General features: G+C 37.5%; 5 protein-coding genes and 2 long non-coding RNA genes across 8 annotated transcripts; 4 read left to right on the top strand and 3 right to left on the bottom strand.

The window, feature by feature from the left end:
- The first annotated feature begins 13,196 nt into the window (after positions 1-13,196).
- On the top strand, positions 13,197-22,136 carry LOC107782033 (protein GET1-like). The gene is made up of 7 exons (XM_016602867.2): positions 13,197-13,441; positions 13,785-13,864; positions 14,454-14,524; positions 16,321-16,391; positions 16,468-16,549; positions 16,787-16,836; positions 21,753-22,136. Exons 1-7 carry the CDS (start codon positions 13,334-13,336, stop codon positions 21,822-21,824), a joined length of 534 nt encoding a protein of 177 aa, XP_016458353.1. The 5' UTR covers positions 13,197-13,333; the 3' UTR covers positions 21,825-22,136.
- Positions 22,137-32,529: 10,393 nt separating this feature from the next.
- LOC107799489 (protein RKD5-like) lies at positions 32,530-38,914 on the top strand. Its single transcript, XM_075246492.1, has 6 exons — positions 32,530-32,593; positions 32,751-33,006; positions 34,492-34,724; positions 36,641-36,714; positions 38,201-38,425; positions 38,702-38,914. The coding sequence occupies exons 1-6, from the start codon at positions 32,530-32,532 to the stop codon at positions 38,912-38,914; spliced, it is 1,065 nt and encodes a 354-aa protein (XP_075102593.1).
- Positions 38,915-44,741: 5,827 nt separating this feature from the next.
- LOC142175137 (uncharacterized) lies at positions 44,742-46,652 on the bottom strand. The gene is made up of 3 exons (XR_012704338.1): positions 46,291-46,652; positions 45,879-45,935; positions 44,742-45,030 (listed from the first exon to the last, which is right to left on the bottom strand). It is a non-coding gene; the product is annotated as an uncharacterized LOC142175137 (long non-coding RNA).
- Positions 46,653-47,129: 477 nt separating this feature from the next.
- Positions 47,130-51,986, bottom strand: LOC142177507 (uncharacterized). Its single transcript, XM_075246490.1, has 5 exons — positions 50,438-51,986; positions 49,870-50,287; positions 48,013-48,747; positions 47,700-47,775; positions 47,130-47,513 (listed from the first exon to the last, which is right to left on the bottom strand). Exons 1-5 carry the CDS (start codon positions 51,984-51,986, stop codon positions 47,130-47,132), a joined length of 3,162 nt encoding a protein of 1,053 aa, XP_075102591.1.
- Positions 51,987-52,409: 423 nt separating this feature from the next.
- On the bottom strand, positions 52,410-54,206 carry LOC107783174 (uncharacterized). The gene is made up of 3 exons (XR_012704337.1): positions 53,867-54,206; positions 53,455-53,511; positions 52,410-52,606 (listed from the first exon to the last, which is right to left on the bottom strand). It is a non-coding gene; the product is annotated as an uncharacterized LOC107783174 (long non-coding RNA).
- Positions 54,207-58,888: 4,682 nt separating this feature from the next.
- Positions 58,889-60,303, top strand: LOC107814919 (dehydrodolichyl diphosphate synthase CPT3-like). Of its 2 annotated transcripts, none has more exons than XM_016640423.2 (2): positions 58,889-58,999; positions 59,273-60,303. In XM_016640423.2, exon 2 carries the CDS (start codon positions 59,311-59,313, stop codon positions 60,283-60,285), a length of 975 nt encoding a protein of 324 aa, XP_016495909.2. In that variant the 5' UTR covers positions 58,889-58,999; positions 59,273-59,310; the 3' UTR covers positions 60,286-60,303. The 2 variants fall into 2 exon arrangements, with proteins under 2 accessions (XP_016495909.2, XP_016495910.2); XM_016640424.2 differs by having other exon boundaries at positions 58,912-59,052.
- A 1,756-nt stretch (positions 60,304-62,059) lies between these two features.
- On the top strand, positions 62,060-63,454 carry LOC107814918 (dehydrodolichyl diphosphate synthase CPT3-like). Its single transcript, XM_016640422.2, has 2 exons — positions 62,060-62,285; positions 62,421-63,454. The coding sequence occupies exon 2, from the start codon at positions 62,449-62,451 to the stop codon at positions 63,307-63,309; it is 861 nt and encodes a 286-aa protein (XP_016495908.2). The 5' UTR covers positions 62,060-62,285; positions 62,421-62,448; the 3' UTR covers positions 63,310-63,454.
- Positions 63,455-72,089: the final 8,635 nt, after the last annotated feature.

Here is a 72,089-nt window from a genome sequence, read left to right as displayed (position 1 = left end):
TCCCACGTGTTAGATTTCAGTATTGTCCAGTTGGACTAGGACTTATCTTATAAGGAGGAGCTAGTGGCTATTCTAGACCGGCAGGTTCGTCAGCTGAGATCGAAGAGTTTTCCTTCTGTTCGTGTTCAGAAAAAAAGGTCAGCCTCCTGAGGCATCGACCTGGGAGTCCGAGATCGATATGTGGATCCGTTATTCCCATCTTTTCCCCGACTCAGGTACTTCCTTCTTCTGTCCGTGCGAGGACGAACAGTTGTTTTAGAGGTGGAGAATGTGATGACCCAAAAGGTCATCACTTGTGTTGCAATGAAATTCTACGTTCCAAGGCCTTAAAACCTCTCTTAGCACCACCTCGATTTGCATGTGCAGTCCGGGTGCATAGCCGGAAAGCTTAAATGTGAAAATCTGTAGAAAAATAAAAAGTTTTGACTGTTAAATGAATAAATTTGACTTCGATCAACGTTTTGGGTAAACGGACCCAAACCCGTAATTTGACGGTCTTAGAAGGTCCGTAGCAAAATATGGGACTTGGGCGTATGCCCGGAATCGGATTCCGAGGTCCTAAGCCCGAGAAATGAATTTTTTTAAAGAAAATTGTTTCTTGAAATTGTTTAAAGAAATTTGAAATGAAATTTGTTTAGAACATGGTGGTATCGGGCCCGTATTTTGGTTCCGGTGCCTGGTACAGGTCTTATATATGATTTAAGACATTTATGTGGAATTTGGTGAAAAACGTATGTCATATGACGTGATTCGGACTTAAATCGCAAAATTGATGTTTAAAGAAGTTTTGAGAAAATTTCATTGATCTCGAGATTTAATTTGATGTTCATGATGTTATCTTGATGATTTGATTACACGAATAAGTCCGTAGGATATTTTTGAGATTTTGTGTGCACTTGATTTGGAGTTTCGAGGGCTCGTGTGAGTTTCGGGTAGGTTCTGGGATGTTTTAGGCTTAAAACCAGAAGTTGCAGGCCTCTGAACACGCCAGTGCGGTCCGCGATCGACCTTGTGCGGTGCACGGTGTAGGGCTGTGCGGCCGCAGTCGACTTTGTGCGGTCCGCACAGGTGCACTGGACTGCAGTATCCTCAGGAAGGGTTGTGCGGCCGTAGTCCATTTTGTGCGGTCGGCATAAGGGGTCTGAGAGGGGTATAAATAGACAGGATTTTCAGTTATTTCCATTTTCAAAACCCCATAATCATAAGAGGCGATTTTTCAAACAACCCTTCTTCTCCAAAACGTTGATAAGTGATTTCTAACTCATTTTCTTCACTTCTTAACATATTTTAACATGATATCAACTTCAAATCAATGATTTTCATGGGGAAAATTGGTGTTTTGGGTAGAACCTAGGTTTTCAAAAAATTGGCAGTTTGGACCTCGATTTGAGGTCCGATTTCAAAACAAATTATATATTTGCGTTCGTGGGGGAATGGGTAATCAGATTTTGGTTCGAACCTCGGGTTTTGACCATGTGGGCCCGGGGCGATTTTGACTTTTTGGGTAAAACTTTGAAAAACTCATTTTCATGTATTCAAATTGATTCATTTAGTGTTTATTGATGTAATTAAGTAACTTGTGGCTAGATACGAGCGAATTGGCGGTGGAATCAAGGAGTAAAGTTATAATTGAAACTTGAGTTGGGTTCGAGGCATCGAGGTTAGTGTTTGGTCTAACCTTAGCTTGAGGGATTAGGAGTTGTGTCCTATTTGCTATTTGCTTCTTGTTGAGTACGATGTATAGGCGTGGTGACGAGTATCTATACGTTGGTGTCAAGCATGACCGTGAGTCTTATATTGTGATTTTCATGATTTCATTGTATTATTCATGCCTTGGTGAAGATTTCTAATTGTTGTATAAAGTGTGTGGAAAGAATTGTGACCTATGAACATTGAGGAGCGTTGGCTCAAGTTGTATAGCGAAATTGTGAAAGTTTAAGTGACAATTGAACTTTTAGAGCATTGGCTCGAGTTGTGAAAAGAGTTGTGAAAGTATAAGTGATAATTGAAACTCTAGAGCATTGGCTCGTGTTGTGAAGTGAATTGTGAAGTAAGAGTGAGAAAGAGAAGAGATCATTATGTTGCCCCCTTGCCGGGCTACAGTTGAATTATGGTTCCCTTGCATTGTGTTCTTTTTGATATTACAGATGCTTAGGTTAATGATTCTTTGTGTTGGGTAGGGATTATGGGTATAGATGAGGTAGTTAGATGTCGGAATAAGGTTGGTTATAGCTGAGGTAGTTAGGTGTGGTGACGAGTTGGTTATAGCTGAGGTGGTTAGATGTTGTAACGAGTTTGGTTATAACTGAGATAGTTAGGTGTGGTATCAAGTTTGGTTATAGCTATTTCTTCCTTGCCGGGACGTGATTGCTTATGCTGTCGAATCCCTTGCCGGGACAGTGTAGACCTTATTGATCTCTTGTCGGGACTCTCATTATAATTGTAAATATTATATATGGATCGGGTTGCATGCCGCAACAATATTATATATGGATTGGATTGCACGCCGCAACAATATTATATGTAGATCGGGTTGCACGTCGCAACAATATTATATATGGATCGGGTTGCACGCCGCAACAATATTATATGTGGATCGGGTTGCACGCCGCAACAAAGATATAATAAAATGGGAACGGGTGGTACGCCTACCACAAGACAGGTGAAATGGGAGCGGGTGGCACGCCTACCACAAGACAAGTGAAATGAGAGCGGGTGGCACGCCTGCCACGAGATATGAAAAGAAAGTGAAGTCTGCCTTTGTTCCCTTTTTCGTGTTAGTGGGTGGTTTTGATTACTTAATAATTCTCTTGATATTCTGTTTTACCTGCTATTCCCGAAGCATGTTTCCCCTTCCTAACTTTACTTGTTTATTTCTGTATTTCTTTCCCGCTGTATATAATTGAACTGCATAGGTTTATTTGGTAGTCTGGTCCTAGCCTCGTCACTACATCGCCGAGGTTAGGCTAGATACTTACCAACACATGGGGTCGGTTGTGTTGATACTATACTTTGTACTCTTTTGTGCGGACCCCAGTGTTGTGGACTTTGGACCGCAGTGAGATTGCTGATTCTTGATCATCAGGAGATCCGAGGTAGTCCTGTAGGCGTCCGCAGGCCTTGACATCTCCTTCTATCTACTTTCCAGTTTCTTACATGTATTTCCAAAAATAGTGTTGTAATTAATTCTTTCAGATCTTTATTTGTAGCATTCTTAAACCGTCTGTGAAACTGTGACACCAGTTCTGGGTAGTCGAGACTCAAACAGTTGTAATAGATATTCATGTTCAGATGACTTATTGTTTTCTTCCGCTTATGTTATATTCCGTTGTTTAAATGTTATTTCTTCGTAATTGTTAAAGAGAATAGAATTGGTAAAAAGGTAGATGGTTCAATAATTGGCTTGCCTAGCTCACATTAGTAGGCGCCATCACGACACTCCCGAGGTAGGAAATCCAGGTCGTGACAATATATATATATATATATATATTCACTCATAGATTTTCTTCTAAATTAGCTAGAAATATGGAGGTAAAAAATTAATTAAAAAACTATAATTGAAAAAAATAAAAAATATAGAAAAACGTAAATTGAGATAACCTATGACTATTTATACTTTGAAGTAAGTTAAAATTTAAAATAAAACAAAAATTTACTTATGATATTAAAGATTTATTGACTTCAAAAATTAAAAATTTCAAGCAGTAAAATAAAATATAAAATAAAACTAAGATTTACTTATGATATTAAAGATTTATTGACTTCAAAAATTAAAATATTCAAGCAGTAAAATAAGATCTTACATAAAGTATACAATTATTTATAAGACGGGCATATTCAGAAAATGTCACTTAACATTTTTAAGACATAATCTAAATAGATTTTTAGACAAATTTAATAAGGATTAAAACAACTTAGATTTGATCAAATTTAATTTATGGTAGAAATCAATTAAAACTGACTCATATTCTTATAGTAAATAAATTTTGATAGCTTTTCAAATATAATTATTCACTAACCACTTGATCTGTTTTCTTTCATTTCATAATTTTATTATTTTTAGAAATAGTACATAGAGAAATAAAATGATAATGAAAATATTATCATTAGATATAATGTGTTCAAATAAATAAGAAAAATTAACTTTTATGATTAATACTAAAATGAGTGTGATAGAAATAGATATTAAATTAAACAAGCTAATGAAAGCCACATAACAATGTAATAACATTATGTATTGAATAATAGAATAGCAAAAATAAGGAATAAATAGAGAGAAATTAATCAAAACTTTCATCATAAATAAAATGATAAAACTTATTTAAATTTGAGATGAGAAAGTTTTTATTTATCTATTATTTTAAGAAAGATCATATTGTGGATAATACCACGCAACTTATGTCTAACAGATAAAACAAGAACTTAAAAATATTTAAAATAAATTAGAAATAGCGTTAGAATATTTATGCTAAGAATTAGTTTTAGGAAATAAAATAAAGTGAAATAAAATACTTAAAAATATTATTGATAAATTTAAATAACTTAAGAATTCAAGAAATTTTTTTAAAATAAAATAGATATTTATTTTAAGATTACAAAATTTCTAGATTATCTATATTATATTAAAGGATAGTAATGGATAATAATACTAAATAACGTGGCACCAAAAATTAAAGTCTCACTAGAAATAGAATTAGAATTTAAAAAATATAAACTAAATATCTAATATAAGTAATTTTATTAACTAAAATTAAAAGTCAAATTTTGTATCTTGAAACTAAAAGAGATTTTTTTTTATTGCATGTAATACAAAAAATAAATATAAGAAAACTTAATAGATTTGGAATATAATAATCAAAGAACTTATATATTAATATTTTATACTAATCAAAGTTACAACTTAAAGTCAAATATGATATTATTTTGATTACGGGTAAAATACTAATTAAAAATTTCTTAATAGGGAAGAGACTGTATAAAGAAAAAAATAGATATAATGTGAGAATATTTATACTTTAAATTAATTTAAAATAATATAAATTAAATAATTGAATTATATTCAAAATTCTTATTGATAGATTTAAAGAGTAAAATAGGTTTGAGTAAGAGGATAAAAGCGTAAAATATATTAAATTTCAAGAACGAAAAAATAATATTATAATTATTAAAAGGATAATAAGCAAAATATTAAGTTAATTAGTAAGCCAAAAAAATCACATGAAAGTATAATAATATTAAATAATAAATAATATAATAATTATAAGCAAAGAATAAAAAAAACTGTGTAAAATTTAAAAGAATAAGACTTATTTAAGCTTGAGATAAAAAATAAATTAATACTGAGAATTTTATTAAAATAATATAATTTAATATGTTCAAAGGGGACAAATCACCACGTGACATAGTTAGTAATTTTCAATATTGATAACGAAACGAAATTCAAGTACTAAAATTAACCTATTGGATTATATAAATATAGAAAAAGAAAACAGGTTATCAACTATGAGATTGGCGAAACGGGTTCATGTCTTGCTTTTTAATTAATATCTAATGATTATCAATAAATTTTATCTCGAAGGTTTATATTTTAAAGTTATTTATACATAATTCAAATATTCCAAATCACAACCCGACATGATTTGTGTCCGCGCGTCGTGCAGGTACTAATACTAGTTAATATTAATGCTTTAAGATATGAATGTCCTTATTTGATGCCTATTAATATTAAAGCTTAAGAACTATATTAAACTATAAGATTTTCTTATTATTAAGAACTTTAGAAATTATGCTTAATATTTTCTATAAGTAAAAAAGCACAATAATTAGGGAAGCAAAAAAACAAAACAAAATTGACATACTAATGATCAATTGATTTCGGAAGCACTAAAACGAATCAAAATTGACATAATAGTGATTTTTAACTATTTGAAATCAAAATTCTATTGAACAAAGTCCTAATTATAGTTAAATTTTAAAAATGGGATGAACTAATATTAAGAATTTGATAATAAAAGTTAATTTTTTTCTTTAATGTTGAAATAAATAATTAAATTTTTGAATATTTTTAAAAAGTCAAAAACTCTTTAAGGTATATAATTAATTAATTAATACAAAAGAGTTCAAGTTAATATTTGCAAAAGAGTTCAAGTTAATATTTTTACTTGCAAAAGAGTTCAAGTAAGTTTATTTGTCACGTTGACAACTCTTTAAGGTATATAATTAATTTTCTAGGAAGAACATTAATGGTGAAAGAAATTAAAAAGTCAATTTATGATACAAAATTAAGAGTCAAATTGATAATAATATGAGAAATAGTAGAAGACCAAATAAATTATAAATGAGTTATCATTTTCTTTCTTTTTTGCATTCGGTTATTCAGTCTTATAGATTTATCTTTTTAAATTAAGTTAGTTGTAGTAAAATATTATTCACCTCTAGTTATTCTTTAAACTTTATATTCACTATTAATTTTTAGGAGGTATATTGTCAACTTTCATCCTATATTTTTAGAGACCAAAAGATTGAATTTTAATTTTCTAATTTTCATATAAGTCCTTTTTAAATCACAAATAAGGCATCCGAAAAACTTTTATGGTATATGATATCTTTATTTATTGAGCTAAGCTAAATGAGAACAATATTTATTATGTTCTAAAAAAGTTCTTTAACATTTATTTCATAATTTTATATAACTCAAATAAATTATATTAAGTCATAATTCAAAAGCGCTAAATCTTTCAATTATATATTATTGTCGGAAATACATATATAGCAGCTACATAAAGCTCTAATTCATGGCCAAAAAAGGTAAATCGGATTTAAATTCAATCCACTATTTATCAAGATGTGATGATTTGAATTGACTTCCTTACAAAAATATGTTGGTGTAATATTAATTTTTAACAATCGAATGTAGTAAATTTTATTTGACAAAAAAGTTGGAAAAAATACAATAAGTATATATTTGACTGCCCGTAGGACTACAATCTGAAGTAAAATTACCTATTAATTTCACGCTCAGAAACCTCTTTTTTCTCTTTTTTGGTTTAAAACTTTCAATTATCTCTACACATGTATTTCTATTTCAATATTTTGTTTGTTCGTAAGCTTCCATTGTTAGTTATTAATTACTGGATAGATTTTTAAAAGTTATTTAGTTCTCTTTCTAACAAGTTTTCACAGAAAAGTTCGATTTTTTCTATTATAGTTTTGTATTTGATACTTATTTATCCGATGAATATAGTATTCATGATTTTGGGACAGAGATTAGGAGGAATGAATTCTTTTAGTCTTTTTTTTTTAATGTGCCATGTATTTCGTAGTTCTTGTAAATTTTTTATTGGCATGATAACATAATCCTATTAATTTTTTATCTAAGCTTTAATTATTGACATAATTTATATTTATTTGTATAATGTTCTCGTGCCAGGTTTCATTGTACAAACTTTTATGAGATCAGAATAAGCAAACAACTCAAAAGAAGGGAATAAAATGGTAAGAATAACCCTGAATTTTTTGGGATGACTAGACTAATTTTTTTTTATCCCGAAACTCTAATTTTCTAGATTGTTTTCTAAATTTTTTCCCCTTTGAAATTACAACAATTGAAAATGTAGTACAAGCTAAGGTTAGTATATATGAAAATTATCACAAATATATCAATGCTAAATGGATAAGAAAAAAAATATAAAATCGGGATGAAGCATTTGTAGTCAAACACATTATTGTACATATATTTACTTGACGCGGGGCACACGTGCAACACACGTACACTAAACTAGTATTATATAAAAGCGCGAAAGTTCTTAGCGAAATATCGTTCGTCTTTTTTGCCCTTTAAAAGTAGAGTTCACACTGAGCATTAAAAATCTTCCTTATTTAAAATATATAAGAACTCTTAATATTTATGACTTTAAAAATAATAAAAGTTTACCTTATTTAAATTATTTCCTGATTTAAATTAACATACTTTTATTTAAATTATTTCCTCATTTAAATTAACATACTTTTCATATTGAGATAATCTGAAAGTAAAACTCAATTGAGGGACAAAGAGTAGGTTTATTAGTTAAAATTTTAGATCAAAAGATTCATACGCCGTTAGTTATGTATTTTATTTTGAATTTAGTTTTGAAAGATTGAAATTCTAAAAAAGAATTTCTTGGTTTAGGATTTTTGTTGTCTTTTATACTTCGTGTATTTTTAGGCTTATGATTATCTTTAGTTATTAATATAACTATGAAACTCAATGACAAATATCAACACTATTAGTAAGATTCTCATGATAAAGTCATCCAAATAATAAAAACGATCATAATTCAGCAAAATTATTTGTGAATTAAGAGAGATATATCCAATCAGTTGAATTCAAATACCATAACTAAATATTATCAAAACATCAAAATGTATATGCATATGAAAATAGATATTGCAAACATTTTTTATAAGGCAAAATACATAAGTTGGCACCCGAACAATGGACCAAATCCATGTTGCACACTTTTTGTGGACACAAATAATATTACACACTCAACCTTTTAAAAGTGTGTCTAATACACCCCACTTTTTTCTTGACCACTTTACCTAAATATGGGTAATGTCACACACCAATAAGATCGTGACACATGTCATTAACATAAATAAATAAAACAAAAAATATAAAATTACACATATACCCTCATCTTCTCCAACCCCATCTCTTCCACCTCCATCTCCTCCTCCACGGACCACCCAAAAAATTAGAACACACAATTCAACCCAAAAATTAGGAGCCCAAGTGATTTAATCCCAGAAAGAAATAAAAACATCAAAAGCCAATAAGCCCTGGCTCACACCACCGTATCATCACCACAACAAGGCCATTGTTAAAAAAAAAATGCAACAATGACAAAGGTAGATCGAAAATTACAACTGTTTGGGTACCATATCTATTGAAGCTTATCTACATCAACAAAGACATAAACGGACTATTTTCATTTATAGCTCTCTTCCAAAATTTTGTTTGTCATTTCCATGGCTGCCATCGCCACCACCAACTTTCAGAATAAAAAATTCAGTCTCCTCTTCAAAATAGATTGGAAGCTTGAGATTAATGCAAAATATGTATATTTAAGAGAAAATCAGAAAGAAAAAGAAAAAGAAGGGATTTGGTGGGGGGGAGGTGTTGGCTGGTGGAAGAGAGAGATAGAGGAAGGATGGGGAAGATGAGGAGATTGCAGACACATGGCATAAAATAAATAATTAAACAGTATTTTTATTAGTAGACGCGCTTCTATCGTGGTGTTTTACACATGCTGAGTCCTGGTCAAAAGCGGTGTTTATTAGGCACACTTTTAAAAGGTTAAGTGTGTAATATTATTTGTGTCCACATAAAGTGTATAACAGAGATTTGGTCTATTGTTCGGGTGCCAACTTATGTATTTTGCGTTTTTATAATGATTTATCTGAATGCACAATACATGAAATGTTAATAGATTTTTATACCTTTTGAGAATTATATTACATAACGATACCTTTATGTTGGTTAAGATAATAATAATAAATATTAATTTTTTACCTTAATTTTTATGATAGTCATTTTTTTTTCTAGAAACACGTATTGTTGGGTTTAAACAACACCCATCCGATTAAATGTTTGTCACGATCCGGATTTTCCACCCTCGAGAGTCGTGATGACGCCACTCGTAGAAGCTAGGCAAGCCATTAACTTAGAAATCATTAACTCCTTTATTTTAAAACTTCTTACCACTTATAATAACAAGGAAATAAACCGTTAAATAACAGCGGAATATGAAATTTAGCGGAAGTCTTAAATAAATAGAAAACGAAAATGTCTCAAAAACCATCACATGCCTCTAACCAGAACCTGGTGTCACAATATCTACGAACTACTAAGAGTACTAAATATAACCGTTTGAAAGAAATATAGCATTGTTTGTCTCGAATACATGAGATAACAGAATATGAAATAAGATAGAGGAGACGTCGGGCCTGCGGACGCCTGCAAGGCTACCTCGGTGTCTCGGTGGACTGAAGGCTGGCTCCCGAGCTACTTCTGCTAATCAAAAGCTATTCTGGTATCTACACAGAGTGCAGAGTGTAGTATCAGCACAACCGACCACATGTGCTGGTAAGTGTCTGGCCTAACCTCGGTGAGATAGTGACGAGGCTAGGACCAAACTCCAGATAAACCTGTGCAGTTATATAATATATGGTGAAAAAAGTAAACAGGTAATAAACAATCAAGATGGGGAATGGGAGCATGCTTGGGGGGTAGCATATAAAACAGAATATCAAAGAATAATAAGGAAACTACAATTTAACTTCTAACACGGATAAAAAGACATAAGACAACTTTCACTTTCAATTTCATCTTGTTACAGGCGTGCAACCCGATCCCATTTCTCATATCTTGTGGTAGGCATACCACCCGCTCCCATTCATTATATCTCGTGGTAGGCGTACCACCCGCTCCCATTTCATTATATCTCGTGGTAGGCGTACCACCCGCTCCCATTTCATTATATCTCATGGTAGGCATACCACCCACTCCCATTTCATTATATCTCGTGGTAGGCGTACCACCCGCTCCCATTTCATCGATTTTGTGGTAGGCGTACCACCCGCTCCTATTTCATCATATCTTGTGGTAGGCATACCACCCGCTCCCCTTTACAAGTCATTACAAAATTACAAGAAATCCCGGCAAGGGAACAAAATAATATACTAACTTCCAGGCAAGGGAACAACAATATCGAAACAGTTATCCCGGCAAGGGAGAATCAGCTATAACCAAATCCTAACTCATTTTGTTCTCAGCTCAATTAATGACAATACTCAATCATAACTAAGATCTACGAGGATAAAATCAATTTTTACTCAATATAGGAGATCATTAATTAAAGCATCCGAAGTGCCATCTAAGAGCACAACAACGTTCAAATTTAAGACTCACGGTCATGCTCGACAGCAACGTATAGATACTTGTCACCATGCCTATACGTCGCACTCAACAAGAAGCAAGTAGCAAATAAGACTCAACTCTTAATCCCTCAAGTTGAGGTTAGACCGAACACTTACCTCGAACTTCCACGGCCAACTCAAGCCTCGAACACCGCTTTTCCTCTCAAATTCGGCTCCAACCCAATCGAATCTATACACAATTGACTCAATATCATCAATAAGTGCTAAGCAATCCAATTCCAATGTTCAATTATAACTTTCCAATCATTATTCCCAAAATCCCAAAAATCGACCCCGAACCCGCTTGGTTAAAACACGAGGTTCGGACTAAAATCAAATCATCCATTCACCCACGAGCCCAAATATATAATTATTTTCAGAATTCGACCCCAAAACGAGGTCTAAATCACAATTAATTAAAAAGCCCTAACTCTACCCAAATCCCTAATTTTCTACCCTTAATCATATGTTTTAGGCCTAGAAATTCAATAGATGCTGATGAAAATGAAAAAAAAAACGAGTTAAAATTTACTTACCCAAGAAGTTTTGGTGAAAAAGTGCTTCAAGGATCGCCTAGGAGCTTTGGAGAAGAAGAAGTTTTGTAAAATTTTGAGAAATCCCGTAAGTGTTCTGTTTTTGGGTCTTTAAAATAACTGGGCGAAAATATGCATGGCGTTCGCGACAGACCCTTCGCGTTCGCGATGGGTCAGGCTGCAATGATCTTCGTGTTCGCGGACAGCAGCTCGCGTTCACGAAACAGGAACTGCTCAAGCCTCGCGTTCGCGTTCAAGAGACCGCGTTCGCAATTAACAACTTGGTGGCCCTCCCCTCAACCTCACGCGTTTCTCAAGTGGGAGGACGCGTTCGCGAAGGGTTTCCCCCCCTCAGCTTCGCGTTCGCGTCACAACCTTCGCGTTCGCGAAGAAGACTTTGGGCACCTGGGAACTTTGCCTTACGCGTTCGCGAAGGGTAAAATCCCTGGGCACTAACTGCAGAAAATCTGCAACTTCTCTTAAACTCAAAACTTCCCGAAACACACCCGAGCCTTCGGGGCTCCTAACCAAGCACACGTACTAACTCAACAACATCATACGAACTTATCCGTGCGATCAAATCGCCAAAATAACCTTAAAACAATGAATCAACCTCAAAATCAAAGGATTTTTCTCAAACTTCATAAAACATCGACTTTAGCAATTTAGGTCAGAATCATGTCAAACGGACTCTGTTTTCAACCAAATTTTACAAAAATGACTTAAACTATATATAAGACCTATACCGGGCGCCAGAACCAAAATACGGGCCCGATACCATCGCTTTCTAATCAGATTTCAGTTCAAAATTCCTTAAACATTTTTAGAAAATAATTTTACTTAAAAATTCATATCTCGGGCATGAGACCTCAGAATTCGATTCCGGGCATAGGCCCAAGTCCCATATTTTCCTACGGACCCTCCGGGACCGTCAAATCACGGGTTCGGGTCCGTTTACCCAAAATATTGACCGAAGTCAAATTTATTCATTTTAAACTCAAATTTCATCATTTTTCACAGAATTTCATATTTAAGCTTTTCGGCTACGCGTCCGGACTGCGCACGCAAATCGGGGCAACTCTAAATGAGGTTTTCAAAATCTCGAAAGTACAAAATGCAATTAAAAACAGGTGACATCACAATGTTCGTATGTCAGTTAAACCTAATAATATGGAGTCTTTTTTTTTTGTTTTGTATTTTTCAGTTTGATTTCCAGTAAGGAATAAGATGAAATTCATATTATGTACTTGGGAAAATAAAAGTTATTTTTTAAAGCCATGAAGAATATAATATTGTTACAAGATATATTTAAGTAGAAGTTAGCATATTATTCTATCATGTCGAGGAACTAAAGCAAATGCACAATTTCTATACCAAAATCACGATAAGACATTAGAATAATTTTATGTGACGTACGTAATTTTTTCTTTATTAAGTTGGTCATATATTATTAATATATTAGTTATTTTCAAGAATTTGTGATTGTTAAAATTTATTTTATAACTCAATTATATAGTTTAACAAAATTTGTGTTATTCTTAAAATTGTATAGTCATTGATATAAAGTACATAATCATTTATTGAATGTAGTTTTTAAATATTTCACAAAAACTTGATGAAGAAAATAATATTATTCGAGTAGGAAAGGAGTTTAGAATTGTTTAATTTTTTTATATTATTATAAAGGCATGAAGCCCCAATGCGAAAAAAGAAAGATTAAAAAGCTGGAAAATCCAAGCTCATATTGGTTACAAAGGCGACGAGGACACGGATCGAGAAATCCAAAATAGGCAAAGCAAAAAAGTGCAATTCGAACCATAAAAACAGCAGCGACGAAAATGGAAGAATCAACGGCTAAAGTAGAGAGATCAATAGCCGCGCCGATGATATTCCTTATTGTCGTAGCTTTGCAATTCCTTTCCCGATATTTCGAAATCAATAAAAAGGTTATTCTTCTCTTCATTTTTCATGTTCTTTATATCACAATTTTCCTTTTAAGTTTTCTATTAAACAATTTTCGGTTTAAGTTAATTTCACAATGACTCGATAATGAATATCATTTTTTTTAATCTTAATTTTGATTTGGTGAAATAGTAGCTTTTAAGTTTTTGCTTTTGATAGATATTAAACATCTGTCGATATGTTAATGATTGATTTGTTCAGTGGGGAGGTTTGAGTCAATTCGGTTTGTTGTTCTATAACTATCATGGATATCTTAATATTTGGGAAATAATTGCTTGTTTTGCAATTGATGTTATTCTGTGATATGAACTGTTAAACTTTTTTCAGAAAGGTTCCACAAGTTCCGAGGATATACAGTTGCGAGCAGAAATTAAGCAGCTGCTAAAGGAGGCAAGTGCCTTGTCACAGTAAGTGATGTCTTGTTTAGTAATCAGACTTCACATCTAGTCTTTGTTTTTTCTTTTTAATAACAAAAGTGCCCGTCCAGCTTGGGCGCATGGCATACCTACTAATCCACCGGGTACCTGCTACTCCCACCAGCACAGCACAGGTACCTAATTCAAGGCTTCGACAAATGAGAATAAATCACCTAGAGATTTTTTATCTTTGCTGGTATTGCTAGAATTTGAACCATGATCTCCATGGTCGAATCCAACGTCACTCACCGGGGGGCTACACCTTTGGTGCACATGTAGTTTTAGTCACTTAAATTACTAGTATCTTTTGCTTTGTACATCAAAGCTTATCCTAAGCAAGATTTCATTTTGATTCTTCTTTGCTGTGAATTTTCACAGATTTTCTTTTATGTTGAGTTACTATAGTTATACTTGATTGATAAGTGGGTTGATAGTCAATAATATATACTGAAACTAGAAAGTGGAGTTTCCAGAGGACACGTGATAGTTTTTTCTTTTCATATGGTAAATAAAACTGATCATGTCATTAGGGAGGTTCTATGGTATTGAAAATTGATTAGTGCCTTCGGATATATTTCAGGCCGTCAACATTTGCACAAGCTGCAAAACTGAGGAGGTTAGCTACAGCCAAGGAGAAGGAACTTGCCAAAAGTATGGCTTACATCTGTCTTCTTTAGAATAAAAACTAGTACTTTACTAGTAATCCATACCTAGAATGACAAACACTACATGGCTGTGCTGCCCTGGCTTGATATAGTAGCTTTTAGAAGGAATATTGGACTTCTGTATATTCTGATATGATATGTTCAGCTGTTTTCTTGCTATAGGGAATAGAACATTGCTGATAGAACTTACTGGTTACTGCCAGGGACAAATTTCTTCACCCACTTAATGAAGTGATTCATCTTCCATGAATTTTATGCCTAAATTTAGCAGATTGTGCCCAGATTTATGCTGCCTCTTGTAGACAAAAGAACAGTCATCATATCCCACCAAATTACATTTGTGATGGGAAAGATTACTTTAAAAGAATTGATGATCCTCATTATCAATAGCATTGCAAAGCAAAGAACGAGCATTCTGCAATGAGGTCCAAATGAATGTAAATCATGTCCATTGTACTCAGCCTACCATGGCTATGAAACCATGAGATAAAAGAATACTTGGAAATAGCTAATCTTTTCAATTTTTCTATAGTAATTTGAATGGCCAGATACATATGCAACCCCCTAAACTTGTCCATATTTTTCATCTAAGCATGTGACCTATTGAACACCTAACTTCTGGTTAAAGTGTGTCTATTAAACACAAGATGCTGACCTGGCATGTGACGTGCTTTCCACTCTAATTTGAGCGTGTCCAATGGCTCTACATTAAGCTAGAAGAATGATTTTGACGGAAAATGTAACATTTCGCTGGAAAAATGAATTTTTTCCAGAGTCATTTTTCCTATAGAGATTCAGACCTAGTTGCTTATTCTTCTGATTTTTAGGATGATGACTCCAACCCAAATTTTTCCCTCATAGCGCATGCGTAGCCAATGATGGTAAATAGATTGTTCACTATGCTGAATCTATAGCAGTGTTCATTAGAATACAATTAGCTTACATATGTACTAATATACTATATCATCATCATCATTATGATGTTGAAGAACATCAACTTTTCGAAATTATGAAAGGAAAAACATAGTTATAGCAGATTGAAAGATAAATTACTATATATTCATGTATGGAGAAGAAACTACAGCCTCCTTCTATCATCGAGAATCAAGTCCACGACCTCACTTTGGAGATAAGATTTGTGAAATTCACAACAAAGCGAGGCGTTGATGATGAAGTGGAAAGATCTATCAGCGTGTACTAAAGTTCTAGTCCGAAGGGCAGGAATAAACTACATCATCGGAGAAAATGGAGATCGCCGAAAACTTTTCGAAGGACCCTTCTGATCTCTCTCTCTCTAGAATTCTTCTTCTTCAAATTCAAGCTCCAACACCATCTCCGAGAAAAAGAATTGTTGTGGGAATTTGGTATTTTGCTGGAATCTTCTTTCCGGTCAACTCCTATTCTCTCTTTATCTTATTTTTCCTTTCATATCTTGACTTTTTCTTTACTGGTGTGTTCTTTTTTGATTGGTTTGTTTGCCATGTCAATAGCAAGTGATAGTCACGCTCAGAAACTACTTTGGAGTTGCTAAATTTGTGTTTAATAGACACACTTTGAGGATAGGTTAGGTGTTCAATAGGTCATAGGCTTAGTTTAAGTGTCTAAATGAAAAATATGGACAAGTTTAGGGGGCTGCATATGTTTTTTAGCCAATTTGAATAGTGAAAAGGCTAGATTGAGTTGAATGCAAGAGCGTTTCAAATGTAGAGGAACAAGGTGCAGCATACTAACTCTTTCAGCTCAACATGAAATTTATCAATAATTTAGACATTTCTGATGCAGATCAAGCAATTCGCAGCAAAGAGACGAAATTGTCATATGATACATACACAAAAGGCCTAACTATTTTGCAGGTATGCATGGGTTAGTTAAGTGGTTTACAAGCTTCATTTAAGTTGTAATATGCTTATTCACCTGCTAATCACACAGGTCTTGACGTACTTGTTGCTGGTTATCTGGTTTTGGCGTATTCCTGTGGCTTCTATATCTAAGCAGCTCGTACAGCCTTTTGGTAATGATGTTAATTCCTAGATTTTTGAGCTGTAGTCATATCTGCATGACATTTCGTGAATGTGATGTATGCTTATAATGTACACATTTTCCAATTTGCTTTGCTGTGTCTTTCATTGCGGTTTATGGACTAATGTACATTTGATTGCTTTCGCCAGCTTTTAGGATATCCTTGTTTATATTTCAATCGAGCAATCTACCAGTGACATACTGATCTGCTGTTCTTCCACTTTTGCAGGTAAGATGTTGTCTTGGCGAGCTGGAGGTCCTACCAATGAAAATGTTATGGTAATGATTAGTCGCGAATATTTCTTTAATGTTGATTTGTTTCTTTTTGGGGAAATAATGACGGAATGAAGCAGACCTGTGAGAGTAGGTCTTACGGTTAGAGCCTCTGCTTGAACCTCACTACTACCTATTTATTAACTTTGTGAGAATGCACGGGAGAAAATATTATTGATTAATATTGACAATGATACAATGAGCCCTATATATATATAATACATGTCCATACTCCTAATACATATGAGATTAGGGTTATTTACTACTATTTAACTATCAAACTAACACTCCCCTCAAGCTGGTGCATATAAATCATATGTACCGAGCTTGTTACATATATAACTAATACGACCAGTGAGGGACTTGGTGAAAATATCAGCAAGCTGATCATTCGACTTTACAAATTTTGTAGCAATATCTCCCGAGAGTATCTTTTCTCTAACAAAGTGACAGTCAATCTCGATGTGTTTAGTTCTCTCATGGAACACTGGATCTGACGCAATATGAAGAGCAACTTAATTATCATACACAAGTCCCATCTAACTAATCTCACCAAATTTCAACTCCTTGAGCAACTGTTTGATCCAAATTAGCTCACAGTCACATGTGGCCATAGCTATTGCTCGATATTCTGCTTCTGCACTAGACCAAGCAACCACATTCTGTTTCTTGCTCTTCAAAGATTCCAAATTTCCTCCTACTAAGACATAATATCCAGACGTAGAACGTCTATCAAAAGGTGATCCTACCCAATCAGCATCTGAGTGTCCAACGATCTGCTCATGGCCTCGATTCTCAAACAATAAGCCTTTGCCTGGAGCTGATTTTATATACCGAAAAATGCGGATAATTGCATTCCAATGACTATCACAGGGAGAATCCATAAACTTACTCACAACAGTCACAAGAAAGGAAATGTCAGGTCTAGTCACTGTGAGGTAATTTAATTTACCAACCAACCGCCTATATCTTGCAGGATCTCTAAGAGGCTCCCCCTGTCCTGGCAGAAGTTTAGAATTCGGATCCATCGGAGTGTCAACAGGTCTACAACCCGTTATTCATGTCTCCTCAAGAATATCTAAGGCATACTTCCGTTGTGAGATCACAATACCTGAGCTAGACTGAGCGACCTCAATACCCAGAAAATACTTTAATCTGCCCAGATCCTTAGTCTGAAAGTGCTGAAAGAGATGTTGCTTCAACTTACTAATACCATCCTGATCATTGTCGGTAATAACAATATCGTCAACATAAACAACCAGATAAATACAGAGATTTGAAGCAGAATGTCGATAAAACACAGAGTGATCAGCTTCACTACGAGTCATGCCAAACTTCTGAATAACTGTGCTGAACTTACCAAACCAGGCTTGAGGAGATTGCTTTAGACCATAGAGGGATCGGCGCAACCGACATACAAGGCCACTAGACTCCCCCTGAGCAACAAAATCAGGTGGTTGCTCCATATAAACCTCATCCTCAAGGTCACCGTGAAGAAAAACATTCTTAATGTCCAACTGATAGAGAGGCCAATGGCGAACAACAGCCATGGATAGAAAAAGGCGGACTGATGCAATTTTAGCCACGGGAGAGAAAGTATCACTGTAATCGAGTCCAAATATCTGAGTATACCCTTTGGCAACAAGACGAGCCTTAAGTCGATCAACTTGGCCATTTGGACCAACTTTGACTGCATACACCCAACGAATACCAACAGTCGATTTACCCGAAGGAAGAGGAACAAGCTCCCAAGGCCACTCGTATGTAAAGCAGACATCTCGTCAATCATAGCCTGTCGCCATCCAGGATGAGACAGTGCTTCACCTGTAGACTTAGGGATGGAAACAGAGGACAAAGATGACACAAATGCACAATGGGATGATGACAGACGATGGTAACTTAAACCGACATAATGAGAATTAGGATTAAGTGTGGACCGTATACCTTTTCGTAGTGCAATCGGTTGATTAAGAGGAGATAAGTCCGCAGTATTAGCAGGGTCAGGTGCAGGACGTGAATTAGCTGGGCCTGATGCTGGGCGCGGATGGCGATGATAAGTCAGGAGTGGTGGAGCTGTATAAGGTTGAACTGGACTAGGTACTGGCACTAGAGCTATAGTGAACTGGACTAGGTGGTGGCACTAGAGCTATAGTTGGTGGAACTGGACTAGGTGGTGGCACTGGAGCTATAAGTGGTGGAGCTGCAACTGGAACTGTAGGTGGTGGAGCTGCAACTGGAACTGTAGGTGGTGTAGCTATGGAGGAAGATGAATGAGAGATAGAGACTGAATTTCCAAAAGAAGGAACTGGTAGCACTTCAGAAATATCCAAGTGATTAACTGGACATGCAAAGTATGATTGGGTTTCAAAGAAGGTAACATCAGCAGACATAAGAAATTGCTAGGCCAGGAGAATATCATCGATATCCCTTTTGCGTTCTCGAGTAACCCAGAAATATGCACTTAAGAGCACGAGGAGCTAACTTATCTTTTCCTGGAGTAAGGTCATGAACAAAGCACGTACTCCCAAAGACACGGGGTGGAAAAGAGAACAAAGGTAAGTGGGGAAACAAGACAGAGAATGGAACTTGATTTTGGATAGCTGAAGATGGCATACGATTAATAAGATAACAAGATGTAAGAACTGCAGCCCCCAAAACGCAGCGGAACATGAGATTGTATGAGTAGGGTACGAGTAGTTTCAATAAGATGTCTATTCTTTCTTTCAGCTTCCCCATTTTGTTGGGATGTGTACGGACAAGATGTTTGATGAATAATCCCATTGGAGTTCATAAACTACTAAAATGGGGAAGACAAATACTCTAGGGCATTATCACTACGAAATGTGCGGATAGAAACCCCAAATTGATTTTGAATTTCAGCGTAGAAGGTCAGGAAAATAGAAAACAACTCAGATCGATTTTTCATCAAAAATATCCAAGTGCACCTGGAATAATCATCAATGAAACTGACAAAATAGCGGAATCCCAAGGTAGAACTGACCCGACTAGGACCCCAAACATCGGAATGGACTAAAGTAAAAGGTGATTCTGCTCGATTATCAAGACGCCGCGGGAAATGGGAGCGGGTATGCTTACGAGCTGACATGACTCATACTTTAGAGTGGACAAGTGAGATAAGCTAGGTACCATTTTCTGAAGTTTGACAAATTGGGATGTCCTAACCATTTGAGTAATAAATCGGGTGAATCAGTAATGTGACAAGTTAGTGGAGGAAGACAAGATGCGAGTCCATGTGATTTTGTAAGGATAAGGTAATAAAGTCCATCTGATTAACGTCCGGTACCAATGATCCGCCCCGTATTGAGTTCCTGTATAAAAACAAGGTCATCAAGAAATAAAACAGCAGATTTAAGTGATTTGGCTAAGCGACTAACGGCTATGAGATTAAAAGGACTACCAGGAACATAAAGAACTGAGTCTAAAGGTAAGAAAGGAAGTGGACTCGCTTGACCTATTGCAGTTGCCATGGCTTGATATCCATTGGCCATTGTGAATGTTGGAAGAGATTGAGAATATGAAATACTAGTAAAAAGAGATTTGTTACCAGAAATATGATCAGATGCACCTGAATCAATGACCCAAGACTCAGAAGTTGAAGATTGGGAGACACAAGTTATGCTACTATTTGTTGGAACAACGGAGGCTAATCCTGAAGATGTCTGTTTACGTGCTTTGTACTGAAGGAATTCAATATAATCCGATAAAGAAACCATCTGGATTGGATTCAATGTTAAAGGCTTCTAATACGAATGCCATTATAATATTGTGCCGGAAAAAAGCAGAATTTTTCAAGGAATTACTGTTCTCGCCAGAAAACTTACTGTTCACGCCGGAAAAATCTCAAAGTGCTCGGAATATAAAGAAAACAATATGGGCCTGGTCGGAATTACTAAAAAATAGGACTGTCCTGAAGAAATTTTCCAAAAAGATGACCGGAACACTATTCACGCGCCGGCGCGTGGGTCTGACGCGCTGCCGGTGTCAGAACATCTGGAGGTGCGTGAGAGCGCATGGACGTGTTCTGCCGGTGTGGTTTTCTGGGGTTTGGTCGCCTGAGAAACCCTCACCTGGTGGTGGTGTTATTTTTCATAAAAAACCCACCAGAGAAGGGATTTCGCAAAAAAAGAGCCCGAAAGTCACCGGAAAAAAGGCACGGTGACTGTTCCGGACTCGCTGGTAACTGCATAGCGGGGATTTATGGCATTTCACCATGTGAGAATGCATGGGAGAAAATATTATTGATTAATATTGACAATGATACAATGAGCCCTATATATATATATAATACATGCTCTACTCCTAATACATATGGGATTAGGATTATTTACTACTATTTAACTATCAAACTAACAAACTTAATAGAAAAAAGAGTAAATACTGGGTATGTTGTTGTTGATGTTGTTCTAATAGAAAAAAGAGTAAAAGAGAAGGGTTTAAAAGATTTACTCACTAGGTATCGTTATATTTTCCTGGGGCTTTCAGAGAAGCACCTAAGAATTTAGGAAACTATTTCTCTGCAGTATTCGTCATTCCTCACTTCCCACGAAAAGCTAACATTTATCAACATTCTTCAAGTATCTTGTTGTGATCGTATAGTGTCCAATCTTGTATACGGGAGTTTTCTCCCTTTTGATTAATACAATTTACCTTATCAAAAAAAATAAAAAACAACATATGATTAATAGGATCTACAGTCCTTTTCTTTTCCTACTTTATCCTGAGTTTTGAAGAGAATTACCTTGTTGGAGCTTATTGTACCTTTGGTTCTTTATATTGGTCCAAGTCTAATGTGCATAAAAGGCAGCACTTGTAACATATCACCAAAAAAAAAAAGAAAAACCCAAAGCTGCTTGTGTTTTGGCTGAATGACATTTTGAACTGTTTGTTTATTGCAATTGCAGGTGGGGATTATTCCATGGTTGATATTGTCTACGAGAGTCAGCAAATCTATCTGCCGAAGAATATTCAACTAGGAGGAGAAAGTATAAGTGACATTAGTGTGCACTGACCCTTTTTTTCCCTTTCTTTTTGATATCTATTTCATTGTATTGTCAATTCATTAGGATTTGTACATTGAATGTGCTACACCCCTGTAAGGATTACCCTTTTTCTTTTTCTGGAAGTAGGAACAGATGCGATGAGTTAGAAGTCATATTAGAAAGGAGTGCTTCTATATGGCTTCTTTTGGTTTTGAAAAGCAAGTGCAGTTTTCGGTTGTTGGATTTTTTAGGGATAAGTTTGTAATATTTAGATTTTGTCAAGTGGATCCGCTTTTTGAGTTGAAATATAATTATATTGTGTGCATTTGGTATACAAAAGAGGATTTTGTAGTGACAGTGCTAGACATAATTTGCACAATCACGTCAGCCTTGTTGTTGATGCTGCATAGGGTTGAGCTACGTTGGCTTGGTTCAGCTACAACATTCTCAAATTGGTTATAAACTTCGTCCTTTCCTGCAAAATTAAGTACAATCCACAGTCAGGATTTAGTGTGTATATGATATTTGCTTCAGTGTGTGGTTAATGCAATGTACATATTGCCACTGACTGCTTTTGTTTGTCGCAAACTGGCAATGCTTGTAAGATAGATGCATAACCCACTTTTTGTTTTTAAGTGATTTAAATATTTGAATTTTTTTAGCTTATCAATATTTTTCTCTAGCTCTCTTCCCTGAGCAGGTCACAGCACCATGTCCTTCAGTTGATTAGCAATGTAGCTGTTTGCCCCTCTGGAGTGTTAGTTCACCTGCCTAATGTCTACTTATAGCCTGTTTGGCCAAGTTGCAAAAATCAGCTTATTTTGAGAAGTGTTTTTTTTAAAAGTTCTTTTATCAAAAGTACTTTTGGTGAGAAGCCGTTTGTGTTTGGCTAATTAGTTTGAAAAACACTTCTGAGCAGCAATTAGTGTTTGGCCAAGCTTTAAAAAACTGCTTCTAAGTGTATTTTTCTCAAAAAAGTGCTTTTGGAGAGAGCTACTTTTTTCTGCTTCTGTTTCTCCTCAAAAACACTTTTTTTCCTTCTAGAAGCTTGGCCAAACACCTTAAATTGAGGTCAAAAGTGCTTTTGGCCAAAAAAAGCACTTTTCGCCAAAGACAAGCTTGGCCGAACATATGCTATTAGTCACCACTATTCTAGTGCTGTAGGTCTGCTGTCACATCCGTGTTAACATATCCCTATTCAGAATTCATTATTTTTTTAGGATGCACTCTTTAGTCTGGCTTTCACTTTTAGAATGTTATTGCACATGTTAACTACCTTCTCTTTTCTTCCATTAACTCTAAAATTTCCCTAATAAACACCAAGTTGGTATCAAGAAGTATGTGCAAGTTGTGTATATGACTCAACCTGAGTCATTTACAGGCACTCATCAAGTTTGTTCAGCTACTTATATATACTAACGTTCCCCGTCAAGCTTCTGAAACCATGTTGACTACTCAAAGAATGTGTTTCAGTAACTTGATTCTGAATCTCTCTAATTATAGAAGTAATTGATACAATTAAGTTGACTAGAATTGGAGTTACAAATTCTAGGTTAATTCTTCAAGTACCATATCCCAATTTGTTCGTTGCTCTCTCTTTCAGGTTTTTGACTTATCTCTCAGCCATATGTGAGGATGATGTTCAGGGGAAGAAGCTAATGCATGCAGCCATCAATCCGCTGTTTTGCGTTCCAGTTTCTGGAAGTTCTGAAAATGATAAATCTGTGGAGAACTATAGTGAAACTAGAGATGCAAAACCTGCTTTACTTTGGAGTGTCTTGTATACTCAAGAGCTTACTAAGGTATCTGGAATACCCTCTTTTACCTTTTTTGTTTTTGGTTTGCTCTACACAGCTACCAGCTTCCATTTTGTTTCAATATGAATTTTCTTCAGTTCTTGTTTCATTTCGCTAAAGGAAATGTGCTATTCGTTTTGATAATGCTTTTTGTTTGTAAAAATACTGAAACTGCTATCAAGCGCCTTTCGCTTTTTAGGCCTTTGCTGTCAGTCAATTTTGTTTCCTTCAGGGTTATGGATTATTTTGGCCTGGAATCTTCTGCACATTTAGATAGAGGTTATCAACTTATCATATAGAATATCTAACATGTTCATTAGTGTAAACATAAAAAAAACATGTTCATTAGTGTCACTGAGCATAGTACATTAGTTGGTTGGCGGATAGGAATTAACTACTCTTGAAGTTTATCACCCGTGTTTTGTTTAGAGTTGAAAGCCAGACGAGCAGTTGGATTGCTTATCGCCGAATTCAGTCATTATTTTATTCCGGAGGGAGGGTGTGGTATCAATATTCATGGATTAGATTCCATGGGATTAAGTGTGAGAATTACCCTTTAGATCCCCTCTTATAATGGGGCTAAGGATAGCTTTTGCTTCATTTCTCTTCCTCCTTGCCCTTCATCTCCCTCCAACACTGAGCCTTTCCAGTTACATCTTGCTACCTCCGGCGACTCCTCTTCCCTGCAGATTGCTTTACTTGTTGTCGGTCGATCCACCCTCCAAGAGAGAAAAGACCATGTAGCTGAGATTATGATTTTCTGCCTCCCATCCCCTCCTCTTGTTCCCTCCCTTAAGCTGATTGCTCTGTCTCTTTCCTTTCATTTGTCTTCCTTGTAATTATTTCTCCTGCCCTTGCAATTTAATGTTCTCCACCCCTTTATTTTTTTTTCCTATGATTTTTTTCCCTTTGTTATTCTTCTCTTCTCCTTTTCCCCGAAAACATTCTACTTTTATGTCCTGTAATATTTACGTTTTGCTAACTATGCAACAATCTTCTTCTCTCTCTATTTTCTTCCCAACAATTATTACATTCTATTAACCAGGTTGCGATTCTTCTTCTGTAAATTATGGATAATTAGTGTTAGATTGATGGACATTGGATGGACATGAATTTGTGATGGAAAAATCAAATATTGTAGTGTAGTTAATTAATCTAGTTTCTTATATATTATATAATCCCTTGTTTTGCATGAAGATTATACTTGGACTGATATTTCAATTTTCGTGTAAAACGCAAGATTGGGTGGGTTACTGTTAAGGTACACATGGGATTAAGCAAACTGTACCAAACGACAAGCACAAAATATCGGGTTGTGATACACCTTGCGATCCCCAAATAATTAATCATTTATCCATGAGCTAATAATCTCAATTCATGCGACATGCTACCAAATGGTCCCCGAGTTTGTGATCTATGTCCGGCGTGTTGTCCTGACTTTCCCGAATTCCGTCCATCAGTTTTAGGATGTACTAGATAACATCATTTGTACCCCCATGCCAGATGGGAGTCCATACTACCATGATCTTCTGGTTGCTACAGAAAAGGTAACACATTTTGCTTTTCTTAAATGGACCTCTTTTATGTTGGTCCCTATTTTCTTTTTTCCCTGATAGCTGCCGCCTTTTTTCTTCTTTCATCTTGTGCTTTACCTTCTTTGTCATGGCCTGTTTGCGTGCATATCACAAGGGCTTATAGTGATATAGGAGAAGGGTAGATCCTCAGACATTGACCCGTTTGGTGTTCTTGTGCTATTTTTGTGTAGATATTTCAAGAGCTGTACTTTGAGTCGAGGGTCTTTGAAAACAACTCTCTCTACTCCCACAGAGTAGGGGTAAGGTCTGCGTACACACTACCCTTCTCAGACCCTACTTGTATTGGATATGTTGTTGTATTTCAAGAGCTGTACTTTGGTGAAGAATTCTTTCCCAAGACAGCCTCGTTGGAGGAGGGTGCTGTCGAAGAGCTGAAGGACTAGAGACCAAATTGATGCTGCTGGATATGTTGTCATTTTAGCTGACAGTTGGCAGAATAATACAGTTTGGCATGGACAATGACGAGGAGAATATACTTGAGGTGGTTTCTGTCCCTATATTCCAATGTTGAAGTCTTTACTTGAAATTATTTCGTTGTTGTAAGAGTAATAGCTATAGCCAGGGGCGGAGCTAGCATTCGGATTACGGGTTCAGCTGAATCCAGTAATTTTAGTTCAAAACATGTATTTGTCTTAAGAAATTATTTGAATGTATACAAATTATTAATTTAGAACCCAATAACTGAAAAAAACTAAAATTCCGAACCCATAAACTTCAAATTCTGGTTTCGCCTCTGGCTATAGCTAGCCTTTCTAGTTTCTTCGGCCTACAAATGAACAGGAAGGAGCGTAGAGGGTTGGCACGAGACTTGGAATGTTGAAGTTTGGCAAAATGCCAAAGTCCCACATCGGTTGGGAGTTAAGTTTGGGGGGGATTTTCCCCCTATAAAAGAAGGCCTAATGTTTAGGATTGAAACACACCTCTCATTTGCCTTCTCATCTGTTTAAGACATTTGTATCTTCTCTCTTTAGTATTATTTCACTTGTATTTTTGGAGTGGAATAAAATATTGGTTGTGTCCGAGGAGTAGGCAAAATTAGCCGAACCTCGTAAATTCTGGTGTTCCCTTTATTGTTGCTTTACTGTCTTATTTATTATTTGGTGGTTGTCCTAATTTTTGGTATAGTAGTTGTGACTTATTCACACTATATACATTTGGCTTCCGCAACAATTGGTATCAGAGCCAAGGTACTGTCTAAGTATGCTCTGTGGTTGTAACATAGTCTGATCTTCCACATCAGAAAAGATTTATCTTGGTAACTGAGTCAAGGTTCTGTCTGAGTATGCTCTGTGGTTGTAGCTTAGTCTGATCTTCTACACCAGAAAGGAAATAATCTTGATTTGTGTCGTCAGCTATTAAATAATATTTGTGTCAAAGATGAGAGACAATAAACAAGAAGAATCTACATCAAGTGTCAACAATACGTAATCATTGGCATCTTCGCTTATGACAAGAATTGTGTCAAATTCGAAATTTGCGGTAGAAATATTTGACGGGTCCGGACATTTTGGGATGTGGCAAGGCGAGGTTCTAGATGTCCTTTTTCAACAAGGGCTAGATCTTGCTATTGAAGAAAAGAGACCAGATGTTATTGGAGAAGAAGATTGGAGAATTATCAATCGTGTTGCTTGCGGTACCATTCGATCCTACCTTGCTAGAGAGCAGAAATATCCATACACAAAGGAAACTTCTGCAAGTAGATTATGGAAAGCACTGGAGGATAAATTTTTGAAGAAAAACAGTCAAAATAAATTGTACATGAAGAAGAGACTGTTTCATTTCACCTATGTTCCTGGTACCACGATGAATGAACATATCACCAGTTTCAATAAGTTGGTCACAAATTTGCAAAATATGGATACAACTTATGATGATGGTGACTTGGCCTTGATGTTGTTGGAGTCACTTCCTGATGAGTACGAGCACCTTGAAACTACTCTACTCCATGGAAATGACGAAGTTTCTCTCAGAGAAGTTTGTTCGGCTTTGTACAGCTATGAACAAAGAAAGCGAGAAAAACAGAAGGGCGGAGAAGGAGAAGCACTATTTGTGAGGGGTCGTCCTCAAAGTCAAACGAGGACAAAGAAGGGAAGATCCAAGTCAAGATCCAGACCCAGCAAAGATGAATGTGCCTTTTGTCGAGAAAAAGGGCACTGGAAGAAAGACTGTCCGAAGTTGAAGAATAAGGCCAAACATAACAATGGAAAGACCATTATGGATTCAAATGTAGCTGATTGTGATGATTCAGACTTCTCATTAGTTACAACAGAGTCATCAACATCATCAGACATATGGTTGATGGACTCGGCTTGTAGCTATCATATGTGTCCCAACAGGGACTGGTTCGTGGAATTTCAAGAAGGAGAATATGGAGTCGTCCACACAGCGGATAACAGCCCTCTTACCTCATATGGCATTGGTTCAATATGATTAAGGAACCATGATGGAATGATCAGAACATTAACAGATGTTCGATATGTACCGGATTTGAAGAAGAATCTCATCTCTGTGGGAGCCCTAGAATCAAAAGGGTTCAAAATCATTGCAGAAAATGGAGTGATGAGAGTATGCTCCGGTGCACTAGTGGTAATGAAGGCTAATCGGAAGAATAATAATATGTACCGCTATCGTGGTAGTACAGTTATTGGGACAACGACAGTGACATCCAGTGACGACAAAGAGGCAGAAGCAACCAAGCTATGGCACATGCGCTTGGGACATGCTGGAGGAAAATCCTTGAAAACTCTATCAGATCAAGGATTGTTAAAAGGAGTAAAGGCTTGCAACTTGGAGTTTTGTGAGCATTGTGTCAAAGGGAAACAGACAAGGGTTAAATTTGGTACAGCGATCCATAATACTAAAGGCATTTTGGATTATGTACACTCTGATGTTTGGGGTCCTTCCAAAACACCTTCATTGGGTGGGAAGCACTATTTTGTAACCTTTGTTGATGATTTTTCTCGAAGAGTGTGGGTGTATACAATGAAAAACAAAGATGAAGTGCTGGGAATTTTTCTCAAATGGAAGACGATGGTGGAGAATCAAACAGGCAGGAGGATCAAGTGTATTCGCACAGACAATGGAGGTGAATACAAAAATGATCATTTCAATAAGGTCTGTGAAAATGATGGCATCGTCCGACACTTCACTGTTAGACATACACCACAACAGAATGGAGTGGCAGAACGTATGAACCGGACCTTGCTGGAGAAGGTACAGTGTATGTTGTCCAATGCTGGCTTGGGCAAAGAATTTTGGGCTGAGGCAGTTACATATGCATGTCACCTCATTAATCGCTTACCATCTGCTGCTATTGATGGCAAGACACCATTTGAAAAATGGTATGGAAAGCCTGCTGTAGATTATGACTCTTTGCACGTGTTTGGCTCAACTGCATATTATCATGTGACAGAGTCAAAATTGGATCCAAGGGCAAAGAAAGCTATTTTTATGGGAATTACTTCTGGAGTCAAAGGATATCGCTTATGGTGTCCTATGACAAAGAAAGTAATATTCAGCAGGGATGTTACCTTTGATGAATTTGCTATGGTAAATAAGGTAATAGAAGATACCAAACAAAATGAAGGTGCTTCTAAGCAGGTGGAGTTTGAGGGAAAATTTATTTTTCCTACACAAGAAGCAGAGGAAGAAACAAATGAAGATTACCCTCTGGAAGGAGAGCCAGTACAGGAGATTCCAACTCAGGAACCTCAACAACAACTTGAATCAATAGCAACCAGCAGGCCAAAAAGAACAATAACGAAACCTGTTCGTCTCATAGAGACGGTTGCTTGTGCAACCTCAATTGTAGCTGATGATATTCCTACCACTTATAAAGATGCTGTCCAAAGTTCAGAAGAAGATAAGTGGAGGATTGCCATGAATGATGAAATACAGTCCCTTCATCAGAATCATACATGGAGATTGGCCAATCTCCCGAAGGGAAAGAAAGCAATTGGGTGCAAATGGGTATTTGCAAAGAAGGAAGGATTTCCTAACCAAGTAGATGTTCGCTACAAAGCAAGATTGGTGGCCAAAGGATATGCTCAAAAGGAGGGAATTGATTACAATGAAGTGTTTTCTCCAGTTGTAAAACATTCCTCCATTAGAATTATGTTGGCTTTGGTAGCACAATTGGATTTGGAACTAGTTCAGATGGATGTAAAAACTGCGTTTTTACATGGAAACTTGGAGGAGAAAATCTACATGACTCAGCCAGAAGGATTCAAAGTTGATGGAAAAGAAAATATGGTATGGAAACTTGAAAAATCGTTGTACGGATTGAAACAATCTTCTAGACAATGGTACAAGCGATTTGACGAGTTTATGTTGCGGCAAGGGTACAAGAGAAGCAAATACGATCATTGTGTGTATTTGCGCAAGCTTAAAGATGGTTCCTTTGTATATCTTCTCCTATACGTTGATGATATGTTGATAGCTTCCAAGAATTCAGAAGAAATTGATAAATTGAAGAATCAACTGAAGAAGGAGTTCGAGATGAAGGATCTGGGTGAGGCAAAGAAAATTCTTGGCATGGAGATAATTAGAGATAGACGTTCAAAAAAACTCTGTTTATCTCAGAAAGAATATTTGAAGAGAGTACTACAACGTTTTGGCATAGATGACAAGACTAAGCCAGTTAGTACTCCACTTGCTCCCCATTTTAAGCTAAGTACTACTATGTCGCCAATGGATGAAGCTGAACGAGAGTATATGTCAAAGGTACCATACGCAAATGCTGTTGGTAGCTTGATGTATGCAATGGTTTGCACAAGACCTGACATTTCACAAGCTGTTGGAGTTATTAGCAGATATATGCACAATCCAGGGAAGGAGCATTGGCAAGCTGTGAAGTGGATTCTACGGTATATTCATAATACTGTAGATATCGGGTTAGTTTTTGAGCAGGAATACAATCAGTTTGTAGTTGGATATTGTGACTCAGATTTTGTGGGTGATCTGGACAAACGAAGATCAACTACTGGTTATGTGTTTACTTTTGCAAAAGCACCAGTTAGTTGGAAGTCTACTTTGCAGTCAACATTTGCTTTGTCTACAACAGAGGCAGAGTACATGGCTACTACAGAGGATGTGAAGGAGGCAATTTGGCTTCAAGGATTGCTAAAGGAGCTTGGTGTTGAACAAAAAGGTATCACAATTTTTTGTGATAGTCAAAGTGCTATTCAATTAGCGAAGAACCAAGTTTATCATGCAAGGACGAAGCATATTGATGTTCGGTATCATTTCGTACGAGAAATCATAGAAGAAGGAGGAGTCACAGTGAAGAAAATTCATACTACGGAAAATCCTGCTGATATGCTAACTAAGGTGGTGACTGCGATCAAGTTTCAACATTGTTTGGATTTGATCAACATTGTTGAACACTGAAGATTGAAGATGAAGACACAACCAAAATTTGTTATTGAGAGAGAATTGAAAATGTGGAATTTTGCCAAGGTGGAGATTTGTTGAAGTTTGGCAAAATGCCAAAGTCCCACATCGGTTGGGAGTTAAGTTTGGGGGGATTTTCCCCCTATAAAAGAAGGCCTAATGTTTAGGATTGAAACACACCTCTCATTTGCCTTCTCATCTGTTTAAGGCATTTGTATCTTCTCTCTTTAGTATTATTTCACTTGTATTTTTGGAGTGGAATAAAATATTGGTTGTGTCCGAGGAGTAGGCAAAATTAGCCGAACCTCATAAATTCTGGTGTTCCCTTTATTGTTGCTTTACTGTCTTATTTATTATTTGGTGGCTGTCCTAATTTTTGGTATAGTAATTGTGACTTATTCACACTATATACATTTGGCTTCCGCAACATGGAAGTGTTAAAAGAGTTTGTCTACTTTTCCAATTATTTTTTGCGGTGGTTGATTCGAGACTTCCCATGACTTAGAACATAGTTTCTATCTTAGCTTCCAAAGTTAAGAGATTGGAAGCTGCACGTAAATTTAAAGATGCAGTGAGTTCTTTCTCTATAAACTTGAGGGGTTTAGCTGAAAAATGCAGCGAGTTCTTCTCCTACTTTTGCAATTGCGATGGTTGATTCGAGACTTTCCATGACTTGAACCTAGTTTGTACACACACACTTCCATCTAGTTGGGTAAATAAAAAGATCGAGATAGAGTGAAGAATACCAAACATCCCGATTCCAGTCGGTAATACATTTTAAAGGTACTATCCGTTACTAGTAATCAGTAGCTGCAGCATCAGTGAAAAAATCTAGTGAAGCCTATGAGACTCTTTCACTAATCGCCACGTGGCGGACATGCAACCAAAAGCTTATGTTATTTTCACAAGGCACGTTTGGTCCTTTCGATACTCTTAAGAAATACAGTACTTCTTCCTGGCGGCGATTCAGATGTTTTGTCAATTTACTTTTGGGTACTTCGATGGAACGCGTGATGTGTTTTGCATGAGCATTGGTGCCGTCTCCCTTAAACTTTTCAATGCTTTGGAACAAAACCAAGATTGGGAGCCCCCAACTCTTTCACCATGCTTCCCTTTTTCATTATTGGAAATAAAATGAAGTCATTATAAACATTGATTTTCTTTTCTTATAACACAATCATAAAAATGTTGTGTAGTAAATTTCACTTGACTCTCTTAATCTTTTGAATTTAGTTGCAAGCTAAGTAATATCTCCTTTTAAATGGTAAAGTGAACCTCTAGGATCTGAAAGTAACTGCTAAAAATAAATTGATCATTGTATGTATATTCAAACGTAAAAACCGACATACTTTGAAATGGTTTGAAGCCCTTTTTTTTTTTTCTTTCCCGATTATAGCATTTACTTCAGAAATCTTAAGAAAGTGTTTCATCCAATTTTATTTGAACTTTTTGCAAAAAACTGTTTTTCAACTAATCACCAGAAAGGGAAGATCTCCAATTGAAAAAAACAGAAAAACTTATTCTTTTTGGTGTTTGATTGAAAGTTTTTCTAATAAAATTTTGAAAAAGTTTCTGAAACAAAATTTACAACTTATGACAAAGCTGTATTACGGAAATCAAGTCCCAAAAGAAGATTTGGAGAGATGAATGTGTTTAGTCAACCCTCAACAAAAAAGGAAAAGGTCAATAACTATAGTGAATAGAATGAAACAGAAGAAATATAGGAAAAGAATAATAAATACACACCCTTCTGCTTCTCTCTCTCTCCCTCTCTCTCTCCTCCCCGGGAAATGACAACTGAGCCTCATGCAATGGGAATGCGCCTCTCTTCATTCAACCTTTTTGCTTCCCAATTACTCATTTTCTTTCCTCTATCAAAACTCTCTCTTTTCACTTTCAGTTTCTGTTCTTTCTCTAATGGCTTCTTCGCAGAACCGTACCCTCACAGCTCTTGTCATTTTCCAAAACTTCTTGTATCCTGGTATGTATCCTAATCTCTCTGTTTTCTCATGTTTTTTACGCTATAAACCCAAAATCTTGATATGGGTCGGTGTTAAAACCAAATCTTGGATTCATGTTTTTGTTTTCATTCAAATGCATATATTTTTCTTAGCTAATATACTCTGTTCTTTTAACAGTGATGTTTAGGTCGGTGCATGTATACCGAACAGAAGGAGGAAAAGAAGAAATGGAAGAGAGGGAGTATTTGTTTCATGAAACCAGTAACTTTGAGGAAACTGGGTTTGCTCCAGTTATCACATTGCACAAATTTGATGTCTCTGCTCAGTTTGTGGGGATTGAAAATGGTGTATGGAAATGCATGTTTGTGTATGACTCGGGACGCCATCAATCCACCAGTACTAATGCTAGTCCTGACTGGCTTTCGTTTGCTGAGTACGTTTTCATTTTCTGAGTTTAAATTTTCTTGCTTTATCATCTTTAGTACACTAGGAAACTGGTCCTCTTATGCCCCATTTTATGTAATGGTGTTTCAATTGATACAGAGTTTGATATGATTATTTGACTTATACGTTATACTAATGATAAAGCAGGGAATGTTAAAGTAGTTGTTAGAAAGTTCGCTTTACAGAGAATGTGAATCAGCACCTTTTGCCTGTTTAGTCCAAACTTAATGTTGTAAATGACACAACTCACTTGATAAACTTCAATAGTTCCCTGAGTTAAAGGGAACAACTGAATTTTGTTATAAATAGCTTTTATATTGTGCATCTCCCTGGTGCTATTTTTAATGAAAGATTTTACCTTTTTATGAAAAAAGTTTGTTTGACATTGGAAATGTCACATCAAATTTTAAGCTTTGAATGTTCTTTTGATGAATTTGATTTTTTGAAAGTTGTTAGGGTGAGTAGAAATGGGATGTCAAATATTTTGGTATGACCCGAGCAGGAAAGGTGGCATACAAATTGGGAGGGAGAAAATATTTTTCTAGTTCTCTCGAATCTTTCTGAATTAATAATGATTTCATGACTGTGTAAAGTTTGCAGCTTTGCATGACTGGAGGTCATTGTTTATGTCATAGCAGGATGTGCCTGTTGTGTTCAAATTAGTACTGATAAAGTAATTTGGTTTTTGATTAATTTTAAAGTGATGCCAAGATGTTCTCTTTTTTCTTAATTCCCCTTAAAAACTATCCTTTTCTTAGTTGAACCCTTGAAAATACCTGTTATCTTTAGTTCTCTGGTAATCCACGACTCGTCATTCTTGGTTACTATCTGTAGTTCATCCTTTACTAAGCCAGAGCAGCTACAAAAGCTGCAGTAGATTCTGAAGAATGACTTACTTTGGCTATGCTCTGAGCATTTATAAGATGAATTTACTTGCCTGTAGAGGTTCTGATGCAATTATATAGCCGTTTCTGGCTTCATGGTATGCTCCCTCAGCCAAACATGCAACGAAGGACCTGTGCAAGGCAAAGAAATTCTTTTTGTTGCATCTTATATATTGGTTCAATAAGAAGTCATGAGATTTTTCGTGCGACTAGAAATTCTTTTGATTAGCAAATGTGAACATAGGTGAAATCCATTTAGGCTCATAATACTCTTGCCTTGAAGTTTCAGACTAGTCATAATGGTTGATCCCTCCAAGGCTCCAACTGGTGCTACAGTTATCATTCACTGGGATGTTATTATTTCTGTAGTTAATTTTATATTATGTGGGCTATTGTTACTGTTTGTGCTGTTTCCTATTTCATCTCAGAAATTGGAGATCATTTACTTGTCGTTCCATTGATGTAATTGTTTTTGTTTCAGCATTAAAAATTGTGTTTCCTGTCACTACGTGCATTTATGTGACTTGGTGATGTCCTTCTTTAAATCATTCTCTATTTTCTTACTTAATTATTTTACTTTATGTATCCAGAAACCCTAAGATGGATTTTATACCAACATTAGCCAATGATCTGCGTGCTATATCTGAGTTAGCACTAAATGTCGAATTCAGGGATTCATCGGGAAGGTCAAGCACTGAGGAAAGTGGAAGTAACAATAGTAAAAGCAATCAGCCAGACGTGAAACGCTGCGTGCCCTTTCTGGATCTTAACTCTCTCCCTTATTCAGACTCGGACATTGAAGAAAATGACCAAAATGTGTCAGGTTAAATTCCAACTTTGTTTATATACAGGAAGGTCTTTCAATTTCTGTATCAAACAGTTGGATATTGAACATGAAGTTCATATTAATAGCATACAGAAGTAAGCTGTATCTTTTCTTCATTGTTCATGCTGGATGCTTAGACATTCACTAATAACTAGATGAGATCATATTGAAATTCATGCTGGTTTATTTACAGTTAATCTGAATGGTGGTTTAGTGGAGCTTATTCTACTATGAATATGATCTTTCAAGCTAGGATTGTTTATGGCCTCAAAAGAAGCTATAAAAATATGTATTGCTGATTAAAATGGCGGATACTGCGAATAGTTTGTCCTATTTTGTGATGGATTTATACAAACAAGGAATCATTCTAGGCCTTTTATTTCTAACTTGTGGTGCTTCTTGGAAACATATCATTGGTACGAGTTCCGACATCTCATGAATTTAGCTAGACATTTGATGTGCAAAGTTTCTCGTGGTGAGTCATACATTTTCAATTCCTTTACCAGTAGTTCTCAAGCATTCACTAGGTCCCCGGAGAGAATGGTTTCATGCTCTGTATGATCCCAATCACTCAAGGCTGTCTATCTTACAAGAGCGGCATGGTTTTGGCCTCAGCTTAATGCAGTCTTCATTATTAGTGTGTTTACTAACCAAGCTCTATAAAAGGGCTGCATTTAAATTAATGAAACATAACAATCTCCATCGGGGTATATTCCCCCTAAAAATCAAGTGATCTGTTTTGAAAGTAACAAACTAAACCACTTTTGAACAACATTCATATGTTGCACGGGAAGATGGAACTTTCAAGCAAAGAACTCATTATTTATGCGGATGTGTTTTACCATAGTAGATATATTTCTCATTATATAGTGGATCAGAGAAAATTTAAAATGACGGTTACTACAATGGTAACTCTGTGAAATGACCTGACCAGATATTTTCATGTGAATTTCTAGGTTTCCTATTAACAAATCACTCTTTATATTAGGTTACTTATATATTGATCTTACATGTATATGTACATCGTCACTCTGTTGTGTATACTTGTATATTTTGGTTTCCAAAAGGAGATATGTCTCTATAAATATTTTGGATCTTACGGGTTTAGGAATTTTTTATGACACTGGCTGTATGTCCTATCCTAACCACCGGTAAAAGTCTGTATTTAAAATCAAAAGCATTAACTGTTAGAAGTTCCTTTGTTTTATTGCCAGCTTTTGGCATTGGATATCACAATATCATTGTTATGGCGATGTATATCGTCCTTATGTTTAATTGGCAATCCAAATATTCTAAATGGACGTGGCAAAAACAATATTGTAACATCTAGCGATATGATCATACATATGTCACCTTTGATGGGAAGGACTTTGAGGCCAAGTAAGAGTTCATATATCACGGTGGACGGGAGATTTACATGATTTGCTGTAGTACCGCGTCTTTTGTGTTCTCCATCAGGCTGTACTGCATCATCTTAGCCGATTCTCTTTAAGATAGAATGTAGTTATAATATACTAAATAAAGCTATAGATTTAAAGAGCATTCTCTGGATTTTGGCTTTACTATGGACAAGGAACTTCCAAACGTGGATTTCGTAAGTACTTGATGGGTGGTTCTTATTTGTCACATAGCTCTTCTATCAGAGCATTTATTCCTTTTACTTTGGAAGTCATAACTCCAGCGCTACTTGCAAACACCTATGAGTTTATGTTATATTTGCTATGCTTTGTGCATTTTCTTTTCTTCTTGATTTTGATTTATGTGTTCTGGATCATGGTTTTAATGCCTATTAGTATGATGCAAATTTCTCACTTTATTTGATAAAAAATGGCAATTAATTGATCCATAGACTTCAGTTGCATGCTTGGATTTCATCATTTCTCTTTTCTGTGGTTTTGCAATATGTGAGCTAGCTTCCATCAGTTTATCTGCTTATTATTTAGTAGTCTTTTACTGGTCTGCTCTTTTCTCTGTTTCAAAGAGGAAGGTACCTTCTGTCATCTGTGACATTATTTCCGGGAAACCTGGCACCTTGTTTTTTCTTTTCCTAGCTTAACTTACATTTTTAGGAGTGAAATGTGTGGACTTTATTCCAAAAATATTATATTTAGTTCCATAATAAGACGAAGTGTTTGAAGAGTAAAAACATGTTCGTATCTTTAAGGATGTCATAAAGTCTTGTCATTACAAATATGATTCCATATTTAGCTTATTTTGTTTAAAATATCGGATGTGTAAAGAGATGCTGATAAAGGAAAAAAACGGAGTGCATTCACTGTAAACTAGATGGACAATTTTCCTTCTGTGGTAGTGCAGGAGCAGTTCACTATCGGTTTGGGTCACCAATTCAGTCTAATGAACTTGGTTCGCACTTAGTTTGTCCGTACTTGCTAAAGGATGTGAAAATTATACTAGGTTGGTTGATGAGTCAAAATTGTGTTGTATATTTTATGCATTTTTTCTGTTTTGAATGATTTGCCTGGTGTTTTAATTGTAATTGGCCTAATTTGTGGATTATTGTGGTGTTAGGTACCAAGAAAAACCAAAATGGAGCTAATGGAACTATAGTGCTAAAAGCAGGAAACTGAGCTATTTTGAGCAATAAAAGAAGGTGGTGTGGAGAACTGAAGGTTCAGCCGGCAGCTGGTTTTTCAGCACTACGCAGCAATACCAGCGCGCCGTGAGCTACCCAGTTGGTGCAGTGGACCTTCTCTTCTGTGCACCTTCTTCTTTTATTGCTCATCTGCTCCAAATAGCTTCAAATTCCTTCTTTTATCCTCCAAATAGTTCCCTAGCTTCATATTCGCTCTTTTTGGTACCTAACGCAAAGCTGTATAAATGCTTAAAGGATAGAGAATTACTAACACAAAGCTGAAATAAGAGACAAGCATCTTGATATGTTGTTAGTGGAAGACCGCTCTATGTTTTAGAACTGAGCTAAACACAACAGTGCAATAACAACTTGTTGATTCTATTTACCCTCTTTTAGTTTTAGGGCAGGGACTGGAGCAGTATCGGCCTTAATTGCCGCTCTGTATGGACTTATTTTCTTGGCTACAGATCAGTCTTAGTATTTTTTACTGCAAGGTAAATTGGGGACAACACAAATTAATTGCCTTGTAGAAAAGAAATCACTCTTAGGTATGTTAGTTTTTGAATGTTCTCTATGTTTTGTGTTCCTTTTCTTTTAGCAGGGTTAAAAGCTGCTCAGTATATGTTAATTATTTATACGTTGAACGAATATTTAATCTAATTCATTTTCTTGGTGTCCTAATACTGTTGGATACTATGACCTAAGATATGTTTAATTAGCAGCAGTTGCATTAAGCTAGTTTCTGTCTGTCTGATGTTACAAAAATTAGTTTTCTAGGAACTTCCGTTCTAATTACCAGATGTACCAGTCTTTAACTACTTTAACATGTATAAATGTAAACATTTTTTTCTCTGATAAAAGCATAGACACTTGCTAAAAGGATTATGAATTTGTAGAGAACAAGAAACGGAGGGCGGGAACCAAAGACATAGCAAGACTCGCTTTGGAAGATCTTGCCAAGTACTTTGACCTTCCAATTGTGGAGGCTTCAAAAAGTTTGAAGGTTGGACTTACAGTACTCAAAAAGAAATGCAGAGAGTTCGGCATCCCTCGATGGCCACATAGGAAGATCAAGTCTCTAGACAGTCTCATACATGATCTCCAGGTATCCTCTTCAACTCATGCACAGTTGCTCCTATTTCATCAAACACCCATTTTTCTTTTTTGTTTCAATGTTCTTTATTATATAGCTAGATGTAGGAAATCGGTAAATGTTACTTGGACGGCTCTACCAACTACTGCTCTTGTAACATTCGATATCTCTGCTTCAATGCTAGAAGAAACTATATATTATGATCTTGTTCTGATATTGGTTCACAAGTAAGATGACTTGACAATGTTTCTTATGTTTGTTTCATTGCTTGGACGTATGTTTTTGTAGGAAGAGATGCAACGACAACAGGAGGAAGACGAGTTAGCAGCTATCGCAGTGGAAAAGAGAAAAAGAATGATAGAATATGAAAGAGAAAGCATAGAAAAGAAGCCTTTCATGGACATACAGAAGGAAACTAAAAAGTTTAGACAAGATATCTTCAAGAGAAGATATAAAGCGAGAGTTCTTGAGAACCAATGTCGAACGTTACCACTGTTCTAGTGTATCGAACATTAGATAGTTAAAGGAGCATCGGAGAAAATGTAAGTATACATTAGCTAGCTAGCCTTTTCCCAGAGATGTCAATCCTTCCCATCATTTTCCACTTCCCTGGTGGCGCATTTTTGTTATTCTTCAACTCAGCGTCCTGTTCTGAGGGTGTTTAAGTGAACAGCTTGATCAAGTTATTCATAGGACAATCTGTGATTTGTTGTTTAACTGATGGTTTTGTTGCCGCAAACTACGCTTAATTGACTAACTGTTGATGCCTTATTTTGTTGTCAATTCAGCATAAAATTTAACACTGTTGGGAGCAAGGAGGTTGATTGTTCTGATTTGGCTGTAATTCAATTTATTTAATCATTATTTCATGGCAATTTAAATTTTCAACAACAAAATGTGTTCTATCACCTATGTATTAACTTGCTCTGATTTAGTCCGTGGGTTAAAGAAAAGATCAATCAGATGTAATCCAAACAAGCTTTTGCTATCTTAGTTTGATTTTTCCTTCTATTTCTTAGCAACTCGAGAAGATTGGAGACTCTCATCGTTACTGCAAAAATTTGTTTTTTTTTTTTTCGCAATCCGCTAGGCAAGCGCCTAGGGCTAGTTTTCTATTAATAAAAAGAAAAGAAAATACAACAATTAGGAATAGTACAAATAAGGGGGACAATAGCACCGATATTGTTACCCATATGCCTTGGCTATATAATCACTCCTCCGCGCCTCACAATGCCTATGGCAGCCTCATGTAGAGGATTCATGGTGTAGCTGCCTGCAAAGTCTCACGAGGGCATATAATCTCATAGCCGTGTGGATAATTTCCAAAGGCATAGGACCAAGGTAACACAAACCGGGCTAAACCTTATCTTACTAATCCTATTGAGGCGTAAAATAGCCTCACCTACTAGCATGCATGTAAAAAATAAGAACTAGAGAGTACCAAATATCAATGATCATCACAAAGTTTATAACATACTCTGTGATGATATTACAAATGAGTATACTAACATAATGATAGAATAAAATGAAGAAAGAATTAAATTGTTGTCCCTTCTTGCCCAAACTTGTAAATTCTTCAATTTGTAATTCTTTGTCATCACTGTCCCAGCTCTTCAAAATGTCTTCAAAATTCATGACTTCTTTTTTGAACGGTTTGACCTCGTTGAGGTAGTTGGGGCAACCTTCTTTTGTTTGGCAACTCTCATTGGAGGTCGCCTAATATTTAAAAAATCACTGACCTTGTCGTCCCAACTATTTTTCTTTGTATGTGCTTTCATTATTTTGCCGCTATGCATAGGAGATAAATCACCTTGTTTTGCTGCATGTGCACCGCATTCTTTCAAAACAACATCTTCTTCTCCTTCCTCATACATATCTCTATCCACATTCACAGGATGCGAATAGTTGTCGACGAGGTCCTGTGTCATCAAATCACTTCCTTGTTGTGTATTTGCCAAAGCTGTCGTGTTGTGATGTTGCTTTATGACTTGCATTTTATTCCTGTTTTTACTCACATTTCCTGTACTAACAATCTGCATTGAACTTACTGAGTTTCGATGTGTAGAGTCTTCCAATGCATCAAGTAGTTTTCTATCTTCCTCAGAAATCATAGGAGTACTGGATTCCTGTTGTTTCTGTCCAGCATTTGAGTTCATTATTGCAGTACTTGGTGTGCTTTCAAGTTGTTGTTGTTGCCCAGTCATATTGCTTACAGTAATGTCCTGTTGTTGTCTTGAATTTGATGAAAGGACTGCTGCTCTTGATGTGTTCCCTATTTGCTGCTGCCGTTGGAGTGGAGTGTTAGCATTCTACAGTTGTTGTCCAGATTCAAAGCTAGCCAAATATTCCTGTTGCCTCTGTTGCAAAATAGCTGGTTTGGTTGTCACCACATATTGCTGCCCAGATTCAGTAACACCTCCAACTGCATTGTTTGCAATGAGTTGCTGCTGCTGGCCAGATTCAGTAACAACTCCAGCTACATTGTTCCAAGCGTTCACATCATTTTGATGCATTGCATCCAAAAGCTGTCTCTCCTCTACTGAAAAAGCTGTGGAGGTTGTCACAAGTTGCTGATGTCCAGTATTTAGTGTTACTGTTGCTCCTCGATCATCAGTAGGAATTGTAGCTGAGGGGTTTGGATTAAGCTGCTTCTGCTCTACATCGAGGATTGGGTTGGTTTCAACTATTTGTTGTTGTCCAGTTATCACTGCTGCTGTTCGATCATTAGCAACTGGAACTACCTGCTTTGTTTGTGTTGCTGCAACTTGCTTTGAGCTTCCAGTTGGAGAATTTCTGGGCAGAAAAACTGGAGCATAAACGTTCAGTTTACTTTTGGAAGTTGCTGCTCCTTCAGGTCTTGAAAATGGTGTTGAGTCAATCTCTTCACCTGCACTATAATGATCTTCTTCCTTGTCTGCCTCTTCCGATGAGTATCCAACAAAGCCATCTCCCCAATGCTCTTCATCATCCTCCTCACGCTGGTCATGCCAAAACTTGGAATTAATAGCCATTTCCCTCACCTTGGTGAAACCTCCTTCTTTGAAGGGGATTTTCTACCTGTTACGACCTTCCAAACTCCCTCTTTTTTGTTCATATAACCTCTCTTACTATCCTCAAACACCTTCCCAGTACTATTTTCCATTAACAAACTCTTTTTCCCAGTTTTGTTATTCCCTAAATTCTGGGCAGCTACTGCTCTGTCAGAGATTTGCCCTGTATTTTTTTTGTGCTCACCTTCAGCAGTATTTTTTGAATTAGCCTTAACATCATCTTTAACACCTGAAGGAATTGATCCCATATCCATATTACCAGTTCCTGCAGCATGCTGATCTCCTGTTGCTCTATTAATTGCTTCATTCACATGAGGTGCATTACCTATAGCTCGATTTGCAGCAGCTTTCAATGCACCATCAGTAGCTAGGTACATTCGTGCAAATATAGTAGAGGCAGGGATATCTCTAGAGGGTTTAGGAAGTCCCTTGTCCAACTTCAACACCTCTTCTATAGGCACAACTGGAACTGCAGCATGTGGTGCAGCTAAATCACTAACACCCACATCATCACTCCTAGCCACTACATGACTTTGTCCTGCATCACCCATGTCATTGACCTTATCTGAAGATTGATTTTGTATTTCATTACTCACTACTGCTGACTTCATAGGACCTTTGTCAATCTTGGAAGCTTCTGCTATCTGATTATCGTCCACTACACGATTCATAATTTTATCCTTGTTCCCAGTATCAATTAACATTCCACCCTCTGTGTGTAAAGCCTGCTGCTCTACAGGATTTTCCTTTGCCTCTTGATCCCTCAGTTGCACAGCTCTCTTGGCATTAAGGTAATCCCTGGAATCACCAGCTAATTTGTCAAGACTGCCCAAGCCTTCCACTACATCTCCTCGAGCAACAGTTTCCTTACCATCCTCGATCCTCCTACGGCATGAGTTTTCATCATGCCCTTGGTTCTTACAACAAGTACAGTATTCTGGTAGATTGTCAAACACTATCTGCTGATAATGTTCCACAATTCTCCCAGAATTCTATCAACGATATTTATTCGAACTCTCTTAGGATGTTTGTTTAATAAATTAATCAAGACTTTAACCCTTGCCATACTTGGTCTTGTTCGATCTTGAGTCGCTTTATCAATTGCAAGAAGTTTCCCTACTGCTAAAGCTATAGACAATAAAGATTTCTTTGCGAAAAAATTTGCAGGCAAATCAGGCAAAGAAATCCATGCCACAACTCTTGAAGTTTCTTCACGAGGATTGAATCTTAACGTCCATGGAAACGTCCTAAAGAAAAATTCATCTCCCTTCGCCTTAACATAACCAGTAGATCTTGACAAAACCTGAACATAATCTTCAAAGAGATCAAAACGTACCAAGATATGACAGAATTCTAGCTGTCCAACGTTGCAATAACCTTTGACGTCGAATTGTTTCGGAATTAACTGTCGTAGCTTTTGAATATCTGGTTTGCCATATGAAAATTTGAGAATTACTGCCTGATGCAGTCCTTCTTCGATGGTGAAAGTGTTCACCTCTTCAACTGTGAATTCTACAGTTGGTTATCCATGAACCATATGGACAGGAGTTAACTCCAGTTTTGACGATATTGCAGCAGATTTCGTTTTTTGAATTAGCGCAACATAGGATTGTTTTGGCATCACGTTTAGATTTGTTTCATTAGTGTTTTGATTTGTCTCTCCCACAACCAAAGGCTGGGGAGAGCTCGCAGCAGCCATGACTGCCTCAATTCTCGTCAAAACATCTGATGAAGAACTGAATTTCTGGAAAATCTCGATTCTACAGTGCACGCGAAAAAAAGAAATTAAGATCTAGAACAATTGGCTATGAGTTTGACTATGAAACCAATTGGGGATTGTGCGCAAAGAGTAGGAGGTTCTTTTGACACCAATCTTGTAATTTTCCACTGCCGGACGCCGGAGTTATGGTCCGGTGAATAGTGACGGCGTCACTATTCACAGTCTTCCTAGAGATAAGGTGGAGAATTTTTATATATGGTCAGAACACTCTTCCCAAAAATTTGTTTTTAGCTTCAGCGTAGCCCTTTAATTAGGCTAGAAAATTTAATTTACTCTTGATCTTGTTTCGTTTTTTTCTTCATGTCATAATTAAGGAACAGATACACAGGTTTTGAGGTATGCAAATTAGGTAAATTTTTAGGTAAAAGAAGGATAACATATGAAGACTGTGAATTGTATGTAAATGTGTTGGGAATAAATCCCCTACCAAAATAATATTCACTGTAATAAAAGCGGAATAATAATGTAGCACCGAGATACGGTAATTAACAAGAATAAAAGAGTAACAATGACACCAAGATTTTTACGTGAAAAACCCTTCTGAATAAGGGAAAAACCACGACCCCGAGAAGAGCAACTGATATCACTATAGTAAGGAATTTATACTTTGTAGGCCCGAGTAAAAATACTAAAAAGACCACTACAATACTCAAAAGAAATAACCCTCTTTTGATATTTCACCTCACTACAATATCGCTCACACTCTCTATTTTCTTCACAGACTATTTTCTTATATCATGTCTGTGAAACCTCACTCTTTCTTTCTAGCTCTCAAATATATTTTCCTCTGAGATTGATGATAAAAAATGAGAGCTGAAGCTCTCATTTTATAGGCAAAAACGAGCCTCCCATACTTGATATTTCAATGTTCTGCAGCCTACTTTCTTTGACAGACAAAGAAAACGTGGGATGTTGCTGCCTATATTGAAAACTGAAGCAAGGAAGAAAACTTCTTCCTTAAATTAAGGGGCTGGACCCCACAAATCTCCCCCTCCAGTCCTATTCACCTGAAGGGGATAACACCGCAGTTTCTAGTTTGAGTGTATGCAGACAAGTTCTTTGCATAGCTCAAACTTGTCTCTTGGTACCACTTTGGTCAGCATATCCGCAGGATTTTCGCTTGTGTGAATCTTTTTGACCTGTAAAGATTCGTTCGCCACCTGCTCACGAATCCAATGATATTCACATCTATGTGTTTGGTCCTTGCATGGTACATAGAGTTCTTGCTAAGGTCTATTGCACTTTGACTATCACAATAGACGACATACTCCTTCTGATGCAATCCAAGCTCTTGAAGGAACCTGTCACACCCCAACCTTGTGAGGTGTGGCTGGCACCCGATGCCCGAAGGCCCGAGCGAACCAACCATGAGATATGATCCGAAATATAATAACCTGCAGGTAGAAGAGCCCAACACGACATATATATATATATATATATATATATATATATATATATATATATATATATATATATATATATATATATATATATATATATAAACTAGGCCAACAAGGCTGTAACAACAGTATAACAGCTATCCAGAAGGCCGATAGGGCGATACGAAAAATATATATATACAATGACCGCTAGTCTGCAAGCCTCTAAGAGTGTAAGACAATCTCAACAGGGCGGGACAAAGCCCCCGACATGCCCAAAACCACACATATACATCTGTAATAGTACCTATGGACTCAAAGTCAGCAACTCCGAAGAAGTGGAGTGCGAAACCCAACGCTGATCCTGGGGGTCCTACTGAGGAGGCACACCACTCTGTCTATTCGAACCTGTGGGCATGAACACAGCGCATAAAAATGCGTCAGTACGAAATATGTACTGAATATGTAGGGCGACAAGTGTAACATGAAAAATGTAATTAACAAGAGAAGAGACATAGAGATAATTTAAATTCTGAAACTAGCCTCGGTAGGAAACTAAAATTCAACATGGATATAAATGTATGCTCGTGACACCGTCGTTCACTATCGCTACTTATAATATATCACATTATATAATAATAAATCCCTCTGTGGGGCTATAATATCCATAACATACCCGGCCATAATAAAGGCTCGGTAGAATCGTACCCGGCCACGTGAAGCTCGGTAATCCCAACTGATCAGTGGTTACATAATATGTGTCATACCCGGCCGTCTATAATGCGGCTCGGTAATGAAAGTAAATACATACATATACTAGATCATAAATTATATAGGTGCAATGTGAAACCAACCTTAAAAGACGTATTCTAAGAAGAGTCGAAGTGGCCTATCATCATTCTTCCCCGACTATCATGGTTGTGGCTAAAAATATTTAATTTTCAACTACGAGCCAACAAGTACTAAGAACATGAGAGTTGTGTATTATGAGTACCTTTGAAGTAAATGTTACTTATTCATGATTTATATGAACGTCGAAAGGAGAACGAGTAAAAGGCTCTAGTTCTTTTTAAGCAAGGAACAAGGAAATCCGAGAATTCATAGATATCCTCTAGAGTAAGCAATCTATGAGAAAAGATCAGGTCTAAGCATCTTTATAAGTTGAAGGTGAAATAACTCGAATCCGACGAGACAATTCGATAAACGTTTATTCGAATTCTAGTCATGCCGAAAAGTATAGTGAAAGCCCTACATACCTTGTCGATGGAGTTATATACTGTTTCCAAAACCTCAAAAGCCTTAGGAATGATTTCCTACATAATACAAACCATTCAAAATCAAATTCAAGCTCATAGCTTAAATAATTCTTCATTTAGACATTTACGCGAACAACTTGTGGCCATGAATTTGTAGACTCTTTTGTAGATTAATTTCCCCCCAACACACCACCAAATTTTACTTTACTACATCTCCTCATCAACAGAATTCCATCCATGTCTTCACAGATCCAAACAACACAATAAAATCATATAGAACAGCCCCAACAATCAAGCCATATTAAGAGAGGTTTCTAAAAAAATCAAGAATATTTCTATAGAGGTTTCAACTATTTCTTAAGAATTCTTACGGTAGAAGTTTACAAAGATCAAAGAGGAAGTTAAATCATACCTTATGTGACCAGAATTACTCAAAATTCGAAATTACAAGATGGAGTCTTGCTATGAAAAGTGAAACACCGAAGAATTCACGATTCCGAAGCTACCATGGTGTTCTCCATCTTGAGGATGACTAAATTGTTGTTATGCTTGGCTAGATGGATGGGAGAAGTTTGAGAGGAAATCCCTAGGTTTTTGGTTCTGTTTTGGAGAGGATAAAACGCAGGGGTTCTGTTTTAAAAATTGACTTAAATAAAGAAATTTTGACTAAACCCGACTAGGCACACTGTTCCCGTAACAGTGTGCACCCCTGTACGAAAATGTTAATATCTCTCTACTCCGAAGTCGTATTAACGAACGGTTTGTTGCGTTGGAAACTAGACTCATAGACCTTCGATTCGGTAGGTAGAACACACCATAACTCCCAGTATATTGAGAGAAAAGGTCATCAACATTTTATCCAAATTCCAGTGAAATTTAAACCCGTAACTTGCGCGCGATCTTTGTCGAATTTTTAATCACAACTCAAATGACTTCCAATCTTAACGTATAACTATCGCATCATTTAAATATCTCATAGAAATTATCTTCCTACCGAATTATCCCATTTACAGCATGATAACGCCGAATACACAAGGTGTAACATTCTCCCCTCCTTAAGAACATTCGTCCTCGAATGTTAACGGTTAACCTAACTTCTGAATTTTTTTTAAAAAAAATTCGCCAGAGTTTCCCCTATAAATATGAATATCCAAAACCTGCCATCAGCCCAAACATACATCAACTTGGCCTCACCCGACCATTTACTTATACAATAATGATAATAAGAAGGTTAGCCATAACTTAATTACCTTAACTGTCACTGGTTGATATATGTGCAACACCTGCCATGTTTGTCTCAGGCATATCACCTGAAGACTCAAATAAATGAGGGTATCTGGACTTCATGTCCTCCTCGGCCTCCCATGTCATTTCCTCTACATTATTGCTCCTCCAAAGTACTTTTACTGAGGCTACCTCTTTAGTCCGTAGCTTACGGATTTGACGGTCAAGAATGGCAATAGGTATTTCTTCATATGACAAGTTCTCGGAAACTTCAATATCCTCGATAGGGCTGATGCAAGAAGGATCACCTAAGAATTTCCGAAGCATGAAAATGTGATATACCGGATGGATTGCTTCTAATTCTGGTGGCAGGTCAAGTTTGTAGGCTACTCGCCCAATTCTCTGAACAATCTGATATGGCCCAACATATCTAGGGCTGAGTTTTCCTTTCTTACCAAATCTCATTACACCCTTCATAGGCGACACTTTCAAGAATACCCAGTCTACCACAGCAAATTCCAAGTCTCGACGTCGGTTATCTGAATATGATTTCTATCGACTTTGAGCTGTACGCAACCTTTCCTGGATCAACTTTACCTTTTCTACAGCTTGCTGTACCAATTCAGGTCCTAGCAACTTTGTCTCACCAACATCAAACCAGCCAATAGGAGATCTGCATTTCCTCCCATATAGTGCCTCATAAGGTGCCATCTGAATACCGGCATGATAACTGTTATTGTAGGCAAACTCAATAAGTGGTAAATGATCTTCCCAACTTCCCTTGAAGTCTAAGACACAAGCTCGCAACATATCTTCAAGTGTCTGAATAGTGCGTTCGGCTTGTCCGTCGGTCTGCGGATGAAATGTTGTACTAAGGTTAACAAGAGTACCCAAACCTTCTTGAAAAGACCTCCAGAAATTAGCTGTAAATTGGGCACCTCTGTCAGATATAATAGAAAATGGAACTCCATGTAGCCGAACTATTTCCTTGATATACAGGCTCGCATAGTCTTCAGCTGAATAGGTGGTCCTAACTGGGAGAAAGTGAGCTGATTTCGTCAGCCTATCCACAATGACCCAAATAGAATTGAACTTACGGCGAGAATTGGGCAATCCTGTAATGAAATCCATATTAATCGATTCCCATTTCCAAGCTGGAATCTCAATATTTTGAAGTAGCCCTCCAGGTTTCTGGTGTTCAGCTTTAACCTGCTGGCAGTTGGGACACTGAGCCACAAATGTGGCTATATCTTTCTTCATGCCGTTCCACCAGTATAGCTGACGAAGATAATGATACATTTTGGTTGAACCAGGATGAAATGAGTACCGAGACTGGTGCATCTCTGTCATAATTTGCTTACGAAGCTCCCCAACATTAGGTACACACCATCGGCCTTTATATTTTAGAATTCCATCATCAGATTGCTCGAACAACTGCTTCTTCTGAAAAGGGATACTCTCTTTAATTTTGACTAACTCCGGATCCTCAAATTGACGCATTTCTACCTCAGCTACCAGTGATGACCCCGCAATATTTTGGACTACTACACCCTGGTCACATGTATCATGTAGCCGTACACTCAGGTTAGCCAATTGATATATCTCTTTAGTCATTTCTAATTTCCCAGCTTCTACATGCTTCAAGCTGCCCATGGATTTACGACTCAATGCATTAGCTACCACATTCGCTTTGCCCGGATGGTACAAAATATCCACATCATAGTCCTTCAGCAATTCAAGCCATCTTCTTTGTCTCAAGTTCAAGTCTTTCTGCTTAAATATATATTGTAAACTTTTGTGATCTGTATAGATATCCACATGAACACCATAAAGATAATGACGCCATATTTTTAAGGCAAATATAACGGCTGCTAACTCAATATCGTGAGTCGGATAATTGTATTCGTGCTTCCGCAACTGCCTCGAAGCATATGCAATAACTTTTCCATGCTGCATTAGAACACATCCCAATCCAACCCTGGATGCATCACAATATACCACATAACCTTCAGATCCTTCCGGAAGTGCTAGAACAGGTGCTGATGTTAAGCGTTTCTTCAACTCATGAAAGCTCCTTTCACATGCATCAGACCATTGGAACTTAACGGCTTTGTGTGTCAATTTTGTCATGGGAGCAGCAATAGAAGAGAAGTTCTCAACAAATCTCCGATAATAACCAGCTAAGCCCAAGAAACTACGAACTTCCGTAGGAGTTGTAGGTCTAGGCCAGTTTTGTACTGCTTCAATTTTCTGACCATCTACCTTAATACCTTTATCGGAAACGATATGCCCAAGGAAAGCCACTGAATTCAACCAAAATTCACATTTGGAGAATTTAGCATATAATTTCTGATTTTTCAAAGTCTGCAACACCACACGCAAATGATCCTCATGTTCTGCTTCTGATTGAGAATATACCAGAGTATCATCAATGAAAACAATTACAAATATATCTAGAAATGGCTTGAAAACCCGATTCATTAAATCCATAAAAGCTGCTGGCGCATTAGTAAGACCGAAAGACATCACAAGAAATTCATAATGGCCATATCTAGTCCGGAAAGCCGTTTTCGGAATATCTCTCTCCTTAACTCGCAATTGGTGATAGCCGGATCGAAGGTCAATCTTTGAGAAATATTTGGCACCTTGCAACTGATCAAACAAATCATCAATTCTGGGTAAAGGGTACTTGTTCTTGATAGTCACTTTGTTGAGCTGGCGATAGTCAATACACATTCTTAACGAACCATCCTTCTTACGAACAAACAACACTGGTGCACCCCAGGGAGATGTGATGGGCCTGATAAAGCCCTTATTCAAAAGATCCTTCAACTGGGCTTTCAATTCTTTTAACTCAGCAGGAGCCATTCTGTATAGAGGAATAGATATTGGCTGAGTATCTGGAAGCATATCAATAGCAAAGTCGATTTCTCTTTCTGGAGGAAGACCAGGAAGTTCATCAGGAAATACATCAGGAAATTCATTCACGACGGGAACCGATTGAAGGGTTGGAGATTTCACCTCCATATCATGCACTCGTACCAAATGATAGATGTACCCTTTCAAAATCATCCTTCGAGCTTTAAGGTAAGAAATAAACTTTCCCTTAGGCGCTGCAGCATCACCTTTCCATTCAATAATAGGCTCACTTGGAAAATTAAAACGAACAATCTTTGTCCAGCAATCTACATTGGCGTAACAAGAAGCCAACCAATCCATACCCATAATGATATCAAAATCGACCATTTCTAGCTCATGCAAATCTGCTAACGTATGGCGGTCATGAATCTTCACGTCACAACTTCGATATACCCGTCTAACTACAACAGACTCACCCATTGGCGTAGATACCTCAAAGGACTGTTGCAACAATTCAGGCTCTCTATCCCATTTACTAGCAACGAAGGGGGAGATATACGACAATGTAGAACCAGGATCTATCAAGGCATACATATCGATAGAAAAGACGGATAGTATACCTGTAACCACGTCCGGAGATGACTCTAAATCCTGACGACTCGATAAAGCATATATGCGATTTTGCTGACCTCCTGAACCAGAAGCTCCAAATCTTCCCCTACCCCTGCCAGCTGATGTCTGCATACTCTGTCTAGGAGGACGTACCGAAGAAGAAGAAGCCCCTGCAGATGCCGTCGGCTGAGCCATACCCCCTCCACCTGTCATCGGACAATGTCTCATAATATGACCTGGCTGTCCACATGTATAACATGCATCAGAACCCTGGCGACATGGTCCAAAATGATTTCGGCCACATCGATCACATCTAGGAAACTGAGGCCTCATCTGACTGAACTCGCCTCTAAACTGTGGACCTGGGGTCCGTGAACTCTGACCTGGACCAGAATAAGTGGTCCGATCCTGGCGCTGTCCCTGAAACTGTGGCGGTGCACTGGCTGCCGGATAAGACTGACGCCGGGGAAACTGTGGCCTAAATCCACCTCGAAACTCCCCTATGTTACCTGCGAACCGCGCCCTCTTCTGCTGCCCTCTATCATGCTCTCGATTGGCTCGTTGTTGCCTCTTGCGATCCTCTAGACCCTGTGCATATGCTTGAATACGGGCAATATCCATTCCTTGGTTTAGAGAAGCTGTAGTGCACTCATTTATCAAGTGTGCCCCCAAACCACTAACAAACTGGTGTACCCGATCACTCATATCAGCAACAATCGTAGGAGCATACCTAGCCAAAGAGTTGAACTGCATGCTATATTCCCGAACGCTCATATTACCCTGTTCTAAGTGTAAGAACCTATCTCGTCGGGCTCTTCGAAGCTCGATTGGCAAATATTGCTGTAAAAATGCCTCAGAGAACTCCTTCCATGTCACTGGTGGCACATTAGGCCCCCGAGTTTGCTTCCAAGTCTCATACCATGTCACAGCAACATCACATAGTCTATAAGAAGTAAACTCCACTGACTCAACATCCGTGGCATGTATAATTTGTAAGGTCCGTTGCATAAGATCCAGAAAATCCTGTGGGTCAGCATTAGGATCAACCCCTGTAAATACTGGAGGATCCAAGTTGATTAAGTCTCGAACTCTCGCACTTACGGACCTATCAGCAATACCGAAGGTCTGGTGTTGGGCCTGAGAGGCCACTATTCGAGTCAGCAATTGTACAACACTCCGCATGTCTAGGTCCTGATCAGGAACAACTGGGAGAGGGACTGGAGGTATGTTAGCTCCTCTGCGCCCTTCCGGGGGTGGTGGGGGTACTGCCCCGGAAGCCTGAGAATCAGCCTCATTCTGTGGCTCATGTTGATCTACATTAGCAGGTGGCACCTGACTTGTGCCCTCTCCCGCCTCCTCGTCCAACCTCTGAATAAATTTCATAGCCACTTGTCGTCTCCTAGTGTTAGGCATCACTGAGAAGGTAAACAAAAAAAAGAGAATTAGGAATGAACACTTATGATTAGGCTCTATTGCACGATCTAGATCAAGAAGAAAGTAATAATCCTAAATGCCCAATAGCCTCATGTTTATAAGTGTGGTGCACAACACACCATAAACAAGACTCTACTAGACACGGCTTGTAGACTCTCTAGGACTGACCTGCTCTGATACCAAGTTTGTCACACCCCAACCTTGTGAGGTGTGGCTGGCACCCGATGCCCGAAGGCCCAAGCGAACCAACCATGAGATATGATCCGAAATATAATAACCTGCAGGTAGAAGAGCCCAACACGACATATATATAAACTAGGCCAACAAGGCTGTAACAACAGTATAATAGCTATCCAGAAGGCCGATAGGGCGATATCAAAAATATATATATACAATGACCGCTAGTCTGCAAGCCTCTAAGAGTGTAAGACAATCTCAACAGGGCGGGACAAAGCCCCCGACATGCCCAAAACCACACATATACATCTGTAATAGTACCTATGGACTCAAAGTCAGCAACTCCGAAGAAGTGGAGTGCGAAACCCAACGCTGATCCTGGGGGTCCTACTGAGGAGGCACACCACTCTGTCTATTCGAACCTGTGGGCATGAACACAGCGCATAAAAATGCGTCAGTACGAAATATGTACTGAATATGTAGGGCGACAAGTGTAACATGAAAAATGTAATTAACAAGAGAAGAGACATAGAGATAATTTAAATTCTGAAACTAGCCTCGGTAGGAAACTAAAATTCAACATGGATATAAATGTATGCTCGTGACACCGTCGTTCACTATCGCTACTTATAATATATCACATTATATAATAATAAATCCCTCTGTGGGGCTATAATATCCATAACATACCCGGCCATAATAAAGGCTCGGTAGAATCGTACCCGGCCACGTGAAGCTCGGTAATCCCAACTGATCAGTGGTTACACAATATGTGTCATACCCGGCCGTCTATAATGCGGCTCGGTAATGAAAGTAAATACATACATATACTAGATCATAAATTATATAGGTGCAATGTGAAACCAACCTTAAAAGACGTATTCTAAGAAGAGTCGAAGTGGCCTATCATCATTCTTCCCCGACTATCATGGTTGTGGCTAAAAATATTTAATTTTCAACTACGAGCCAACAAGTACTAAGAACATGAGAGTTGTGTATTATGAGTACCTTTGAAGTAAATGTTACTTATTCATGATTTATATGAACGTCGAAAGGAGAACGAGTAAAAGGCTCTAGTTCTTTTTAAGCAAGGAACAAGGAAATCCGAGAATTCATAGATATCCTCTAGAGTAAGCAATCTATGAGAAAAGATCAGGTCTAAGCATCTTTATAAGTTTAAGGTGAAATAACTCGAATCCGACGAGACAATTCGATAAACGTTTATTCGAATTCTAGTCATGCCGAAAAGTATAGTGAAAGCCCTACATACCTTGTCGATGGAGTTATATACTGTTTCCAAAACCTCAAAAGCCTTAGGAATGATTTCCTACATAATACAAACCATTCAAAATCAAATTCAAGCTCATAGCTTAAATAATTCTTCATTTAGACATTTACGCGAACAACTTGTGGCCATGAATTTGTAGACTCTTTTGTAGATTAATTTCCCCCCAACACACCACCAAATTTTACTTTACTACATCTCCTCATCAACAGAATTCCATCCATGTCTTCACAGATCCAAACAACACAATAAAATCATATAGAACAGCCCCAACAATCAAGCCATATTAAGAGAGGTTTCTAAAAAAATCAAGAATATTTCTATAGAGGTTTCAACTATTTCTTAAGAATTCTTACGGTAGAAGTTTACAAAGATCAAAGAGGAAGTTAAATCATACCTTATGTGACCAGAATTACTCAAAATTCGAAATTACAAGATGGAGTCTTGCTATGAAAAGTGAAACACCGAAGAATTCACGATTCCGAAGCTACCATGGTGTTCTCCATCTTGAGGATGACTAAATTGTTGTTATGCTTGGCTAGATGGATGGGAGAAGTTTGAGAGGAAATCCCTAGGTTTTTGGTTCTGTTTTGGAGAGGATAAAACGCAGGGGTTCTGTTTTAAAAATTGACTTAAATAAAGAAATTTTGACTAAACCCGACTAGGCACACTGTTCCCGTAACAGTGTGCACCCCTGTACGTAAATGTTAATATCTCTCTACTCCGAAGTCGTATTAACAAACGGTTTATTGCGTTGGAAACTAGACTCATAGACCTTCGATTCGGTAGGTAGAACACACCATAACTCCCAGTATATTGAGAGAAAAGGTCATCAACATTTTATCCAAATTCCAGTGAAATTTAAACCCGTAACTTGCGCGCGATCTTTGTCGAATTTTTAATCACAACTCAAATGACTTCCAATCTTAACGTATAACTATCGCATCATTTAAATATCTCATAGAAATTATCTTCCTACCGAATTATCCCATTTACAACATGATAACGCCGAATACACAAGGTGTAACATTCTCCCCTCCTTAAGAACATTCCTTGCCAGTTTCTGTAGCGGCAATGTACTCTGCTTCAGTTGTTGAAAGTGCAACACACTTCTGCAACTTAGACTGCCATGATATAGCTCCCCCTGAAAATGTAAACAAATATCCAGTAGTGGATTTTCTGTTGTCAATGTCACCTGCCATATCAGCATCTGTATAGCCTTTCAAGATTGGATCAGATCCTCCAAAGCACAAACAATCTCCCGTGGTACCTCTCAGGTACCTGAGTATCCACTTGACGGATTCCCAATGTTCCTTTCCAGGATTTTCAAGAAACCTGCTGACAACACCAACTGCGTGAGCAATATCAGCTCTAGTGCATACCATTGCATACATTAATCTTCCGACAGCTGAATAATAAGGAACTTTAGCCATGTTCCATTTCTCCTCCACTATTGTAGGACACATCTTCTTACTCAACTTTAGATGACCAACAAGAGGTGTGCTGACTGGCTTAGCATTCTTCATGTTGAAACGTTCTAGTACACGTTCAATGTACTTCTCCTGAGATAGCCACAACTTTTTACTTGTTCTCTCTCGAACTATCTTCATCCCTAGAATTTGTTGTGCTGGGCCCAAGTCCTTCATATAAAATGACTTGGACAGATCTCATTTTAACTTTGCTATCAACCCCTTGTCTTTTCCTACAATTAACATGTCATCCACATACAACAACAATATAATAAAGTTATTCTCAGAAAATCTTTTGAAGTATACACATGGATCAGAATAGGTCTTTAGGTATGTTTGACTTTTCATGAATGAGTCAAACTTCATGTACCACTGCCTTGGTGCCTGCTTCAATCCATAAAGACTCTTATTCAATTTGCACACCATGTGTTTCTTTCCAGCTACTTCAAATCCTTCTGGCTGCTCCATATAAATCTCCTCTTCCAAATCTCCATGAAGAAATGCAGTTTTCACATCCAATTGCTCCACTTCAAGATCTAGGCTAGCTGCTAAGCTCAAAATTGTTCGAATAGAAGTCATTTTGACAACAGGTGAGAAAATTTTGTCAAAATCAATACCTTTCTTTTGTTCGAAGCCTTTAACCACCAATCGAGCTTTGTATCTGACTAGCTTACCATTTCCATCTTTCTTGAGTTTAAAGACCCATTTGCATTTGAGTGGTCTTTTACCCTTTGGAAGTTCAACCAGCTTGTATGTGCCATTTTTCTGTAGAGATTCCATCTCTTCTTGCATAACTTTCATCCACTGGTTCTTTTCTGGATGGGAAAACACCTCCTTAAGACTTTCTGGCTCCCCCTCATCACTGATGAGGACATACTCTATGGAAGGGTACCTGCATGACTCTACCCTTGGCCTCTCTGATCTCCTCAGAGGTTGAGGTTGTTCTTCTCCCTGAGTGGGGTGCTCCACTTCCTCGACACCTTCATCAAGTTGCTCCCCCTGCTCAATAACCTCACCAGGTTGCTCCCCCTGCTCGGCAACCTTGTCGGTCGTACTTTCTGCACTTGTGGGATTGTTAGAAGTAGAAGGAATAGTAACAAGGTTAGGAATTATACCATTCTTCGCCTTTTCTGACATATCAGCAGCAGTTCCAACTTCACTTTCTCGGAAGACTACATCTCTGCTTCTGATGACCTTCTTCTTTACAGGATCCCACAGTCTGTACCCGAACTCTTCATCTCCATATCCGATAAATATGCAAGGAACAAATTTATCATCCAGTTTTGTTCTCTGCTCTTTTGGTACATGTGCAAAAGCTCTGCAACCGAACACCTTCAGATGCGAGTAGGACACCTCCTTGTTGGTCCAAACTCTCTCTGGGATTTCAAACGCCAACGGAATTGATGGACTCCTATTGATCAGGTAACAGGCTGTCTGAACTGCTTCACCCCAGAATGACTTAGGTAGTTTAGCCATTCTGAGCATGCTTCTCACCTTCTCCACAATGGTGCGGTTCATCCTCTCGGCTACGCCATTGTGCTGTGGGGTTCCAGGAACTGTCTTTTCATGTCTGATCCCATGACTTGAACAATACTCTTCAAATTCCCTTGAAGTGTACTCATCTCCATTGTCACTTCGGAGACGCTTTAGCTTTCGACCCGTCTTCCTTTCTACTAGAGCATAAAACTTCTGGAAAATTTGAAACACCTGATCTTTGGTTTTCAAAATATAAACTCATAATTTTCGTGAAGCATCATCAATAAAAGTAACAAAATATTTGTTACCGCCCATTGATTCAATTTCCATTGGGCCGCAAACATCAGAATATACTAAATCAAGTATATTCAATTTTCTTTCAGACGATGTCTGAAATGAGACTCTATGCTGCTTACCAAATAAACAGTAGTCACAAGGTTTTACCGTTGTACCTTTGGCATAAGAAATGAGTGATTTCTTGGCAAGAATCTACAATCCCTTCTTGCTCATATGACCCATTCTTTTGTGCCACAAATCTGTAGAAATCTCATCTTGTACTGCGTTCAATTCACCTTGGCATATTTCTGCATTTGTCCTGTACAACGTGCCACGAGCAACTCCCTTTGCAATCACCAATGATCCCTTAGTGAGTCTCCACTTTTGATTCGCAAAATAGTTCTCGTATCCATCTCGGTCTAAAGCAATTCCCGAGATCAAGTTCATCCGCAAATCAGGTACATGCAGCATATCCTTTAGAACTAATGTGCATCCGACATTTGTCTTGATACAAATGTCACCAATCCCCGCAATCTTTGAGTAACTTGTGTTACCCATTCTCACTGTGCCGAAATCACCTGCTACATATCTGCAAAAAAGATCTCTTACCGGTGTGGCATGGTAAGATGCCGCTGTGTCAACCACCCATTCCGACTCTGGACCTGACAGGTGCATGCATTCCTCATCCTCATTTATAAAGAGGACAACATTATCATTATATTGCACCATGGCGGCTGTGTTGTTGTCATTCTTCTGGCCACTGGTTTCATCTTTGCCCTTCCTTGGATTTGGGCAATCTCTTTTGAAGTGACCTGGTTGATCACAGTTGTAGCAATTTCTGGCTCTTGATTTGGATCGGTTCTTTGACTTCCCACGAGCTCCGGATCTACCATAGTTGTTCGAACTCCTTTGATAACTCCTGCCTCTACCTTCTGTGATGAGAGCATGTCCTTGATTTTCAGGCTTCTTTCTCATCTTCTCATTGAGTAGAAGAGCCGATGTGACATCTTTCAACTCAATAGTAGTCTTACCGTGCAAGATGGTTGTTGCCAAATTATCGTACGAAGATGGCAACGAGTTCAATAGCAAGATGGCTTTATCTTCTTCCTCGATTTTCACTCCGAGGTTGGCAAGCTGTGTGATTAGTCTGTTAAATACATTTAAATGTGACAAAAAATTCATACCTTCACTCATGTGTAGGGCGTATAACTGCTTCTTCAGGTACAATTTATTTGTCAGCGTTTTGGACATGTATAGGCTTTCCAACCTTGTCCAAATTCCACGTGCAGTGTCTTCATCAATGATGTTATTTACCACATCATCTGATAAGTGCAACCTGATTGCACTAGTAGCTCTTTCATCCAAGTCAGCCCAATCCTCAGCTTTCATGGTATCAGGCTCTTTGGAATCAACATCTAGAACCTTGTGTAATCCTTGTTGGATGAGCAGATCTCTCATCCTTCTTTGCCATGTTGAGAAACCGTTATCTCCGTTGAATTTTGCTACCTCGTACTTTCCTCCGGACATTTTTATTTTTCACCAAGTATAGTACTACCGACAGTGAATAATATTTCAGTGAACGAGCAGAACCTGTGCTTTGATACCAGTTGTTGGGAATAAACCTCTTACCAAAATAATATTCACTGTAATAAAAGCGGAATAATAATATAGCACCGAGATACGGTAATTAACAAGAATAAAAGAGTAACAATGACACCAAGATTTTTACGTGGAAAACCCTTCTGAATAAGGGAAAAACCACGACCCCGAGAAGAGCAACTAATATCACTATAGTAAGGAATTTACACTTTGTAGGCCCGAGTAAAAATACTACAAAGACCACTACAATACTCAAAAGAAATAACCCTCTTTTGATATTTCACCTCACTACAATATCGCTCACACTCTCTATTTTCTTCACAGACTATTTTCTTATATCCTGTCTGTGAAACCTCACTCTTTCTTTCTAGCTCTCAGATATATTTTCCTCTGAGATTGATGATAAAAATGAGAGCCGAAGCTCTCATTTTATAGGCAAAAACGAGCCTTCCATACTTGATATTTCAATATTCTGCAACCTACTTTCTTTGACAGACAAAGAAAACGTGGGCTGCTGCAGCCTATATTGAAAACTGAAGCAAGGAAGAAAACTTATTCCTTAAATAAAGGGGCTGGACCCCACAAAATGCAGGCCTTATAATTCGTCCACAAGGACGATGCTGCTAACCAAATAGAGATCCCTAGCTTTTACATTTACTTAGCCAAAATCACAATCATCAGCTTTTGGCCATCTCAGTGTCCATTTGAGGGTACAGACATTCCTCCAACAGCATCTTCTGAGTATTTCTGTCTTATAATACCTGTCTGTTTTATTCTTCTTTTCTTCAATGTTTATCGTTCTTGTATTTTATATGTAATCTTTATTGGGAGTATAATTCCACATTACTGGCTCGGGGAAAATATCGAGTTCTTGACCAAAAAGAAACCACCTTTGAATGGTGATCTCAATTTATTATGGTTCTTGATGTTTGTCTATAAAAATTCTAATGCATTTCGAAACTTTGACTTTGATATGAATGCAGACTGCAGGTTCTGACACGTAAACTACAACTGTTTGAATATGATCTGGGAACACAAAATGTTGAAGACAAGTGATAGTTTAGCGAGGAGGTTGGTTGGGAGCTCAATCATTTACATGCGTAGATTTCTGTTCCGAATTTTATCTGTAGGTCCAATACCAAACCACATCGCCTTTATTCTGGATGGGAATCGGAGGTATGCTAAGAAATGGAATATAGCCGAGGCTACTGGATATAGAGCTGGTTTTTTGGCTGTCATGTGCATGCTCAAGTATTGCTACGAATTGGGTGTCAAATACACGACTATATATGCATTCGGTATCGATAATTTCAAAAGAAGACCGGAGGAAGTTCAGTATTTAATGGACTTAATGCTGGAGAAAATTGAAGGACTAATCAAGCAAGAAAGCATTGTCAATGAATACGGAGTGAGGGTCCATTTCGTAGGGGACCTGAAGCTTCTTAACGAGCGAGTTAGAGTTGCAGCTGAGAAGGCAATGCAAGCTACTGTCAACAACACCAATAGCACTCTTTTAATCTGTGTGGCCTACACTTCTACTGATGAGATTTTGCACGCCGTTCAATCATCTTGCCTAGAGAAATGGAAGGAAATACAAGAACTTGACGCGAACCAAGCTCAAAATGGTGAAATAACTGAAGAAAAACAGGAGCTAAAACATATCATAAAGCTGGTAGATATAGAGAGGCATACATACATGGGATTGGCACCTGATCCTGATGTTTTGATTCGAACTTCGGGTGAAACTCGTCATAGCAATTTCCTTCTTTGGCAGACTACAAGCTGTTTACTGTATTCTCCAAAGGTATTGTTTCCTGAGATTGGTTTACGACACTTGGTATGGGCAGTCTTGAATTTCCAGCGACTGTATCCTCATTCATTCGGAGAAGGAAAAGAAATCACTGCTATTTTACCTTTATTAGTCTTTTACATGCGCTTTGTCCTGCTTTTCCTCAGACCAGTAATTGCTACTGCTAATCATTATATCCAAATCTAATGACTATGATAGTAAGGATGATCAGTCATTATTTCGATATTTTAACACCTCAAATGATAAGGTTTGGAATAAATAATTGAATTTGTATTTTAGAGCAAGCTGATTAATCCAAAATGCGTATAATGAAATGAAGAACAATAATGATAAATAGACCGAAATTGAGATTAAGATAAAAGAAATCTAATTGAGCCTCGGTCTCGGATGTGGCTATGCCTTAATGGATACAATGAGAAAGATAGCTTCGCAGGAATACTAGTACATAGTGAGTAAAATCTGGAATGTTATATGTGATCAGATATGTGTTACAAGTGAAGGCATTTATAGCATAAACAGGATGTAGCCGTACGTTCGGAGTTTCTAGCCTACACGCTGAGTATGTGGTAGTGGGCTGATGAGGTCCTCGCCCGTGGCCGTGGTAACTACAATAGCGTAACAGACGGGGTCCACGATCTCAGGAAGGCTCCGGGTACGACGGAGTTCGACACCGGAAGTGTTTAATATGCTCTTCCGATTGTCCTTGTTTCGGATTCGGATGGACGGTCGGCCCCGGTCACCGTCCCCTCGTGGCTTCCGAACCGCTTTCACTACGTATCATCATTTTGGTATGTCACGCGCTAACACCGAATTTCCCCAATACAGTTGAGAATTGAAATTAGTATTTTAGAATCTTCATTTACAGTATAATGTTAGGCAGGATTTAGTTCTAATAACAGGTCAATCTGGATTAGGTTACTAACTCAGTTATTTCGACAGCAGGGAAAAGCCAGATATACTAAACTAAAAATTGGAGCTAAAGTCTTTATTTGGATTTGAAATCCACAGTATCTCATAATATATTCCCATTATAAGATCATCACAAACAGTCCAATAAATTTCAGGAATGAATAAATTGATTAAAATCTTCTCGTATGATATAACGAATAAAAGGCTGTGGCTTGAAAGTTAATTTTCAGTAAGTTTGGTCTGCGGACGGTTCATTATCTGAGTAACCTTTGCTTGTTAAACTTTTCAGTTACTTTGCAACTGATAAATATCTCGACACTCTCATTTAACTTCAGCCGAGCCTTATAGACTACAATATTTAATTAGAAACTCCAGTATATGTTGGGAATAAACCCCGTATTAACGGTATTAGTGATAAACGCGTAACACTAAGTTATGGTTAAATCAGCAAGAATAGAAATGCATCAATAATGACACCAAGATTTTACGTGGCAACCCTTCTGAATAAGGGAAAAAAAACCACGGCCAAGAAGAGCAACTGATGTCACTATAACGAGTAATTTTACACTGTGTAGTAACGAGTACAAATACTCCTAAGACCATTACACCCTCAAAAGAAAGAACACTCTTTTGCTTTTTCCACCTTACTACAATATCTCTCACACTCTATTTTTCTTCACAGACTATTTTCTTGTCTATATAATACCTTACTCTTTCTCACTCAGATGTATTATCTGAGATTTTTGGTGTATAGAAATGAGAGCCGAAGCTCTCCTTTTATAGGCGGAACCTCTCTCTCACGCCTACTACATTTAACATTTTCCTTCTGCAGCCTACCCTTTTTGACAATGCAGCCAATTTTGAACAATCAACAAAAGGAAGAAAATATTCCTTAATTGATGGGATGGACCCCACAGTATAGCCTTGACCTAATTTAGTTTCTTTCTTAAGTCATAAACGATATTGAACACTAAAACAATTCCATATTGTTCAAGGGATGCAAAATATATAGGTCGATGCTACGTTAAATAAGCAATCATGCGAGAACTGTGAATTGTTGTTACGTTGTGTTTTCTGTCTCTATCTCTTTCTCTAATACAGAGCTTTAATTTGTGTACATAGCGTCAACAAATGCCCATATAATATGCTCACACGGAGAACGCAGCAAACAAACTAGAGATCCCTTTGTCCTGCTTCTTCTTTCATATCAGATATAATCCACTTTTTTACTTAGCTTTGAGTGCACTATCATTGGCCATCTCAGCTTCCATTTGAGGGTATACTCTTTTTTTCAACAGCATGTATTAGTATCTTCTTTTTTAATATAGTAATATATATACTTCTCTGAACTTTTCCTTCATGTTTTTGGTTTATCTCAATGTTGACTGCAGCTTCTGACTCTTATGTTGCAGTCTCTTGAACTTGGTTCTGATTGGAAAAATGTTGAAGAGTATGGATGGTTTAGCAGAGAAGTTGTTTTGGAGTTCACTCCTCTACATGCTTAAGCCATTGTTCCGCATTTTATCTGTAGGACCAATTCCAAACCACGTCGCCTTTATTTTGGATGGGAATCGGAGGTATGCCAAGAAACGGAATATGGCAGTGAGCAATGGATACAGAGCTGGATTTATGGCTATCATGTCAATGCTCAAATATTGCTATGTATTAGGTGTCAAATACATGACAATATATGCATTCAGCATCGATAATTTCAAAAGAAGGCCAGAGGAAGTTCAGTACTTGATGGACTTAATGCTGGAGAAAATCGAAGGACTACTCCATAAAGAAAGCGTTGTCAATCAATACGGAGTGAGGGTACATTTCGTAGGAAACCTGAAGCTTCTTTCCGAGCCAGTTAGAGTTGCAGCTGAGAAGGCAATGCAAGCCACTGCCAATAACACCAATAGCACTCTCCTAATTTGTGTGGCATATTCTTCGACAGATGAGATCGTGCATGCTGTTCAATCATCCTGCCAAGAGAAATGGAATGAAATCCAAGAACTTAACGCAAACCAACCTCAAAATGTTGAAGTAACTAAAGAGATACAGGAGCTAAATCAGATCATACAGCTGGTAGATATAGAGAGGCATATGTACATGAGATTGGCACATAATCCTGATATGTTGATTCGAACTTCAGGTGAAACTCGCCTTAGCAATTTCCTTCTTTGGCAGACTACAAACTGCCTACTGTATTCGCCAAAGGTATTGTTTCCTGAGATTGGTTTGCGACACTTGATATGGGCAGTCTTGCACTTCCAGCGACTGTACCCTCATTTGGAGAAGAGAAAGCAGTTGTAAAACATTGCTACTGTTCCTCTGTATTTTTCCCCTCAGATTACTTATTGCCTGCTATTTTACCTTCATTATATAGCATACTGCTCTCTTTGTAAAATAATTTGTCTATGATTGCTACAAGGAGCTTTCTATTCAAAGTTCTACTAGGTTAACTTCACTGTTTTCATATTATTGAATTCCAAATTAATGCATTCCAGTATCAAACAGAAATTTAATCGACTGCTGCAGAAAGACACACAAGTTGGCTCAGACACCACCATTATTATTGAAAATAATTTTGTACTCCATAATAATTGATTCACTTGTTCTCAGATAATAAATAAACATATGGACTAAGAATTCAGTCCTTCCATCCGAGCATTGTCATGTAAAAATGACTAATAACCCGATCTGAAGCTTTCAAAGAATGCAAACTTTCACAACCACCACATAACCCCCTTCAGTAAAATAATGAATAAACGAAAGAAGAACCGGAATCAGATCAACTTGGAAAGCAATAGTGATTTCTGTAGAAATGGATTTAGGACTTTAAGTAAATAAGTGGGAAGTATCATTGCATCTGCAGCTCCTTCTCGATCACTAACTATAGAAACTAAGTTATATAGTACAGTATATATTATTCTACAAATTTTCACCTATGTGCAAATAGTTGGAGGTAAAGACAGTGGAAGGCATATTTTATAAGTTTTATGTTCAAACCTACACTACGTTTCGTTCAAGGATCAAAAAAGAAAGGAAAAGGAACCGGGATGGGGTGTTTGACCAAAAAGTGTTAAACCTTTTATTAAATCAATTAATGATGAAGTAAAGGGTGAATCTTAGTTAGAGTTAATAAATTCTAGATCAAATATTGTAGGATATATGCGAGATGAATAGTGTCCGGGAGTATTCAATGGCAAATTTAATATTCAATGATTATCAATGAATATGATGATATTGTTGCGGAAGTCAAATGTATATAGTGTGAATGAGTCACAATTACTATACCAAAAATATTATGATAGCCACCAAATAATAAATAAGACAATAAAGCAACAATAAAAGAAACACCAGAATTTACGAGGTTCGGCCAATTTTGCCTATTTCCTTGGACACAACCAATATTTTATTCCACTCCAAAATACAAGTGAAATAATACTAAAGAGAGAAGATACAAATACCTTAAGAAGATAAGAAGGCAAATGAGAGGTGTGTCTAAATCCTAAACATTAGGCCTCTCCCTTTATAGGGAAAAATTTCCAACCAAATATGTCACCCATCAATGTGGGACTTTTGACATTTTCAACAAATCTCCACCTTGGCAAAATTTCACATCTTCAATTTTCTCTTAATAACAAATTTTGGTTGTGTCTTCATCTTCAATCTTCAGTGTTCAACAATGTTGATCAAATCCAAACAATGTTGAAATTTGACCGCAGTCACCACCTTTGTCAGCATATCAGCAGGATTCTCCGTAGTATGATATTTCTTCACCGTGACTCCACCTTCTTCTATGATTTCTCGTACGAAATGATACCGAACATCAATGTGCTTTGTCCTGGCATGATAAACTTGGTTCTTCGCTAATTGAATAGCACTTTGACTATCACAAAAAAATTATGATACTTTTTTGTCCAATACCAAGCTCCTTTAGCAACCCCTGAAGCCAAATTGCCTCTTTCACAGCCTTTGTAATAGCCATGTACTTTACCTCTGTTGTAGACAAAACAACTGTTGATTGCAAAGTAGACTTCCAACTAACTGGTGCCTTTGCAAAAGTAAACACATAACCAGTAGTTGATCTTCGTTTGTCCAGATCACTTGCAAAATCTAAGTCACAATATCCAACTACAGACTGATTGCATTCCTGCTCAAAAACTAACCCAACATCTACAGTATTATGAATATACCGTAGAATCCATTTCACAGCTTGCCAATGCTCCTTTCCTGGATTATGCATATATCTGCTAATAACTCCAACATCTTGTGAAATGTCAGGTCTCGTACAGACCATTGCATACATCAAGCTACCAACAACATTTGTGTATGGTACCCTTAACATATACTCCTGTTTAGCTTCATCTTTTGGTGACATAATAGTACTTAGCTTAAAATAGGGAGCAAGTAGAGTACTAACTGGCTTAGTCTTCTTATCTATGCCAAAGCGCTGTAGTATTCTTTTCAAATATTCTTTATGAGATAAGCAGAGTTTCTTTGAACATCTATCTCTTATTATCTCCATGCCAAGAATTTTCTTTGCCTTACCCAGATCCTTCATCTCGAACTCCTTTTTCAGTTGAATCTTCAACTTATCAATTTCTTCCAAATTCTTGGAAGCTATCAATTTATCTCCATATATGAGAAGATATGCAAAGGAACCATCTTCAAGCTTGCGCAAATACATACAACGATCCTATTTGCTTCTCTTGTACCTTTGCCACAACATAAACTTGTCAAATCTCTTGTACCATTGTGTAGAAGATTGTTTCAATCCGTAAAATGATTTTTCAAGTTTGCATACCATATTTTCTTTTCCAGCAACTTTGAATCCTTCTAGCCGAGTCATGTAGATTTCCTCCTCCAAGTTTTCATGTAAAAACGCAGTTTTTACATCCATATGAACTAGTTCCAAATCCATCTGTGCTACCAAAGCCAACATAATTCTAATGGAGTAATATTTTACAACTGAAGAAAATACTTCATTGTAAGAAATTCCCTCCTTTTGAGCATATCCTTTGGCCACCAATCTTACTTTGTAGCGAACATTTTCTTGGTTAGGAAATCCTTCTTTCTTTGCAAATACCCATTTGCACCCAATTGCTTTCTTTCCCTTCGGGAGATTGACCAATCTCCATGTATGATTCTGATGAAGGGATTGTATTTCATCATTCATGGCAATCCTCCACTTATCTTCTTCTGAACTTTGGATTGTGTCTTTATAAGTGGTAGGAACATCATCAGCTACAATTACGGCGGCACAAGCAACCGTCTCTATGAGACGAACAAGTTTTGTTATTGTTCTTTTTAGCCTGCTAGTTGCTATGGATTCAAGTTGTTGTTGAGGTTCCTGAGTTGGAATCTCCCTTTCTACTGGCTCTTCTTCCAGAGGATAATCTTCATTTGTTTCCTCCTCTGCTTCTTGTGTAGGAAAAATAAATTTTCCCTCAAACTCCACCTGCTTAGAAGCACCCTCATTTTGTTTGGTATCTTCTGTTATCTTATTTACCATAGCAGATTCATCAAAGATAACATCCCTGCTGAACTTTCTTTGTCATAGGACACCATAAGCGATATCCTTTGACTCTAGAAGTAATCCCCATAAAAATAACCTTCTTTGCCCTTGGATCCAATTTGTCATATGATAATATGCAGTTGAGCCAAATACGTGCAAAGAATCATAATCTACAGTAGTCTTTCCATACCATTTTTTAAATGGTGTCTTGCCATCAATAGCAGCAGATGATAAGCAATTAATGAGGTGGCATGCATATGTAATTGTCTCAGCCCAAAATTCTTTGTCCAAGCCAGCATTGGACAACATACACTGTACCTTCTCCAGCAAGGTCCGGTTCATACGTTCTGCCACTCCATTCTGTTGTGGTGTATGTCTAACAGTGAAGTGTCGGATGATGCCATCATTTTCACAGACCTTATTAAAATGATCATTTTTGTATTCATCTCCATTGTATGTGCGAATACACTTGATCCTCCTGCCTGTTTGATTCTCCACCATCATTTTGCATTTGAGAAAAATTCCTAACACTTCATCTTTGCTCTTCATTGTATACACCCACACTCTTCGGTAAAAATCATCAACAAAGTTTACAAAATAGTGCTTCCCACCCAAAGAAGGTATTTTGGAAGGACCCCAAATATCAGAGTGTACATAATCCAAAATGCCTTTAGTATTACGGATCGTTGTACCAAATTTAACCCTTGTCTGTTTCCCTTTGACACAATGCTCACAAAACTCCAAGTTGCAAGCCTTTACTCCTTTTAACAATCCTGGATCTGATAGAGTTTTCAAGGATTTACCTCCAGCATGTCCCAAGCGCATGTGCCATAGCCTGGTTGCTTCTGCCTCTTTTTCGTCACTGGATGTTACTGTCGCTGTCCTAATAACTGTACTACCGCGATAATGGTATATGTTATTGTTCTTTCAATTGGCCTTCATTACCACTAGTGCACTGGAGCATACTCTCATCACTCCATTTTCTGCAATGATTTTGAACCCTTTTGATTCTAGGGCTCCCACAGAGATGAGATTTTTCTTCAAACCCGGTATATATCGAACATCTATTAATGTTCTGATCATTCCATCATGGTTCCTTAATCGTATTGAACGAATACCATATGAGGTAAGAGGGCTGTTATCCGCTGTGTGGACGACTCCATATTCTCCTTCTTGAAAATCCACGAACCAGTCCCTGTTGGGACACATATGATAGCTACAAGCCGAGTCCATCAACCATATGTCTGATAATGTTGATGGCTCTGTTGTAACTAATGAGAAGTCTGAATCATCACCATCAGCTACTGTCACACCTGCTTTTTCTACCCCCGCGAGGGGTGAAGGAGTTTTTCCAATTAAAGGACAATCGAAACGGAATTTTGTTTATTTATTTCAGAGTCGCCACTTGGGAGATTTAGGGTGTCCCAAGTCACCAATTTAATCCCGAATCGAGGAAAAGAATGACTCTGTATTATAGTCCGCGAACCAGAAATCCGGATAAAGAATTCTGTTAACCTGGGAGAAGGGGTTAGGCATTCCCGAGTTCCGTGGTTCTAGCACGGTCGCTCAACTGTCATATTCGGCTTGTTTATCTGATTTTATACAATTATGAGCTCATGTGCAAATTTTAACTATTTACCGCTTTTATTATATTTTTAAAGGAATGTGAACATCATTTAAAAACATGTCTTTGGATTGCGTCACATGAAATGCACCCGCAGTCCGGAACATATTTTTATTCAATGTTTTGGGATTTGGATTTGGGTCGCATGAAATGAACACCCGAGTTTAAGAAGGTAAGATTAATTAAATCGCGCCTAAAGAGTCTAACGCATTATTATCATTTCTGGGTAAGGCCGTGGAATTTTGCTAAACGGCCTATCCCGAGTTCTAAGGAATCAACACATACATTTTGTGAGAGCCCCTCAATCTATGCGTTTTATTTGGCGAGGCTCGTCTCATTTTATTTAAAAGGTCATCCTATAATGACTATGTTTTCTATTGAGTTTGTCTCTAATAATGAAAGAAGAAGAACGGTCCAACTTTATTTACATTCTTACAAGTTAGTTATAGTCGGGTTCCGAATATGATTTGCAAAATCCGAAACATGAACGCGTATATGGACAGTTGTTTAGATATTATGGGCCCAGGCCCAATATGCATAATGTGAAACTCGACCTGGGCCATCCTTATTCCAATTTGGCCTAGTTAACCTATTTTGTATATGTTTGACATTTATAAGGGGGCTGAAATGTAAAGTACTGCTTGTCTGATCATGCAATATCCCTACCAATTTAAAAAAAACAGGCTATTTGTTTAAAGAAGTAACTATTGGGTACCTAACATGCTTCTTGACAACAATGATGAACTAACAGAACAGGGATACTGCAACATTAGTCCCTTCTAATTATAAGCAAAACATAGAGTTCTCCAATTAAATGATATGTATAAAGGTTCAGTTACATCACAACTAACTACATGGTTCTAGTAGAGAAAGTAAACTGTCATACATACAACTAATGTTCAGTATATTTCTAAAGCGAATTCAAAATAACTTCAACTCTTCATTTTTTTGTATTCATGCTTCAAATTTCAGCCTACATTGACCAATATATCAGTTGTGTACCTGGTATAGGAAAGCAAAAGAAGAAGAGGAATGATCAGTGCAGTAGTAGCATACACAACAACAGCAGCAACAGAAAATAGCAACACAACCCCGGCAGTCAGATTTTTTGTTACCAACAACAAACCCAGCAAAACAACATCCAATAATACCCAGTAGGAGAAACCAACAACAGATTTAAACCAAACAGGAGTCCAGTGAACTTTCAGACCAACAGAAAGCCAAGAACACTCAACTGAAACAGTGTTCAACAAGTAAAGGGCCCAGTTTGCAGCCCAACAGCATCAAAACAAATACAGGCTAAGCAGAGAAGGAAGCAGATGCAGAAAAGCAGTAGCTTCTGATTGTTATGTTCAAAAATCCAGCACACTCTTAACTCTCTATTACTCTGAAACAGCCTATCCTCTAAAGGTTGGAAGACCAGCCTTGTTTTTGCTTTTCATTTTCTATCAACCCTTAAAACTGTCCAGCCAGAAAAACTGTCCAGCCCGAAAAAAAAACCTCTCCCCTTTTGTTCTAAAACCAGCCTATTTATAAGCAAAGTAGGCAAGCACCAGGCTGCCTTGATCCCTTCAGCCCTTACCCCTTTAAACTAATCGACAATGCCCCTCCTCCTGACAGCCCTCTCATGGGTTTTTGTACCCAGGAGGTATGGGGAGACTATAATATTCAATTACCCCATGCTATCAAGTTTAGTTCCACACTATTGTACTAGTTTAATCATATTTCAGTACCCTACTGTCAGCCCAACATAAACTAACCATTTTCTGATCTTTTCAAACCCCAAACTACCCCTTTTAACCCCTGGTTATTACTGTTTTAACCTAAGCTTCAGCAACCTAAAGTTTGAACTTATGGAAGTTCAAACTCAACACCTGCCCAAGACTGACTTCTAACCATTTCCTAAGTGCACTGCAACCATAAACCATTCACAGCTAAATTCAAATAATCAGCTAAATGACAATGGTTTGATCAAACATGTGAGGCTTATCAGAATCAGACCATTTGAACATTCAGCCTTGTAAAACAAATCGACGACGTTTATCTAATCGACTATACTAATTATAACATAGAACAATCAGTCGATAAACAAATAATACGAACAGGGCCTCAAATGGCTTCAGACAACTTTGCACAAAACAGAGGAACAACATGAATGGAACACTTGATGACACTGATCAAATCGAGTATGTATATCACCATACGTATTTAACAATAAATAGAAGAATAGTCGACCAAATAAAAAGGTCTTACGAAGATGGAGGAAATTGAAAGAACATATCAGAAATATCAACAAACTAACTAAACATGTTAACAAACTCAGACAACATTCAAACAAGAAATAGAAAAGAAAAAGGAAACTCACTCTGGAAGCTCAACAACAAACGACCCAAGCTTTGACTGGATTTGACCATTTGAGGTCGAACAGACTTTAATCGAGGTGTTCTCAACTGAGAACACTTCGATTAAGGTCTATTAGACCCCAACCCTCCGTTTAAACTGGCCGGATTCCCAAAGTTCTTGTGTTCTAGGGTTTGAACAGTCTGATTTGGGGCTTGAGGGTTTGTGGGTAGATTCGGACCAAACCAAACTTGATTTGGTCACGAGTGAAGCCAGGGTAGTGACCGGTGTGAATCAGGGGTGGGTTGGTGTAGATCGGGGTTTTGCTCGAACCTTCAAACGAAGATTCGAGACGATGGGGAATGATTCGAGGCAAAGGGCTAATGGATTCGTGTTCAGGGTGGTTGGGTGCATCAGGGGTGTTACTTTGGTGGTCACCGACGTCGTGGTCGCCGGGTTTACGGCGAGGGTGAAGGGTGGCGGCTAGGGTTTGAAAAGGGGTGTTAGGTTTGTCTCTTGAGAGAGACGATGGAAGGGGGTGTTCGGATAGGGGGCGTGGGTAAAGGGGTGAAGCCTTATATAAGGAGGGGGAAAATGGATCCTGGCCGTTGGATCAGGTGAAATCGAGGGCCAGGATCCCTTCACTTAAAGGGAACGATGCCGTTTTAATTGAGTGGGTCGGGCTCAGACGGGGACGGGTCGGGTCAAGTCAATGGACCTAGGGGTGTGTTTTGAGACGTTGGATTGATGTGGATTAAAGGGCTACGATTGGTTGTTCTTGAAACGACGTAGTTCTGATATCAAACTACGTCGTTTGATGGCCTGGGAGACGGGTCTCTTGGACCGGCTGACTTGGGCTAGTTTTTTAGTGACTTTGGGCCTGAATTTATTTTGGTTTCACCCGGCCCAATCCGATTTTCCTTGATACTTCACCCCTTTTCCTTTTTTCTTTAGTTACCAAAAATTAAACAAAAATCCTAAATAAATTGTAAAATCAAAAAATAAAATTACACACATATTATTTAACACCTATAACAATTAACACAAAAATAAAATCACACAATGACAAGGAATACACACGTATATTTTTGTGATTTTCTTTTTTTAACCAAATTATGGTTAATTAATTCCTAAATGTACCACTAATTCCTAAATGCATGCAACATGTATTTTTTTTATTTTTAACTATAGCAAGACGAGCCTTTACAGACAGAATAATTATCAAAATGTCACGCAAATTCTCAAAATTGTACCCGAAGGTAACTTGTTTTACTTTTTCGATTTCTTTTGGAGTAGTTTCCGCGAAGCAAAAATTACGTGCTCACAGCTGCCCCTCTTTGTCCGAAAGCACAAAGAGCTTTCGTGCAAAGATAAAGTGAGCGGATACGAGCGATTTTTTCCCTGTTGAAGTATTTCGTGTGAAACATTTTTTTTTGAGAAAAAGATTTAACCGAACCTTTGCTTCAAAGGTTTCCTACATATCCCTGGCTAAAGGGGAATCAGGTTAATGTAGTTCGTGAAGTTTTGGTAGCTGGAACTACCATGGGACTGCCATTTGCTGTGACTGCTGCTGCATGCCGTTACTACTGCTTACCGATCTCCTTATTA

The sequence above is a fragment of the Nicotiana tabacum genome, chromosome 3 (assembly GCF_000715075.1).
Source record: "Nicotiana tabacum cultivar K326 chromosome 3, ASM71507v2, whole genome shotgun sequence".
Taxonomy (NCBI): domain Eukaryota; kingdom Viridiplantae; phylum Streptophyta; class Magnoliopsida; order Solanales; family Solanaceae; genus Nicotiana; species Nicotiana tabacum.
This window is presented reverse-complemented; position numbering and strand designations above follow the sequence as displayed.

Bases quoted from the DNA above. Each gene is read 5' to 3' on its own strand.
- LOC107814919 (XM_016640423.2), top strand. From the start codon at position 59,311: ATGATCTGGGAACACAAAATGTTGAAGACAAGTGATAGTTTAGCGAGG.
- LOC107782033 (XM_016602867.2), top strand. From the start codon at position 13,334: ATGGAAGAATCAACGGCTAAAGTAGAGAGATCAATAGCCGCGCCGATG. The intron at 13,442-13,784 runs GTTATTCTTCTC...AACTTTTTTCAG, and splicing joins ATTTCGAAATCAATAAAAAG to AAAGGTTCCACAAGTTCCGA. The intron at 16,837-21,752 runs GTAATGATTAGT...TTGCAATTGCAG, and splicing joins CTACCAATGAAAATGTTATG to GTGGGGATTATTCCATGGTT.
- LOC107814918 (XM_016640422.2), top strand. From the start codon at position 62,449: ATGTTGAAGAGTATGGATGGTTTAGCAGAGAAGTTGTTTTGGAGTTCA.
- LOC107799489 (XM_075246492.1), top strand. From the start codon at position 32,530: ATGGCTTCTTCGCAGAACCGTACCCTCACAGCTCTTGTCATTTTCCAA. The intron at 32,594-32,750 runs GTATGTATCCTA...TTCTTTTAACAG, and splicing joins CCAAAACTTCTTGTATCCTG to TGATGTTTAGGTCGGTGCAT. The intron at 33,007-34,491 runs GTACGTTTTCAT...TTATGTATCCAG, and splicing joins GACTGGCTTTCGTTTGCTGA to AAACCCTAAGATGGATTTTA.
- LOC142177507 (XM_075246490.1), bottom strand. From the start codon at position 51,986: ATGCCTAACACTAGGAGACGACAAGTGGCTATGAAATTTATTCAGAGG. The intron at 48,748-49,869 runs GTTTGTTCGTAA...ATCCATGGGCAG, and splicing joins CCCTGGGGTGCACCAGTGTT to CTTGAAGCATGTAGAAGCTG. The intron at 47,776-48,012 runs GTCTTTTCAAGA...GAGGAAATGCAG, and splicing joins TTTACAGCTAATTTCTGGAG to ATCTCCTATTGGCTGGTTTG.